Below are 70,786 nucleotides of genomic sequence, written 5' to 3' on the forward strand. Positions count from 1 at the left end.
GCCCAGGTTATTGGGGAGGTGGCGGTGAGAGGGGATGCATCCCAACCCAGGTCTCACTGGAAGGGGTGCTGCTCCACAGCCTCCCCCTCCCTGCTTGATCCCAGGAAGCCGGGAGCTGCCGCGTTCATGCTGGAAACACTCCACTTACGTTAACATGTGTACTTTATATGCCTAGGGTAGCTAAAAGTGCTGCATTCAGATCCCCGAGGAGGCAACTGCTGTCTGGAGTCCAAGCGGATGGATTTATTTGGCTGTCCCCGTGTGCTCTCTCCGTGTCTCGTGGGCACTGGGCTGCAGCCCTGTCATGTCGCCCAGGAGATCGCGGCGCTGTGCTCCTTTGCTTTCATCCTCAGGGCAGCGATGCTGGAGGTCTTGCGGTCCGGCTCGCTGTTCAGCTCGTAGCCATTGAGGCTGGGGCTCATCCCGGCCGTGCCGAAGAGACCGCCCATGTGAGTCTGTCCCACGTGGCTGCCGGGGCCGGAGACACCGAGGAACTCGGAGACGCCGCCGGCCGCGTGGGGGTGAGCATGGGGGGACATGCAGGAGGGCACCGTCTCGCAGGGGACGACGCAGGCGGGCACGGGGGAGGCAGCTCCGTTGTTGCCAATCCAGGAGGGATTCTGGATCTGGAGGTGGGAAAAGAAGCGTCAGGGCTGCCCTGCGTGCGATGTGGCCAGTGGCTGGCCTGAGCAGAGAGAACATGCCCAGCCTCGGCCACTGCCACCGACCTGCAGGGCAGCCCTGCGTGCGAGGGGCAGCCGATGCGGTGGGATGTGCTATGCTGGCCCCTGCCAGCAGCAGCATCCACAGCCCCCCTAGAGCCACTGGGTCCCCTCCAAAATCTGTACCCAGTCCAGACAGGGGCAGGGAGTGTGGGAGAGTAACTCGCAGGGGAGCAGGACTGTGCTCCTCCTCTGCCATAGTGTCTCTCTGATCATCTGTTCCACCTCCCAGCCACTTCTTTTTCATTTTTTTGCACCATGAGCAATTTTTGGAGCAGGGATGCTCTCGGCACAGAAAACCTGGTGCCATCCACGGTGTTTCTGTGGACTACACTGCAGAGGGAACAAGCAGAAAGGGATGCTGCGAGACTGCAGATCTGGCCTCCTGCCCCAGCTCGGGGCAGCTTTGCCTAGGCAAAGGCTTTTTTGTACCACACAGAGATGCCCATCGGAGTTGAGCTGCCCGCAGTCCCCAGTTTCCCTTCCCCTCTCCCCACTGGTGCTCCTTGTCTGATGCAAAAGCGTCGCCCACCCCGCTGCAGAGCAGAGCCCTGCGGGGCCGCCTCGCGCGGCCATCTGGGTTCCTGCAGTGTCACTCGTAAAATGGTATTGCAGAAGAAGGGAGGGGGGCTCGGTATTTGCCAGCGGGAGTAGGTGTGCTGCGGTGGGGGGAGGACACCGGGCCCACAGGATAAAAGCAGGGAGGAGGCGAGCAGCTGGCTGAAGTGAGAGAGCAAAGGGCCCTTCATCCCACCGCCCCGCTGCACCGCTCACCCTTGGGCCCTCTCTGATCTCTTACCTCCTGCAAACCGCTTTTCATTTTTTTTTTGATCTCTAGGGCTGGGAGAGGAGGGCAGTATGGAGGGGGGGAGCAGTATAAGTTACAAAGGCAAGAGAATGGGGCGCTGAAAAGGCTGCCGAGAGCGTCATCTGCTTGAAAAGCTGCTTTGGCATCTCTCAGCTGTTTCATAAGGGCTTCTTGTTCAGTTTGGGGGAGACGCCAAGCAGGAGAGAGGTCAAACGCTCCTGGCTTGGCCGCGGGGGAGCTTTGGTGCGGTGCTGGCTGGGGAGGCAGCTGACAGCCGGGGCGTCAAGCGGGGAGGACTCCCGGCAGATCTGCGAGGACAAGCCGGGTTCAGAGCATCCCGCCTGCAGAACTGCACCCTCGAGCAAATTCTGGGTGGCGGGAAGAGGAGTCGGCAGGATGGAGGGAGTGCTTTGCGGGGGCACAGCCGAGCCCTTGAGCTAACGAACTGCCCGTCTGCCCTGGCAGCGTCTGAAGGCAGTATTGTGAAATGGGGGCTGGCCCAGTGCTTAGAAGGCTGCTGTGGTGACAGGTTTCCCAGGACAGGAAGCTCAGGCAGGGAGGTAGCTGTGTCACCTGCCTCCTGGGCCGGGGCAGGAATGGTCTCAACAGGCCCCGGGAGCAGCCCCAGATACCCCAACAAGGCTGCTGCTACCCTTCCTTTGGAGCACAAACCCACAAGCCCCTTGGGAAGCATCCCCAGATGTCACCAAGTGTGCTGCGTGTACCATAGCCCACTGCAGGGAGGCAGCTGTGGGAATTTGCCAGGGGAAAAATGCTTTTGTCCAACCGCCTAAAGAAGGGGCATGGAAACCTAGGCATGGCAACAGGAAGTCTTCCTGGGAACTGTTGTTTTTTATGCATGAAATAGCCTTTTGGACCTTTTCCAAACCAGTGGGAAGTTAGCGGGCAGCAGCACACGTGATGGGAGAAGGACAGCGTAATGGGATGTGCTGAGGAGGGTGACCTGTGGCCAAAGGGTGGTTGCACTATGTCACGCAGGGCTGGGCTTGGTGCCTGCTTTAGAGATGGCTGCTCCGGGCCACGGCATGAGGGAGCAGGGCAGGACACCCCGCTAAAAAACTCCTGGCCCTTCAGTGCTTGGCCATATCACCCCGGTGCTCTTGCAGCCTTGCCTGAGGGCAGGTGGATGAACTCAAGAAGTGAAGCATCTCTCGGAGGGGACTGGGAGCAGAGGCGGTGTGTCCAGCAGGCATCGGGACAGACGGACCAGGGCGGGGGGATGCGCTCACCTGGGCGTAGTTCTCAGCACGGGTGAGCAGGGGCAGCTCGTAGGCGGTGGAGAAATGGGTCCGGACCTGCTGCATCTGGCCGAACCGCTCCCGCTTGCGCCATTTCGCTCGCCGGTTCTGAAACCACACCTGGGGAGAGGGGGACAGGGAGGCTGTAAGCGGTGGGGGGTGGCAGCGGCTGGGGGCCCGGCAGCCCTGGGGAGCCCATGGGCAGGCAGGGCTTCGCCAGGCGGGTGGTCGTGCATTGCAGAGGGACAGGGCGCTGCTCCAAACACAAGCCCCACAGGGGAGCAGTGGTCCTGCCCGGTGTCCCAGGGGAAGTCTGGGGCCACCCTGTGCTCCCAGGCCGGGAGCACCCCGGACAAAAGGCGATGCCCAGCTTTTGCTGTGCTGCCTGTCCAGGGACAGTCACAGCTCTTGCCTCCCACAGCCTGGCTTGCCCTGGGATAACCCATCTTCCTTGTGCCCCTAAATCGGTGTTACCCAGGCAATGCCCGCAGCTCTCGTGCCGTCAGCCAGTCTCAGAGGAGAAGTGCGAATACATCCCTGTGTGCTGCTGCCAGGCTGAAACCAGCAGCGCTGGGGCTTTCCCCAGGCCTAATCCTGGCTCTGATGGTGCTGTTGGCCGAGAGCTTGAGTTTCTCACGGAACTCTCAGTCTTATTTTTTCTTAACTGCTAAAAAAAATAAAAAGCGTAACACCCCTTCCCTCCTTAGCTGCAGGAAAGGACACGTGCCTTCTACAGAGCTCCATGTCCTTCGCTTTACACCAAGTTTTCTTTGCAGGGTTTGCAGCCCTCTGCTTCACAGTGCTGCTGAGATCCCTTCAAGGCAGAGGAAAGACCAAAACTCTGTTTCTGCTCTTATTTTTACTGGCTTGACATCAGTGTGGATTATTGCACTGTTGTCAGCACCATTGCTCCTGATTTGCATCAGCGTAAGAGAGATCAGAGCCTTGCCCAGTGTCTTCAAAGGCTCTTGAAGCTTGTGAGTCAGGGAAACACATCAATCAAGAGCCGCTTTGAAGGCACTGAGAGATGCGGGCGATCACCAGGGGCTGGGTTGCGCAGGTCACGCCAGTGCATGGAAGGAGCAGTCCTACAGCCGCTCGGTTCTGCTTCGCGTTTTACACGGTGACTCGCAGAAGGAGGAGGGGGACATCGTTCACGAACAGCTCTGGCCCTGCCTGCGCCTGGCCGTGGGGCAGCTCTGCTGCTGGGCAGGCAGCCGGGGAAACCAGGCGCTGGGGTGGGAAGCTCAAGTCTTCGGAGGATAGCGGGGTGAGCGGGCACAGGGTGGGGTGGCAGGCCAGCTTTCGGGGGGCAGGGGAGCGGGGGCATTTGCCGCCTGCATCAGCACAGCTAGAAGCTGCTACAGGGAGAGGCAGGCCCGAGGGTCTGTGGTTTCTGGTCTGAGCCGACCTTCTCCCTTGTGCTGGAAGAGTCGTTTCAGGCTCTCCTGCTTCAGTTCCCCCCTCCCCACCATGCAGGCAGCCCCGTGCTGGTCTTTTGGAGCTCCCCACCGTGGCCAGCCCCGTGGTATGAGTGGGCAGCTGAGGGTCTGTCCATGCGCTGTGGTCTGCTCAGTGCAGGGAGCGGACGGTGCAGCACCCAGGCATGTCCTCCCCATGCGGACTGCGGACGGTGTAGGGTTTAGTGCCCTGCCCCACGGCCATGGCAATGCCACTGGCATGGGCCATCCACAAGGCGGCCAGACTAGCCATACCCAAAGCAGCAACCTGATATTAAACCCCCCACCCCAAATCAAAAACCCTATGAGGATTTTCAGTGGGTGCAAAAAGCACCAGCAGAAAGGTCCTAACGTTGTCCCGGCTGAGCGTACGCTGCACATGGAGAGCGTCCTTCTGGAGCGGGTTTGATGCCCCAGGCATCTGTCTGCTTTTCTTCTACCTCTTCTTGGCACGGCCACTCCAGCCCAGCTGCAGGCCAGTCCCAGGGCTGGCCCAGCTCATGCCGCTTTGATCTGCAGATTCAAAGTTAGCGGTGGTGACCCGGTTCCTCCTCGGGCGGAGGAGGCCCCGCTGTGCACAGAGGGGTGGAGAGCAGGTAGGGAGCAGAGCGCTGGCTGTGCACAAGGCTGGGGTGAACATATGCCAGGCATATGCGGCCATTCCTCCACCCGGCGAAGGCACCGGCTGGCCTGCCCGCAGGTCCGGCCGCACACCTGCGCCGCTGCGCCGGGGAACCCGGCTGAGCATCCCACCCGGGGCACCCACGCGGGAGCCGGACAGCTGAGCGCAGGCTCCCGCGGCAGTGCTGGGATCCACGGCACAGCCTCGGATGCCGTCAGCACGGGGTTTGTGCGCTCGGCTTCTCCAGGACGGCGCGGCAGCCTCCGGGGCTGGCTGAGGCAGAACAGGGTCTCCAGCACAGGTTTTTCCTCTGCTTGCTCCTCATTTACGCGTTGGATTTAACTGGCGCTGGCACAGCAAAATCATTTAAACTGGCAGTTCCCGAATTGCAATCCCCACGCGGCTGGTGGGCTGGGAAGCTGTGGCAAACCATCACATTAGGCTGAAAGGAAGAGGGTCTTCAGTCCGCGTGCTGGTGCCGGGGGCACTGGAGATGCTCCGAGGGCTGGCAGTGAGCCACTGCTCCGAAACACTTGCGACAAAGTTTGGACTGCTTTTTAAAGTTCTCCTTTCTCTTCTGGTCCAGATCCTTTTAGGCTGCTTGGTGTCTAGCAGTCGGGTTTCTCCAGGCCTCCACAGTGCTCCCAGGAAAACAGGGCAGGCAGGGCAATGTATAATGCAAAGATGTCAGCAAAAAAAACAATGAATCCTAAGTATTTCCTGGCTTCCTCCATCTTAGAAGACACAAGTTTTAAAAAGCAAATCTAAAAAACAACAGAAGTCCATTTTCCTTTCATTGCCTGTCATCTTTTGTCAAGAGAGGCTGCTATGGGACAGGGATGTGACAGTCGAGGTTGCAGCAGTTGGTGTGGCTCCTCTGGGGTCAGGATCGGGTATTTCGTGCAGGGAGAAGCAGTTGCTGTGAGCTGCATCTCAGTGTTAACAATTAGAGTGGGAGTGTAGGGTAATGTCATGTGTCTGACTCCTGCAGACAATGCTTTGATAAGCCCTGATGTACCAAATCAGCCCTATAAAATTCTACAGAACAGAAAATGTTTCATGTCTCCATAAACATTCAGCCATATGCTGGTACCTAAATCCATATGCATACACAGCTGATGTGCTGCAGGGGGTGGAGAGGCCGGGAATGGCCCGAGACAAAGAAAACAGGAGGGTCCTGCTTGCTGTCTCCCTGCCACCACCCTGCCACCCAGCTGGTGCTGCCGGCCTGCCCCCCCCACCAAGCCCCACGCACCCCGCACGGGTGGTTGGGCTGAGCCGGGACCTCACCCAAGCCCCTCTGGCCATGGCTGGATGTTTGGGCACTGCATCACTGCGCTCGTCCTTCCTCCAAGTTAAAGAAAAAGGTGGTTTCCCCTCTCTGCTACCTGCCCCGGCACAGCGATGGAGGGTGAGGCTGGTCTGGTGGCAGTTGTGGGGCCGGACCCAGCCCAGCACCCCATGCCCTGTGCTCAAGCCCCCCTCGCTGCATCGCTGCCCGGCTGCGGGCGAGAGCTGCCCATCACGTTCAAGCTTCACGTGCTCCCACTCTCCCCTGGCAGCCTCACAGCATCAGTTCTGCCCACCCCTGTCCTCCGTCCCTGCTGCCCTCCCCCCTTTGCTCAGCCTCCCATCTGTCTGTCTGTCTGTCTGTCTCCAGGACCCCATCCCTCTGCTACAGGCCAGGCCGTCTCCCCTCTTCCCAGAGATGGCCACCAGCCCTTTGCTTTCCAGCCTGCAAGAACAGAGCCAGAATTCATCCTTGAGCGCTGAAACTGGACACCATTTTATCAGTGGCCTGGAATGGGAAATTGGAGCCTGGGATGAGAGAATTGAATAACTTGAGCTTGTTTTCATTTCATGTTTAATTTCCTGCAGGCTTAGCTCAGTCTTTCCGCTCCTTCCACCAGCCTCCCAGGGTTTTATGGGGGAAAAGGGATCAAGATATATTACTTCTTGCTTTGCTTTTTTTCTTTTCTTTTTTTTTTCCAAGGCGGTGATTTCGCTACAGCGGAGTTTGACATTTCCCTCTCACTTTCAAGCCCCCGCTGCATCACAGAGCCACCGCCGAAAACATTTCATTAACGGTCCCAGCAATCGTAAGGCTGGCTCTGAGGGGGGGCTGGCTGCGGGGTTATATTCCCTGGCTGCGAAGCCTCCTTCCAGCCCCATCTCTTTCTCCTCTGCCCCAGGGCAGGCCAGGAGGCAGAGACAAGAGAGATGAGCCCAAGAGAGATGAGCAGCTGGGGCTGGGCTGGCCGGGGGGGCTTGGGTGGGGGCATGCGTATGTCTGCAGGCAAGGGGAAAGAGCCATGTGTGAATACATACGTGTGTCCACCATGTGTGCCACCGCCTCAGAAATCTGCTGCAGCCCTGGATAGGGTGGAAGAAGCTCAGGCGGTTGCTGGTACCGAGCAGGAACTCTTTCTGGGGCTCTGCAGCCCCAGGCGTGGAAGAGGAGGAGAAAGGAATGGGACAGGCACGCTGTGTAGGACCTACATGAGAACAGCGTACGCCTTTGCAGGTTTGTTTCTGAGCCCTCGCAGCCTGGCTGGGGGGCTCTGCCTCTGTGCAGGGCTTACACACAGCTCCCGCTTTGGAAAGCAGGGATGTGCAGTGGTTTAATAGTCCTTGGCAACAAGGGGCCAGGTCGTGGGGGGCAAGCACGGAAAACGCTGTGTTGCATCGCATCGCAGGGGGAATTAGCTTTGAGGTTGTCAGACACCAACACTGGTGGCTGGAAACCAAGGCAGGCAGAGGGGTCAGGCTGCAGGATGCCACCACTCTGCAGACGGCACAGCCTGCCCCGTGCCCGCTGGTGGCATGAGCTCTTCTCCAGGCACCGTGGTCTCCGTCAGCTATTTCACTAATGAAGCGTGAGCTTGGGAAAGGGGATGGAAAAAAACAGAGCTGCCACTTGCCTGTCTGGGCTCCGCATCTGCTCCTGCTTGCAGCGTGTGGGCTGGTTGTGCTCCCCAGGGAGCTGTGCCTGGCCAGAGGGGGTGACCTCCAGCCAGAAGCTGGTTCAGCTGTGGGAGGGAGCATCACACCTCAGACCTGCTGGGCGCCTCACCTTCCTGCCGCTCTGCTTGGCTTAGTTCAGCCTTGCCGGCAGCTGAAGCTGGCCTCTGTGAAATTACCCCAGGATACTCGCCATCCCTTAGAGGACCATACCTTCCTTGGAAAAAGAACCATTGAGGTCCCTTCAAAGCCCATGGGGCTGTAGTAGGTGTATGCCCAGACACCCCAGAGCAGCCAGAGCCCCTGCCTGCTTGGTGGAGGGCGTCTGAGTACAGAGCTGCTATTTGGTTTGCAGAAGGAGAGCAGTAGGGGGCTTGGGACGTATTTGTGATCTCTGCCCTTTGCCTTGGCATTGGTTGGTCCTTGCAGTAGGTGTTTGCTTCGCCATCGGTCTCCTGGGCTGCTGCCCCATGCCCGTGCCCGCTCTTCGGCTGTAAGCTGATGCCCTCGGTGCTGCAGAGGGGAGGCCCCCACAGAGCAGAGCTGCCCAGAGGGGTGGGAGGCTAAAGCCAAGTCTAAACAAGCCATAACACAACCCAGAGCTGGAGACAGGCTCTAGGGTAAAGCCTTGGTCCCAAAAGCCTCCCTCGTGGGAAGCGCAGCCCTGTGCCATCAGCAGAAGAGCCCCGTGCCACCCCAGGCTGCGTCCCCGTGCCTCCTGGGGGCTGCCACCACCCTGCCACGGCTGAGCACCTCGCTAGCCGGCAGCCCCAGCCCCCCGGGAGCCCACATGAAATACCTGCCAGCCAGGGTGCCCCTGAGCCTGCCCGGCCCGCACCCACAGCGCTCAGCACAAGCCTGCGAGGTTCTCGCCCTCCAGTGACAGGGCGTCTGCATTTCTACCGAGGGCGCAGCAGCCCTTCATGGTGGGGCAGTGGCTGGGGGCCAGACCACAGCCCGAGGGACAGGGTCCTTCCTGGCGGCGCTGGGGGAACGAGTGGAACGCAAGTGCTTACCCCTTTCACCCCAGGGCAAGTGCTCGAGCGGCCAGGCCACTTCGGCAAGTCCTTCAGATGCTCTGTTACATGAGCCCTGTCATCGCCATCCCAAGTGAGCGGCGCAAGCTGGCGGTCGCGAGAGGAGAGAGGCTGTTCTCGGCCCTTATCTCAGGGCAGGGTGAAACCCCCAGGCTGCCCCTTCCCTCTGCCAGATTTCCTCCTGGCTGCCTGGGGAGGTGCTTTTGCCCTCGGCCGCAGTGTTATCCAGTGGCAAAGTGGGGTAAAAAAAAACAACCCTGAGATCGTGGGTCATATGTAATGAACTTGTGGAATGCGTCTGGCTCGCCTGCCTGGCTCTGGTAGCCAGCCCTGCACGCTAGCTGGGACACGCTAGCTGCACAGCCGGGCTCGGAGGCGAGCAGGAGGAGCTTGCCACCCTCCAGCACCTCATTCCCATTCCTGAGCGAAAGGAATTTCATGAACTGTGCAGTCGGCAACCCGATGCTGCGCCTGGCCTCCCAGGAGATCCCCTCAGCGCTTGGGATGTGTCCCTGGGAAACCAAGGGCTGCGTCCAGCGGCAGAAGTAAAGAGCTGGCGTTGGTAGAACTGCCTTCCTCTGCCCATCCCGCAGCCCTCAGCACGCTACGTGTGGGACCAAGGGGAATCGTGCGGCTTTCTACTGAAACGCAGCCGTGTCCAGCCTGAAGAGAAACAGCTGTGGGGAAGAAGAGCACTGCAAACCAATTTAGGCCAGCAGACAAGAAAAATCCTGCAGCCAGTTGAAACTGGAAGTAAATGTAGAGAGAAGAATGGATTTATGCAAGGATGCTGGCCTGACTGCTTCAACTGTTTGCAACAACTGCTCATAAAGGTTAGAGCAGAGGGCAAGCCGGGCTGCCTGGGACCTGGGAGTCTTCCCGGTATGAGGACAGTCAGATGCCTCCACTCGCCAGCTATTCTCAATGCTAATGCAGGTTCTGGGGGTGATGAGCTGATAAATGCTTGCAGACAGGAGTCACAGCATTAGCTAGACTGGAGAATGAAAGCCTAAGCTTCGGCAGGACCATTGATGGCCATCAAGGCATGAGCTGCAGAGGTCCGCTCCAAGTGATGGTGCTCCTTTTTGCAAATGCTTCTAAACTGTGCCAGACCTTCGGTTTAACCTTGACTCAGAGGGAAGAGCAGCATTCAGAGAATCATTCACTCCAATGTGGAGTTTGGCTATGCTGGACCCCCAGGTTAGTTCAGGGGAGCTAGTTCACGGGTGCTGGCACCTGTGTGGGTGGAGGCGGTGAGAATGCAGCACGGCTGTTTGCCTCTCCTGCTCCTCTCAAGACGGTGGGAGCACTTTCTTGCTCCATATCACCAGGCTTTGTGCATTCTCAGCACCTGCTTAGCCGAGCAGGCAGCAAGAGCTGCCTCTCCTGTATCGCCTCATGCTCTCTGGTACTGAACAGACCTCTGCATCCCCATATTCCCGTACTGTGGGAAAGCTTGCTCCCGCTCAGACTAATAAACCTGTGTCCCCTGCCAAATCTCCTGAAGAAAGTAGGTTTTGTAACAGCTTTGCTTAGGGTGATGGTGAGGTTTACCTACCTGCTGCCCCATTAGCTCAAGGACAAGAGACCTCTCTGTGAACACCGCAGCTCAGGACACCAGCCCAAATAAAAGAGCTGACACTAGTGTCAGACATGGACCTCCCCGTCCTGTCCCTGTGCCTCAGCGTACTGGAGAGGTGTGCCAGCCTGTGGCACGGGCTCTGGGTAGGGCTCGGCTACCTGCAGCCTCTGGTGGGGCTGCAGGTGACCTCAGGCACAGCAAGGGACAACCAATCTGCTGAGCTCATGGTTTTACTCCCCAGAGAGCAGGGGCTTGTTTGGAGCTCGCCCACTCCTCACCCAACACCAGGCCATCCCCGTTACCTGTACACGAGCCTCGGTGAGGTCTGTCCTCATGGCTAGCTGCTCCCTGGCATAGACGTCTGGGTAGTGGGTCTTCTGGAAGACCTTCTCCAGCTCCTCCAGCTGGTAACTAGTGAAGGTGGTGCGGTTCCTCCGCTTTTTGCCCTTGTTGCTCTCTGAGTCGGCCTTGTCCATGGGACTGGGGAGGTCCGTGCTGGCCCTGTCCTGGGGCACTTTCACCCCGGCCTCCTTCACGCTGAGGTAGCTGCTGTCCATTCCAGAAGGGTCAGAGCTGGGCTGCAACTCGGCCTCTCCCAAACTGCTCTCCTTACCTATTTGGGTGGTAGAGCAGGGAGGGGAGAGGGGGAGAGAGAGAAGGAAACAGACGTAAATCTTTTGGCCAATTAATGGGTTGAAGCAATTACAATTGGCCATGGCAGCTGGGCAGCAGTCCCCAGATGCAGGCAGAGGCTGACACCACTCTGGGCAGAGGTGGAGGGCAGCCCTGGGGGGGCACAGGAAAGCTGCTGGCCTCAGCCTCAGAGGGTGCTGGAGCTCAGCCTGGGGGTGGCACGGGCACCTGGCTGGGCTCTATTCAAGGGAGGAGGTGGCTGTTATGGCAGGGGGGCTGATCGCAGCCCATGGGTGCCAGCACAGTCAGGGAAGGGGAGGTTGGGGTGAGCCATGCCAGCTCCTCCTGGTCCCCTTCCATAAGCCCAGCATGCTGATGTGCACGCACCCCAGCAAGACCCCCCTTCACCCTCCCACCACCCACAGTGCGACTGAACCCCATGGAGCACAACATTCCTTGGTCCCAGCCACAGGAGAGGTCTCTGAGGAAGAAAGGACACAAACCCAGGATGGTCCCCAGTCACCAGCCCGTCCGTGCTCCTCTACCAAATAACACACGGTAGAAAACCAGAGGCACACAGCAACCACGCATGGTGCTCGGTGGGATCTGTTTTCTGCTTGTGCATCTCCAGGCAACGGTGCTGTGTCAGCAGAGCTGTTCCTGATTGACACCCCACAGCCTCCTGCGAGGACTTGAGCTGCTTTCGGCAAAGGGGAGATGAATGACCCTTAGTGCCACAGAAAAAGCTGGTGTGAGACACCTATGGAAATGCCCCAGCCTGTGTGTGGGGCAGAGAGAAATGAGAGGAGTCTGACAGCAGCCTGGGAGGCTGTTCCTGCCTGACTGCCCTGAGCAATTAATAATTAACGGGCCATGACATACGAGAGCAGTATCGCGAAGCAAGAGGTGGACGTTCCAACCACTGCAGTGAGCTGCTTCCTCTCTAAGGCTTAGCAGCTACGAGTGAAACCAGGTGTATGTGCCCTCAGGGACAGGCAAAGGGTGCTGTGATGGGGTGTCCTCTCCTGCCCACCTCCTGCCTCCGGCAACGGTGGTGTCCCCTTCATCAGCAAGACCACTGCCATGCCAGCAGGGTCCTGGTGGGGACCTGCTGGCATGTAGCACCTCTGATGACAAGTGGCGGCGGCTCTCTCTTGCTTCGGGCAGCAGGCTGTCCCCAGACCAGAAAAAGAGGGATTTGTGTGAGCAGCGAGCCTGCCCGGCATGTGCTGTGCAGCCCAGTGTCCTGCCTGCCCACAATTCTGTCTGCAATCTTTGCACAAAACCCATGGTAGCCGTACCGCGGGGTTTAACCTTGAGCTGCTGCACCCGACTCCTAACAGTTTGGAAAGGAAAGAGTGCAGCAGTACTTCCTATCCATGCTTTCCTTACCAAGCCAAGATCACGCCAACTGGCTACTGTTTGGGTTTTTTTTTTAAAAATTCACATTAGCCTATTTTTAAATGTTCTCAGTCCTGGATCAGTATTTCTGGGAAACGGTTGCACCATCTCGTGATGTCCCCACCGGGAGATTTCCCTCAGCAGTGTGATATCCAGAGTCTTTAATGCCAGCTCAGCTTAGTCCGTGTCTTTGGAAGTCCCCATTTTTTCCAGCACTCATCCCTTGTTACAACATCCCACCACCTAATTCACCATATATTTAGAGTTTAGCCCTTCTGTGAACAGCTCTGTCATGGCTTCACAACCAAAAGCCCGTGAGCAGGCTTGTAAGAAGGTGTACATATCCTCGCCCTTTTCTCACACTCGCAGCAGAAAGACTGCATCGAGGTGACTGGGATGAAAATGGGAGGATGAAATGTAGCTGTCACTCTCAGGCAAGAAGGGCCCAGGTTTAAGCTTGGGAGGATGAGCTATGAAAGGTATTTGAGAAAAAAATTGCCCAGTTAGAACAGTGGAGTCAAGGGCAGAACTGGGATGAAGGCACTGGAGACACAGGAGCTATCTGCCCCTGCCACCCTAGTGTGTTTTCAGATTTATTGCTTTCTCTAATACTGTTCCCTCAGGCTTTTGAGGAGCTCCCTGTAAAGCTCAGCAAAGCTTGACGTTGTCTATCTCAACTCTTTTGGCTTTGATCCTTAGGAATATTTTGTCAAGGTTTATACTCCCTGGGCGCCGGGACTGGTGTCCAGGACAGTGACTGCCACCCTGCCTCCTCTTTGCGCCTGCACCCGCTGATGGGCTGAGCTCTTCTACCACTCCTGGGGGCCGCAAGTGGATGGGGCCATCCAAAATGGGCTGGGACAGTGCCCTGCCCCATAGCCTGGGTAAATCATATGCTATGGCCATGATATTTATTCTTTTCAAAACTAATGATAATAAAACAGTTCCAGAAAGTCTGCGGCAATGGACTACCTACTGTCTATGACAGTCAGTAGAGATGGAGTAATAAATAAATAAAAGTGTTCCAGGAAACTTTTTTCTGCCTTTCTTTTTTTTTTTTTTTTTTATTATTTATGATGTCAGGAAGCTCAGTACATTTTCCCCTGTGCCTTTGGGCTGGCTGCCTCCCTAACTCCCAGGTCCTCTGCCACTCCAGCAGCAGCGAACGCAAGACCTTGAGGCCCTTCCTCGGGAACTTCCCTGCTGTTTCTTATCTGCTTGAGCGGCTCAGATAGCTGGGGAAGGGTCTGCACCACCACACACACACAGAGAAGAGCTCCGGGTCTGATGTAATTTGGTTGACTGCATAGCTCAAGCTGCAGCTGGGAGCTGGGCCCAGGGCTTTCAGCAGCGATAGTTATCTCCGCCGCAAGCCATCAGCCCCAAGGAGGAAGCGGCCATCCCCGCTGCGCACGCGGTGGGTGTCCCCCATGCCTGCCTGCCGCCAGCCCAGAGCCCTCCTTGCCGGCTCGGCCACACTGCTCTCATGCTCCCACGCTGCAGCAGACAAGGGCTGCTCTACCTCCAGCCCCTGTGGGCACTGGGAGGGATGAGCCGTCGCCGTGAGAGGGGCAGTGAGAGTGGGATGGAGGGCAGGAGGCAGGGAGCACGGATGGCATGGGGAGGGGATGGCGTGCATCCACCCTCGGCTGAGCATCCAGAGGAGTAACCCTCATTCCCTAAGAACAGGCTCCCTGACCTCAAAACAGTCATGCTAACTGCTGAAGTGAAACAAATTGCATACATCTGCATATGGATATGCCCAGACTTCCTGTAACTGGAGATGGCCTCAAAGTTTCAGTGCAAAGTTTGGGGTGTCTGTTTCTAATCAAACCTAGAGAGACCTTGAGTTACATATTGTGAAGATCTCCATGACAAGGAGGTAATGTGAGCATCATTGCACCCTTACAAGCCTGACAGGGCCACTCGGTACCTCCTTCACTGCTTACGACTCCGTCCTTGCCCTCACATCAGTAGAAGAAGGATACTTTCTGGCTTCCCATGCTGATACTCTGCTCTCCCAGTGCCTTGGCTGCCGGCTAGACCGTTGGCACTTCTGAGACCTTCCCTGAGTCACCCTGTATCAGTTGCCTATGGGCAGGGACAGCACAGCACAGCTGAGCATGTGGGCCACCAACATCATGCTGCTCCTTTTTGGGCAGGAGAGCTGCATGCATGCCCAGTTCATCTGGAGGAGAAATGCCTTTCCGATCTCACCGCATCTGTCCTGGGAACCCCATGGAGGATAAATGGGATGCAGAAAACACAGATCACACTGCATGTGTGGCCATGCGGTGAGTCCCCTGAGATGTCCAGGCAGCACACTGCTCTGCTGACACCCTTGCTGGAGGGATCAGGCATTTTAACCACACCATCACAACATCTGGATTCACAATTCATATCCTTTTTTTCCCTGAAGTGTGCTATTTTGGGAGGGCGATGAAGTAAAATCTTCTTTATGTACAATCTTAACCAGGAAATTTAAGTTAGAGCAATGTCAGCTTGGTGCATCCACGTGGCAAGGGAGAGTGAGATGTTTCAAACACACAACTTCGGGCACAGCTTGAAATGACAGGTCTCCTTTGCACAGCGCCTACATGACAAGCCACAACTCCTTTACAATAGACTCCTTCACGATAGACTCCTTCACGATAGAATCCTTCACATAGATCCTGTGATTGCAGCCCCACAGCCTAAGAAGTTGGAAGACGTTGGTTGGAAGACCTTGAGAGACCTGTGTAGCCAAGAGGTTGGCTACACAGCCAGCAAAACCCAGGGCGGTAGGCAGCACAGGGCCGTTCCCCCCAGGCTCCAGGCAAGGAAGCCTGCAGGGTCTTGGTGTTGCTAATGTACTGCTCTGGTAGCATCTCCTCCAAGCTGTTATGGCGTCAGTGAGGAGCCCCATGTTATCCCAGCCCTGGGGGGCTCCAAGAGTAGCCCTGGACACCCACCGGCACACAGCAGCTCACAGAGGCCGCCTGCCAGTGACCAACCCATGTCCAAAGTGTGTGGCACGGGCAGCGTGTGGCTGTGCCAGGTAGCCTCTCTGGTCCCACACTAAGTGGCATAGGGGCCTTCTGCCTTCCCACCCAGGCATGGGCACAGGGGTTTTCTCCCTGCCCATCCCCAGATCCCTACGGTCTCCTACACTGGCCACCTCATGGTGCCTCTCCATGCCTGCACAGCCGTGGTCTGCTACTTTTCAGAGCAACGAGGCTTTTTTTTTTTAAAAAAAAAGCAAACCCTCTAGTGCAGATGTTTAAGAAGGTTTTTTAAATCCAGATCTGGCTCTTAATGTCATTCTCTCAGCTCTTACTTAAATACCAGTGCTAAAATTTTGCCTAGGTAGAGTTTGGGAAGTGTATTCTACACTTCTTACCAAGGAAGATTTGCATCACAGCCCAGCCAGCACACCTCCAGGAGTTGGCCGGCCAAAGTAACCTTATCCAGTCCTTGTGATCTTGCCTTAACACATGCTGAAGCCATTATACTTGTTCCCAAGTTGTCTGTTGCAGCCTTCTGCCTTCTGTCTGTCATTGCAGCCTGGAAGTCAGCACAGGGCTATCATTTAAAAAATATCCAGATTTTGGGTTACATAGGATAAAACAGCAGCTGTATTTTAGACATACAAAGGTCCAAATCTTTAGGTTTATTCCCATTTAGGGAGTGCCAATGTAGGGAAAAGTTTAAAGACGGAGAGAAGACCCAGAATTTTGTGACTGAATCTGGCACCATTGATTTTATTAGCAATGATCAGATTCTTAAACATACCTTCACTCCTGGGCCCAACTGAAGTGTAAAACTGGGCAGCATTCATCTCAATTGCAGGTGGTAGAAGTCTACAGAAGACACAAGCCATTGGCATCGTTCTGGAAAATGCAGTTACCCTTACTGCTAAGCAGAAACTGGTTGGAGCATCTCCATTTCAGCTCTTGATGAGGATGAACACATCTCCTTGTGTCCAGCCTACCAGCAGTTCACTTGAGTTTGCATAAAGCAGAGCTGGTTCATGTATGAAAGCGCGTCTGTCCATCTATCCCAGCCAGGGATCTCATTTGGTTCATCCTGCAGAACCTGAAGGAAAGCTGGAATATGCTCCAGGCAGCTCCTCTGCTCACGGCATGGCACGCACTGACTTCTCGCTGTGCTGAGGAGCCCATGGAATGAATGTGCTCATCTGCACAGACATCGTCCTTCTCTGCAGAGCCCGACCAAAGCTGCTGGTGCTGCTGCTTTGCTGCCTGCAGCCTCCTGAGGCTCTACAGCAAAGGAGGGACATAGTGAAACTGGCAGACTAAAAATAGCTGCGAAATACCTGGCCACCTTGGGGAGCTAATTACAGACGGAGCAAATTCCTAGAGAAAAGCCTATTCGTAGGAGGATGAAAGGGGGAGACGAGAGTTTCTTTCTACTGTGCTCCTCCTGACCACACCTAGGGCCTCTCTCTTCAAGAAGAGACTCATTTTTCTGAGCGAAGCCTGTAGCAGGAACAACACTAAGGCCTGGAGCAGAAAAACCTCAGAAACTCCTTCTGTTCCTGAAAGGCAGTCTGGGGACAATGCCAAAGGTGCCGCACAGCACCGGTGGGTCCACAGGCTTTTGGTGGCCCTGCAGCCAGCGTATTAACATATGTCACTGGTTCTGTCTCCACTCTGTGTGCCGCCGGGATTCTTCCCTGGGAGTCAAAACCACCTCAAGCCATGGCTGCGCTTAGACCCTCTTATGCCTGGCTGGTTACGTTCCCCTCCAGTAAATCGCCGTGTGGGTTTGGGGACAGACAGCTCGATAAACATTAACTCCAATGCTGCTGAGAAGCTAACGTCACAGCAAGCCTGGGGGACGTGTGCGTGTGTGTCCGCGTGTGTGTTGTTTGTTTGTGGAAGTTGCTGTCCCGCTTGCTTTTTTTCTGCATTAGCTTTTTTTTTCCCCCATACAAACATCTGCTTTCGAGGGCACATACTGCTTTATGGTCTGATTAGCCGAATTCACACACCCTGTGGCTACTTGGGGAGAGCTCAGCACCATCTGTACAAATGCAACATGTGCTGCTTGCTCCTCTTTCATGTTATTTAAAGGGCACTAACAAAACTGGCTTTTATATAAACAAATCAGTTCTGAAAGCTCTGCATAGAAGCTGTGGCTAGAGCAAAAAGGCACCGTTTATGCCCCAAGTCCTTCTTCACGTGGCACGTTCATTTGAACAGCAGGAAAGAGCTGACTCGCAAATTTTGAAGGCACAAAAATGCTTCTAGCGAGCTGCTGTAATTGCAGCTCACTTTCTGACTCCCAGAAAGTGATACAGGAAAAGAGAAAGAGCAAGAAAATGTACGGCCACTGCCTCCACGGCGAGAAAAAGGAACTGCTTTGCTGGCGTCCTCACTACTGAATGTGAGAGGAGATTATTGTTTAAGCCTAAAATTCTGAAGCTGGGGATCTTGGCTCTCTCTGAGGAACCCATGGATTTCTCAGTGACCCGGCTCTCTCCTCTCTGACACCTGAAGGTCTTCCGTGCCTTGGGGATGTGCTCTGTCGTGCCAGGATCAGCCACAAGATGGCTTTTTACGTGACAGCGGAGGGAGCTGACAGTCACCTCCATGCAGCTCAGTGGCAGCCAGACCCTCAGTAGATCCCACACTGGCAGCCCCAGGCTTAGGGCTGAGGGTGGTCAGCTATGGGTTTTCAGCACACCAAGCTATGTGCAAAGTCCTGCATCAGCTACTGCATTTTAAAATGTCTCTTTTATTTCCCACTGTAGGTATGTCACAAACAGCTGGGAAATAAATGTGGGTTTCTGCTACATCCTACTCGTGTCTCCAGCTAAAATAGCGCATGTGAACCAAAAGCCACCTAGTACCTCTGAACTGATATATCACCAGTGCTTGATGGATGAGGCAGGCAAGGATCAGACAGGAGCTTGACATGGCTTTTAGTTTTCCTTTAGCCCTGGATTTGATACCTTTTGGATAAGTAGTCTACATCTTCCAAAACAATCCTGCATTGCCTTGCCATGGCCATGGTCACCTGAGGGTGTTGACTTTTCTCAAGTCCCTCAGAGCCAGATGTGCGCACCTAACTGCTCTGAAGACCTGGCTCAATGCTGAATAGAACAAAATACGGGAGCTCAAAATGAAAAAAAAAAAAAAAAAAAAAAAATCAGCATCAGTAATATAGGACAAAGTATTGAATGGGATCATCTCAGTCATAGACTCATACCTACACACGGGCCAGTAGCTGTTTATTGGGAGCTAAGTCCAAAGGGGTCCACAGATCCTTGGGTAAATGAAAGGCAGAACAGGCAACTGCTTGCTAAAGACTTTCATTCTCCACAGACAAACACTGTAGACAGCTTGGGGCCTTGCATGCCCTGATACACTGACCCAACGTGGGGCCTCTGTCCCACTCCTGTCTGAGCTGAGTGTCACTAACGGGCTGTCAGCATCTGGGGCAGCATCTGCCCCATCCTCCTGTCGTGCTTTATTTTAAGATCATCCAGTTCTCTCAGGATTGTGTTTCCTTTAGAAAATTTAGATATAGCCAGGTTGCTCCTCCCTGGTTTGGAAATTATGTCCAGCAGAGTTACATGAGGATAGTGTTCAAGGCAGACAGGATTCAACCCCTCCCCTGCTCCGAGGCCTTATAAAGTCAGGCCCTATACCTGCGGCAGGGAAAGGTAAGCTCTGGGGCTGATGGCAGGCAGTGCCAGCAGAAACACTGAGGGTTCTTCAGATATGAGTGACAGATGAGGGTGATGCAGGGATTAGGGCTAAGCTCTCTCTCTCTGAAAGGAAGAGCATAAGCCTCCCCATCGGATGCAGATTTATGTATTCATTTTAACCTCACACATGCCCTTTGGCCACCGCAAGGATCTGAAAAGATCCCTTGCCTGAGCACTGCAAGACAAAAGGGGGCTCTTCACTGAAAGTTGTCATCTCCTCCAGAGCTTTCCCCTTGCAACCAGGCAGCACCTGATTTTCCCTACAATTCCCATCCAAGGCTGGGCGCTGGGTGAGCAGGGTGTCCGCTCCGTCAGGCCGAGATGGAGGTGCGAGGCACCAGTGCAACCTTCCACGGTCCCAAGGCGTGTTGCCTTCCACCTTAACTACCCACCAAGCAAGAGACCACCAGCCGTCGTGTGTGACAGCAGATAAAAATCGGCCATTGAGTTAGAGGAGAGAGGGAGACGCTCCTTCCAGCTGGTGGGGAGGGCTGGTGTGGCAAAACCACCTGAAGGGAGTTGAGCCTTGCTCTTATGTCTGGCTACGGCACGGTTTAATTCCCTGCTGCCAGCTTGGAGAGTGATTCACCCCATCCTATGTGTCTGTGCCTGCCTAGACGGCGTTCACGCCGTCGGTCAGTCAGTCCGTCTGTCAGTCTGTCTCTCTCTGCATTCTTCTGTCTGTCTGCTTTGCAAAAGCAACCCCTTCACGGCAGAGGCAGCAATGCATTGCTGAAGTTCAGCTGCCTCCCAGAGGTGACTTCCAGTTGCCTGTTTTGTGCTGCTGGTAACGGGGCTGGAGCTGCAGCCTGAAATAACCGCCAGAGCAGAGGGGCAGGAGGAGGGAGATTAGAGACATTTTGTCACGAGCTGAGCAAGAGCTCAGCTGCCTCTGCATTCTGGAGTCCTGTTTCAAATTAGCGACAGATGAACTTCAAAAGGCTTGCAGGCACCGGCCGGAGAGGCGTCTGAGCGGGCTCTGCCTAGCTGAAGCAGCCAGCCCGCGGCCCTAATCCAGCAAAGCGCTGCAGCATATGCGTGTCCCTGGACTACCCTTATGCTTAAAGTGAAGCGTTATGTACTTCAGACGGGCGGTCGGACAAGCCCCAACAAATCCGCCCAGCACAGCTCCTGCGCTGCTCCTCGTCCTTCCCGATTTGGGCTCCCAGATGCCCCCGTGGAGAAGAGCTGAGGACTCCGAGTCTGGATGAGATGCTGCAGCAGCCCCATTGCTACCCAAGGACGGCGCATCTCAGGGGGATTTGGGTGCTACCATTGTCGCCTGGAAATTGGAAAGCAGTCGGGATGGGAAAGCTGAAGTAAAAACAGGAAACGCCCAAAGCTGCCTGAAACTCACTGAACCACAGAAAGGGTTGAGTTTAAAGGTTGGGCCAAAGTTTGGGCCAGGTTCCTTAAGAAAATAGTTCTGCTGTTCCTCAGTTTTATTCAGCTGATTAGTAAAGAAAGGCCCAGACAAAGGAAAAAAAACATTCAGCCTTCCCCAAACCTGCCCGTTCTTGGAAGCACAGCTAAATCTTATTTCCATTCTGACTGCACATTGCAAAACTCAAGGCCAGCCAGGTCTGGGAATTGCTAATGTTCCTACGAGCGCTAAGCTTTTAGAAGTATTCCAGAAAGAAATTAGGTTTCTGGCTTCCAAACCCACCAATTCGCAGTCACTGGGGCTGGCGACAGACTGGCATCAACTTTTACTGGCAGAGAGAAAGAGGGCAGCAAAATCACAAACTGAAGGAAGAAGCAGCACTGGGAACGTGCCAACCAAGAACAAAGACAAAATAACTAACAGCAAACCTGACGGGGGCAGGTTGCTTCCCCCAACCTCTACACCCCTCCTCACTCCGTTGCTCAGCTCACCCCGCTGCAAAAAATCTCACTGCCGTGGGGTCAGGAGATGGGGACAGTGCTGCGGTCCTGTGGGGTTTTCCTGCTGAGGAGATGCCGGTGCCCACGGAGACGGGGAAGCCCGGAATCCCGACAGGGTCTGAGGGCACCGGCCACCCCTGCTAGCCAGGCACTGTCGTCCTTGGTCCCCGTGAGACCCCATGAAGTACAGGGAGTGCACGGCAGTCTCAGGGTCTCACTGACCCTGAGCTGTGTCGAGGTGTTGGGGGGGCATAGCTGTGCTGCGTGGGCTGGCCGTGAGCTGCAGCGTGTCTATGCTATAGCTGGGGAGCAAGGGCAAAGAAAGAAAAATCCATCTAAGACTGACCTGCCTGGAATTTCCAATTGCCCCTTACACAGTCTAAACAAATATTTATTTAAATTACTCAGAATGTCCCAGTCTTCTTATATGCATCCCCAAAGAGTGTCATAAAATGTCTACAAAAAGGACTCCATTAACCTCTGCTGCCCTGTGTTAGAGGAACATACTTCAGCTCCAGTTAAAGCGAAGTTTAATAAACTCTTGGCCTCTGTAGGATCCCTCCATCCTCTGCAGAAGCCAGTCCTCCCTTGCCCCAGCCTGGATCCAGGTATATATCCACCGCTGGCATTTGATGTGAAGAGCAGCTGCCAAGGTGGGGAACTGTCAGCACCGCTCCAGCCTCCTATGGGAGCCCACCATCAATCACGGGTGCTACGCTCTCACGCCTTGCATTTCTTTCTGTTGGGGCCACGGGGGGGAGGGAAAGGATGTTTGAAACTCTGTCCCATTTCTCCTCGTCCCCGAAATCTAACCCCCAGCGTAGTGCACTTTTATCTCTGGAGGGTTAGCTCCACTTCCTTCGTACCACACCAGAGAGAAGGTGCACGTTCCCCATGGGAGCCAGGGTAATCCAAGTCTTTTGAATTACACCAACCGCTGATGCAATCTCTTGTGCTTGGGAAAATACCGGGAAACCCTGCTTGCTTCACAGTTTAAGTGCAATGCCTTCTTCGTCCAAAAAAATATATGTGTGCAGTTCAGTAATCTCCTCTTAATGAAGTTTTGCCAGCTTATCAAGGAGTAAAAATGATACTACATGACTTGGCCAATTACTCTCATGAGACATTCGTGCAAGAGCCCAGGCACATGGTTCGCAAAGGAAAGGGATGAAAATGATTTACAGAAGCAGCGAGGCAAAGGTTTATTGATAATGAGGCACGAAGAGGAAATGGGATGAATGTGCCTAAGATTCCTCTGGCAAATGAATAATGAATAGTGTTCACAGCCAGCAACTTACGTTTTTCATTTTGAGTTGAGAATAGCAAGATGCAGGGCAAATGACTGTTATTAAGGGGAAAAAAAATCCATTAGGTAGTTCCGAACAAGGAAAACATCCACAGAAGTGTGCTCTTATTTGCGAAAGGGGAGTCGTGAATTGCTCAAAGGGTAAACTGCTCTTGTCAAGTAATTCAGAGCGCTCTGAGGCCTGAAAAGGGGAATTTCATTTCACTTGAGGACTACTTCACCTTGCAACACATTTAATTGTCACCAGGGGAAAAAAAAAAAGAAAGAAGTAGGTTTGCATGAATCAAGAGAATTTGACCTTTACTTTCTCTCCATCTCTGTGGATCACTGCCCCCGGCAGACTGCCGGTGCCCGCCGAGCCGCACTCCCACAGCGTCCGCCCACCCTGCGTCTGCTGTCCATCCACTCACCCCTGACCACTGAAGTCACCAGGGTCTGGCCACTGCATTTGGTGATGACCAAACCAGACCAAGATACGGATCTCTCACCATCACCTGCAGCAATGAATCCCTTTATAAAGCCACTCTGGCACCACATTTTTCTGGGAACTGGACTGGAGAGGGCATTTGCCCCTCATGCTGTTGCAGCTGTGGATGGTGCCTGGAGTGGTGTGGCTCCACCGACGCGGATCGACTGCAGCTGCCTCTGCCAGCTGGAGCTGGCCCCTGACTGCTCGGCACCATGATTACACCCACGGCAGGGACCAAACATGTCTATGGGACACAGGAGGATGAGCAGTGACAGCACCGTGCAAATAGCTTTTGTGCCTTTCCTCTTACTGCTTTTCTAAAATATTTCTTGCTTCCTGGGTCTTTGGGTCATATATACTACATGCCAAACAGTTCTCTGTTTTCTTCTCATCATCCAATCTATGAAGGCAATCTTTACTTCCTGCATGGCATCCACACCCTGTTCAGCAGTGTCCTCCGGGTCTCACAGAGATGCCTGAGCCACAAAGAGCCCGGTGAGATGAAGCACTGCTGTTGCTCATGTTGTATGGATGGAAAACTGAGGTGGAGAGCCACCAACTGCAGAACAACTTCTCTGATATACCTAAGCGCGAGTTTTAAAAAGTACTTAACATTGTCTAATATTTTTGCACTTTGGAGATAAAGGTCCCATTGGGCTGCGTATGCTTCTCCGGTGCCCTGAATAACACAATACCTTTGTATCTTTGCCACACAGTCCTAAGCCCCGGTTCAGTCCGACACATGAGACACTCCCCAGTCTTCAGACCGTTCTGCTACATCCAGGTTTCTTATCCCAGCCTTCTGCCGCTTCCCCAGATACAGCTTTTCTTGTGTCTGTAGTAACATCCAACAACGTGCTCCCCTACTTTGCCTGGGTCCAAGGAAGGCTGGACCATCTAATGGGGTAAATGGCCACTGCACGAAGAGAGAGTTCAGACCTGACTGGAAACATGCCCAGAACATGGGAAACCTGCAGTGTACCTAGGTGTGAAAATCAAAGCTGTGTCTATTGAGTGAGTGAGAATCATAGCTCCTTAAGACTTGTTCTTAGACAATTTTTCAGAACAAAGGCATGAAGCACGTTTCCTACCCAAAGCCCAGCTCCACTGCAAGTCTGATGGTCTTGCTCCACAGCACAGGGCACCGGAAATTTTGAAAAAAGACATCATCATTTTTTTCTGACATGGAGAAAACAAAAATGTGCTTAGTTTTAGCAACGTTCTTGGAAACAGCTTAATTGATTCAGATGAACTCTAAAAAAACTAATATTATAAAAACAGCCGGAGGCAAACAACTGCTGTGGGAGCTTTTAGGCCAAATCATTAAGTTTTGATTAAGTTAGAAGCTACTGGAGGCAGGATTTTGGTAGGAAGTGTCAGACAGTAGACACAAACAGCAGTGATTCTGGTAACACAGTTCCTAATAGAGAACAAAAAAGTCATGAATCTTGGAAGCAATGAAGCTCCTGGAGCACCACTAATTCTCAGCAGAACTGGATGATTACGTGAAAGATGATGACCATGAAAATCATTCTAAATTAAAAACTTTATCCACATCAGCTGAGCTCATGCCCACTTTTGTGTTTGTTTCCAGTTAACATTCCAGGATGGGATCATATTGACAGGAGTGACTGCAAATGTCAAGTAAACTTTAGCAAATATTTACACAAATCTTTAGGAACTCGTGAAAAGGAGCGTTTGCCCCAGAAACCTACTTCTGCCAGTGATGCTCATCCAACCAGGGAACAGAAAAGACACTTAACTCACATGGCCACTGTGTACCTACCTTCCGCTTACCAGCACAGATCACCTTTTTGCTGCCTACTTCTTGCACCACTTGACACACACGCACAATCTGCTGACCAAAGATTACTCGCAAATTCCATCCCCAAAACAATCCTGAGTCCCAGACAGACCTTGAAAAATCATACCTTGCTCACGGACAATTTGCAAACGTAACGCAGGGGGCGTTTGCCCCTCCTTCCCCGTCTCTTCCCAAAATACTCCCTGAGGGGAGCCCTTGTTTTGGGAGATTTCTGATCTACACGTGGGCGTTCGTGTGCTGACACAGCCCCCAGCTCAGAAGGGCTCTGCCTAAAGCAGACGCCATCCCCATGCCAGTGCCACCACCGGAGCTTTGGTGTTTAAAAGTTGCCTTTTCTAGCAAGGTGGGAAGCAATGGGAGACCCTAACAGCATGTGGAAAGAGCAACTGCCGGCGGGTGACGTAGAGAGAATAACATGCTCAAGCGTAAAACATGGGCTGGAACCAATACATGTCCAAAGCACCGGTCTGAAAGGTACGTACTGTCTCAGAGTTTCCCAGCTGAGAGTAAGCAAGACCCCTTTTCGCCCGCTCCGACTTCCTCCACTTTTTAGAAATAAGCCTATCTCCAAGGGTCTGGAAAGAATGAAATTTGGGAAGAACAGATAAACACTTCAGTTTCCCATGTCTGAGGACTCATGGCATTAGTGGGGCCACTAGGCACCGGCTGGCCTCCGCTTCCCAAAGCATCCCCCGCTCCTGGGCTCGGAGCGGCTGTAAGGAAAGCTGCTGGGGGATGCAACGGGTCGCTTTCTCCCTCCTTCTCATCTCAGGCTAGGCTTCCCGCACGCTGTCTTCTCGGATTTACTATCTCACCCTACATTTGGGTCATGATTTTGCAGACTTCACGAGAGGCAAACATGTCTGTACGGGAATGTGTGATTCCTGCTGCAATTCATTTTGTTCATAAGGCTCTCAGGAGAAGATATACAGCCAGACATAAATAACGGGGGCTCCAAACTACAAAACTTCAGTGAACACAGTTATGAGGCTCTAGCTTCCAACAAGCCAGGGCTTCAGAGCCAAGGTTTTAATGCTAGAGGAAACTGTGGAATGTCTCCATGCTGAAGAAGGGGTCGGAGAGCTCCCGTGCCGCGCCTGCTGGTACTGAGAGGCCTGCCTGGAATTAGGGACTCTCTGAGTATTTGCAGCTCATATCCCCTGTTTTCCAAAGCAAAGATGCAACTTCCCGAATCGGCTGAAATCACACCATTCTTCCCCAATGACACCTCCTACAGCTGATGAAGCTGAGGCTTATAAACAGGGATAGCAACCACTACTATACAGTCCAATTTGCTTCAAACTATAGTACATACTGAACTAAACAACCTTCCCCTGTAAGTAACTTCTCTGTAAAATAACTCCCAGTTGAGAGGGATGGGGGATGTGTGCATATGTCACTTTGTCAAGAGCATGATCTGACATAAACAGAAAAGGAAACTTTGGTACTCCATCTCTTGTCAGCAGAAGGACGGTGATGTTCGCACGCTACAGTAAGAAGCTCTATAGATTATTACCAGCCAAGGACAGTCTGGAAGACAGTGCGTCATCTCGTTATTTAATGGGTATTGCCCCCAGGGGAAAACTCTGCCGGGAGAGCTGGGGGCTGCAGAGCAGAGCTGCCCTCCTGGGGAAGGGGTGGCCTGCCACAACGTCCCTTTGTGCAGGACACGACAGGGCGAGGAGCAGGCAGGGACAGCCCTGCTGAGCTCAACCATGGGGATATCACCACCACACTGCCGGGTCCCCCGCTTACCCCTGCTGCGGGCATACCTAGCCTGCTCTGGGGTGTGCTTTGAGCAGTCTTCGATGCCTTCATCCCCTGGTTTCATCGGCTTGTCCACGCTTACACCACTGTGTCAGTACTTCTGGCACAGGGCTGAGCGAAAGGGAACTGCTTCGCTCACCACCACCAGGTACCCCTGCAAAACCAAACCCCCCCGCTCAGCCTCCTGCCAGCAGAACCCACCAGACCCATGGACCCGCTTCATCTCAGACATACGCTGAGGAAGAGTGTCAGAACAACCAATTTAGCTATTCACATACTCCTATTGGGTTTTCTTGTCGGGCCATTTTCATAAAGCCAGCTTGGGCTTACTCTGCTCCCACTGGCGTGCCACTGCAGGCCTTCAGCTGCTGCTCCTTTTCCTTTTGATGCCCTGAAAAGGAGTTCTCAGCAGTTTTTGGTTTTAATGAACTCTGTGGGCTCAACTGGCCCATTCCCTGTTTTTCCCCAGCAGGGAACTAATTTCTGTCAGACTCGACATCCACAGCTGTATTCTTGGCTTTCAGGACCCCCTCAGTTCCCCTCATAACCTCCTGGACTCATTGCAGATATTACCTATTAACTGTAAGGCAAAAGCACCCTTTGATTAACATAGGACTGGGACCCACTGGCCTCTTACATGTTAATGCATGTACGTGGTCACTTCTACACACCACGGTTTATCTGCTTTGGTCTTCTAATCTCTCTGTCTCCATGGTATGTGGAATCAGCCAGTTTTCTACCCATAAGCCTACATCAGAGAACGTACGTGTTGCCCAAGGCAATACTCGCATTTGGTTTTCTCTAGAAAAACCCGAGCCGTTCCACTTGATTTTTGTGGAGTCCAGATACGCCAGACCACTACATACCAGATAGCCCAAATTTATGAACTCCTTGCAAGTAGTGTGCTGTGTCTCCTGGCTAATGTCTGAAAAGCAGAACTTGGGCCAGACTTCACTCTCCCTTTTTACTCCTCTGAAAGTCATTAAAATCAACAGACTAGACAAAGGGCTGGATTAGTCCTGGTTCTTTTGTTGTTCTCTTGTAAAGTACCTGGAGAATGATTCAGTTGTCCACTCATAGGTTTCTGGTGCCATGCAAGACACACTAAGGTCTCTCAGATGCAACCATGGCATGGTAGATACCAAGGACTTGAGGAGCAGCACTGGGAGACCAGGCAGTGTAAATGGGGGCACCTAGGCCAAGCATCATGCACTTGGCTCAATCCCTCCTCCCAGCACCAGCCAAGCTTCCCCTACTCCACCATCTGTAGGACACCGGGTACCTCCTATTGTATTTACTAGCATTTGACAAACCTGACGAAATACTTTGGCCTCAAAGCTCTGCCTTGTTGCACGCTCTTTGTGTCTAGGTCCCCAAATATGGTGAAAAATTCATCCCTTAGAAGCTTGGTTGCAATGACAGCCTCTTGGTTCCTTTTTGGGTAAGCTTCAGGTCATTTTCTAAAGAAATCCATAGCTACCAACAAATATTGTCTGGCAGATTCCACCTCAGGCAAAGGCCCAACAACATCAACAGCAATAAATTGCACTAAGGTCCCCAGGAGTCACTGCTCGGTAGGGTTTCTCCCCATCTTTGGGGACCCACTTTTGAAATCCAACCCATGCAAGAAATGCATCACATTTCCTGTAGTAATTTTCCATCCTCTCTCTGGGTTTTCCTCAAAACCAGTTCTCTCGGCTTGACTAAGTATTTTGGAACCTCAAGATATCCAATGGTTTTGACATCATAACGAAACCTCAGAACCTCCCTTTTTGAGTGTTTCGGGTATAATGAGCTCTCATGAATACTCATCACCCATTGTTTTATTTCTCCATCTCCTATATAACATTTCATCTTAAATTACAAGCTTTCTCACTATGACCAGACAGCTTTCGTCCTGCTACCCTGAAGAGAGTCTACACTCCAAAGCAGACACAGTTGCCAACCGAGGGTTTGTGGTTTTTTTTTTTAAACCACACCTTGTTTTGATACCAAGAGCCTTTTAGAGGGTCGTTTTTAGCTCCTTGAACTTTGCTCTTGCAAACCTACATCTACCAGACGAAGCAGGAGCATTATCATTCCTTCAGACTGTGAAAGAAAGGAGGAAAAAAAAGGATGCAGACTCAATCTTTTCCTGCTGTCCTGCTAAAAGGAGGTGTCTGCCCCCAAAAGGCATTTGAACAAGGCGTTGGCAGAACTAGCCTTTGGTGACTGTGGTCTTGTGTCAGTGCTGTCCCCACCCCAGAGGCACCCCCAGCTGTGTTCAGCAGAAACTGCTTCAGCTCTGAAAACGCCCAGCTGTTCTCCCCCGGCCACCGAGGTAGCTTTCCCTTCTCACAAGGGGCACGTGGAGCTTTTGTAATCCCGGCAAGCGCGCAGCTGAGCCTGCAGCAGCAGGATCAGTGCCCCGCAAGGCCGGGCAGGCTGACAGTGCCCTCCTCCCTCCCCTCCCATCGGGGAAGCGCTGCCCCATTGCCCCTGGCTGAGCGTTTGCCCAGGGTGCAAACCTCTCTGCCTTCCTCTTTTCACCAGGTCACCTTACCCTAGGTTCTATTTCCGATTGGCAGCCTTGAGCTCATGACAGCCTGCTTATAAAACATTATCAGTTCCTAGTAAAGAGTTTACCATACGCCAGGACATCCTCAGCTATAACAGAGGGATTGGATGGCGGTCTCTGTTGGTCTCCCGAGTGAGGGCTGCCTTACATAGGTGGTGGGAGACCCACGCTACAGTTTGCTGTGGACTTGCCCAAACACGAAAACCATTTCACTACCAGATATCCACAGTGGAAACCAAAATGAACCTAGTAAGGCACATCCCAGATATTATCTATTAATGGTAAGGCACAAGCACCCTTTGATTAATATATTACACAGCAAAACTCTTGCTGGCCTTTTTTTTTTTCTAACCAGGACAACAGATGAGGTCCAGGAGCTGGCTACAAGCTCAAAGAGACAGCTCAGGGGCCTGCCCGCGGAGGCAGGCACAGCAAACAGATTGCCCAAACCTCTTTCTTTCACATAAGCCATGTCTTTAAAGGAAAACACCACAGGTTGAGAGCCCTGGCGCTCACTGACGAGGTACCAACCACAGTGATGTACGTGCTAAGTGTTAGTTCATCTCCAGCCTTGGCTATGTTAAGCCTTTTCCCAGATCCCAGTGATCCAGTCTGCCACAGGCGTTTCTCCCCAGCAAGGACGTCTTCCCCAGTCCCTGCTTTCCCTCGTACGCATGGGGTGTCTCCATTTTGAACTGTCCCATCATCTCCCTCTCTGTCTAGTTTCAATTAGCAACTGCAGTACCTGAACAAGCATCTGCGACGCCCATAAATTACACATGTGATAACCCCTGTCTTGCTGCTTTGCTTCCCCCGTAGCCCTCCCTCTGAAGTGGACCGCTGCCAAATGAAGGCAAATAGGTTGTTCAACCAAGAACTCCATTTTTTGCCACCAAAGCCAAGGAAAAGGGGATTTCCAGTACAACCAGCCACAAAAGTACCCTTCCCAAAAGCAAACTAATTAAAGGCTACAAGGGAAGAGCCAACGCCAACTTAGTATCCAGCCCTGGATACCTCAAAGCCTTGCTACAGCCTCAACTCTAACTTAAAAAACTGGTATCACCCAGCTTTACATGTGCAGCTTCAGGTCCCTCTGTTTCCTGAGTTGAGTTTGGGCCTTTCAGTATATTTTTATGAGACTCTGTCCCGTCCAGCCATGTATTTCCAACAACCCTCTCTGTGGATATTTCCTGTCCCCATCAGAGCTGCACTTAACCAAGCTGCTGCACTCACGTTTGATGTTGTAGCCAATCCCCCATTGCTTTCTATCCTGCAAAAGCCCCTTTTTCTAATATCTTGAAGTGGTATGAACTGGATGGATGGAAATACTCTTCTCTCTAGCACAGAACCTTATACCTATATAAAGAAACCAGCTTCCCTCTCTTCCAGTAGCAGCTTTCCAACTTCGGTTCAAGGGCTGAAATGCAATATTTAAGCTCCGCCATAAATCCCACAGCTTCATGGAGTGTTTCTGGCCTCCTGCACAATCTGCCTAAGAGTCTAGCAATTGGTCCATCGGCTATTTATCTTGGAAGTCCTCATTGGCATCTGGAGACGTGAAGAACACAAAATGTCTGCAGGTCCTCTGCCAATTTAGGTGGGTCTCTTCTTCCTCTTGCCTTCTAGCATTTGGCTGTGTGCTGTCTAGCTCAGACTGATATCTGGCTCCAATCTACTTACAAAGGTTCAGATCAAATCTTGATAAGCCAGGTTATGTCTATAACGCTGTGCTTCTCAGCTCTCAGGTATGGGTCCTTGCCACAGTTGTGGTCCTGACTTCGCTCCAGGATGAGGTCTGGGCATGCACCATCCCAGAGAAGGCTGGAAAAGAACCACACAGTGCTCCAGAAGGTCTTGCAGCCTCCCAATCTGGAGACCAGCACCGCAGTCCAGGCTACGGAGCGTACCCCTGCCCCAGTGTTTGACCTCAGGCTCTTCTCTGTGAACAAGTGCTGCAGAACAAGGCTCCATCTGGCTCCTCTTTCCAGCCACACAGTGGGAAAGGACATGCACCAGTTTCCCATGGGGCCCTTTCTTGAGTGGCATCACTGCGGCTGGAAAAATCTGAAGCTGTGGGCCTCCCTGTGTTTGCCTTACAGAGCACACACACTGGAATTGGTGAGTCCTACAGGTGACCCAAGCCCTGCCTGGCAGACCCAACAGCTAGAGACCAACTCCACGCCCAGCAGGCCGGTACACTGGCAAGCCTTTGGTTTCCTTTTTGAGATGGTTTTCTATTCTTTCGGAAACCTTGCTGTGGCTCGGGCCTCTTTTTAAGTTTCAGGCTGAATAACATTTTCCTGTTTCCCCTGTTTTGTGAAATATCTTCTGGCCTGTGTCACACATTCCCCAGCACCTCGTGAAGTCAGGGTCTTGCAGCTGTGCCTTCGGATCTCTCTGAGCACTGTCCCAGCACAGAGACTTTTTCTGATTGTTTTCGACCCTTTCTGGGAAAATTCCCAATATTGTCCTCTGTCCCTGTCCACAGTTTACAACTTTGGGGTTTTTTTTTAATATTTGATTCTGGTGTGAATTCCTTTTGCTTTCCAATGCTCCTGAATAGAATCATAGAATGGTTTAGTTTGGAAGGGACCTTAAAGATCCAACCGCCCCGCCATGGGCAGGGACATCTTCCACTAGACCAGGTTCCTCAAAGCCCCATCCATAGGTATAGGTATATATCCTATCAGCAGCAGCATCAAAAGAATTAATACAGTTCCCCCTTTGGAAACTGCATCCTACCCTGACACCAGCATTATCGCTCCTGACTGAAGCAGTCAGCCAATATCCCAAGTCCTGAGGAGGCAGTTTCCCCTACAGGGAGGAACCGACAAGACCCAAAGTATTTGTTTTATGCAACGGTGTTTGCACACAAAGGACTATCTCCCTAAAAACAATAGCAATCAGATAGGAGTCATTTCAAGACATTACAAGTTTCTTTTATTTATCCCAGATTTCTGCCTGCACAAAATATTTATTCTGTCTTTTCCTCGGGTTCCTTATTTCCCATTGATAGCACCTTCCTGATGGGCCTTGACTTTCTGTTGACTCCCCCTCTTTGGTTTCATAGTGTTTTCAGACTTTTACTGAAAAAAGGCAGTTGCTACCTTCATGAACCACACAGAGTTTTCACCCAACCTCAGCGTACAACATGTCTACCAGTGATTAAACCATCTTACCTCTCAGGCTCCATCGCCAGCTAAAAACCCACTTGGCCTGACAGCTAATGAATGCAGTTCTTGCTAATAAAGAATATATTTAGAAATACTACTGATTCAACCATCTGTTTCCAGCAAGCAGATTAACTGCATTGGGATAAACCCTTAAACCGCATCTTCACCAAAAAAAAAAAAAAAAATTATCAGATTTAAATTGGCCTTTAACTGCTGAGTTAGGCAATGCAATGGTCTTCAATCAGTGCAGATAAGGACAGACCATAGCTCATGACATACCAGCTTGTCATGGCTAAATCCTGCTGGGACCTGAAGATAGCAGCTACTAAATGTTGAATCACAGCTATTCTCAATGCAGAGATAAAGAATTTGATGCTGGTGGATTCATACTTATACAGTCTATAAAATCAGTTGCAGATCACCTTCCATAGCAGTGGTGAGTCTGCCCCTGCTCATCACCCCTCTAAGATATCTCCTCTTCTTCCCCTGCCTCTTCTGATTCATCTGTGTTACTTCCTCCCTCCATCTCTCTCCCCTATTCCTTATTGACCCATCTCTCTTTGACCAAAAAATGACCCTAGAAGTATCATGGTGATCACAATTGCTCTTACACATCATGCCTACCTATGTGACAGTCAACGAATGAAGATGATGTGAAAGTATGAATGAAAACACGGGCAAGCAGAATCAGCAGTATGTATAATAGCATTGATTCATCTGAACTTACACAGAAAATAAAGTGGAGGTCATTTATTTAATATATGTAAGCAGCTTTCCTCCTTTACTTATGAACTTTCATTTGCAAGTTGAGGCAGCTGAGAGACATGTAACTATGGTAAATTACTCTAACACTTTATTCATATGAAATGTTCCCATCCATTTCTTAGTAAATGATTCTCAAGACACAGGGGTCCTATATTAGCTGCGTTACTGCTCAGGCTTCTCTTAATCAAGAACTATTTCTCTTTTCCTTTTGAAAATGTATCTACATTAAGATATTAGACATAAGCTTTCCAAGCTGTTTAACAATTGAGATGGGAATTTTTTTTCCAAATGTGGAGGAGTAATACCTCAGAAACACATGACTTTTGGGGCAGGGTTTTCTCAGCATTTTCTGAAAAGCAGTGACCAACCCATAGCTTGTTTTGCCCAATATAGTTTGCCCACACTGATGAGTTGCTTTTTAAAGGTGAGGCCATTCATGTGGATTGACAGGTCGAGCCTATTTGATGTACTGAGAGACCTGAGCATAGGAGAATGCGCCAGTTGCTACAGCTTCTTGCACCGAATAAGGACCTGGCTGTCAGGAAACCTAAGTTCAGTCCCCTCCAAAATCATACACAAGACCTCTACTCCGTGAGTTTTCTGACTCTGGCAGTGGGCTCCTTCTCCAGCTCCCTGAGAGTCTCCTTCTGCCGGAGCCCCAGCCCTGCGAGGATCACGCTGATGCCACTGAGTGGCGACAGCTTGACCTTGCACAAGCCACTCACAGGTTCTGAGTCTCAGTTTTTCCGACTGCAAACTGGGAATAAAAGTCTTTTACTGCCACAGGATGCGTCACACTTTTTACCTGAGAATTGCTACAGCTACCCAAACTCCCTGAACACGACTTAAGGGTTCCAGAGAGCGAGACTAGCTAAAGAGCCGGGAACTAGGGCGACCAAATGGACAGAGCTGTGGCTGGAGATGTCCTTTAGCAGCAGACCTTAGCTCCCAGCCTCCCAGCCACCACCTCCCTCTTACAAGGGAAACTCATCATGGCTTTGAGCGAAGGGCTTGGAAAAGGAATAAATCTTCAAGATCTGAGGGACTGAAGTCTGCACATTAGCTCCCCTTAAACCCTGAGTGCGTTTAACTTGGGAGGTTAGAAACCACAGCCAAAGAAATCTCTTTTGATTCACAACTTGTTTTGAGCAGTCACCCATAAAGCAGCCAGTGAATCACTCCAGCCAGTTAGTCATGCAACCACACTGAATGTACACTCAAAAGGCAGCACAAAATAAACAGCCTGCAGCTCCAGATAACACACACACAGCTCATTTGCGCTATCTGGCATCAGCATATATTGTTAATAGGACTCCTACACCAAACCCTTAGGAAAAGACGCACTCAGTAAGCATCTCCAAATCTCTCTCCCCATCAGTGTTTTTCTCGTCTGCTTCGCGCTGTGTTGCTTTCAAAACAAATAAGACTAGTAAAAGTTTTAAGACTCTCTCTTTTTCCGCACCCTTCTTGTTGCTGGTAACGTCCTGCTGAGGTTACAGGTTACAAGCGTGCGCTGCAGAAGTGTAGGGCTAAAAAGCGGAGTTAATCCCAATCAGCAGCGGACAAGTCGAAAATAAACAGCTCTAGTGCGAAAAGAAATCTTCCTGCAAGGAGGGAGCGGCAGGAATACAGGGGGAGGGAGGGCTCCCGGTCCTTTGACACATGAGTGTTATAAACAGCTCGGGTCAGGAATCCTATAAAAGTCTCCAGCCAGATTTACCGTCCAAGTCAAGAGAAGCGCAAAACATCTTTGGAAAGAGCCGCGAATAAATCTTCCTGCGCAGCCGGGGGACGGAGCGTGAGCCCTACCTTCGCGTCCTGCTCCCTGAGGAAATCCCGCAGGTTTCCGCGGAGGAGATCCCGCACCTCCGAGTGTCTGTTCAAACAGAGGCTTAGCCAAACTCCTGGCGAGAGCTCCCTCCCCTCCCTGGGAGGGTGCCGGAGCCTTTGAATGGCAGATCTGGTGGCCCTATTGTGGAAAAGAGAGGGCGATTGCCAGGGCGGCGTCAGCAGCACGCCGGGAGCCGGCGGCCGAGCCTGGCCGGGCAGCCGGCCCTGCAGCACCCGGGAGGGGCCCGGCCCCGCCGCCCGGCTCCCCCGGCTCCCCTCCCGCCCTCGCTGCCTGCGCTCGCTCCTTCTTCCCCCTGGTGCCCGCCAGGGTCCGGTCCCGTCCCGTCCCGTCCCGTCCCGTCCCGTCCCCCCTTCCCCACTCGCGCCTCCCTCCCGCCTACTGCTCCCCTTTATACTCTCCTGTTGCGCCCCGTAGGGATCAGGGCAGCAGCATCTCCCCACCCCCGTCCCGTCCCGTCCCGTCCCCCGCACCTCTCCCCGCCGGGGTGCGGGGGGAGCCCGCGCATACCCCGCCTGCCTCCCCGACGGCGCTTTTACCCGGGCAGGAGCCGCGGGACCAGATCAAAGCTAAGGGGGGAGGGAAGAGGGAACAGGACGGGGACAGCCTCCGAAGCCCGTGACTTCCCCCCACCAAGCTCTCTGCACCCCGCCTCCGGGCGAGGGGCAGCGGCTGCCCCCCGGGCCAGTAGCGGAGCGGTTGCCGCGGGGATGCGCAGCGGAGGCCCGGGGTTGGGTGGAGGGGGGCCGTGAGAGTCCCAGACCCTGGGGGGTAAGCACGGCATCGCTCGATGTGGAGGAGCCCTGCGAGAGTGCCGGGTTCCCCCTCCCTCCCCGGGATCAGGGCTGCGGCTGGAGCCGGGGGAAGGGGGCAGATGCCGCCGGTCCTCCCCGGCGCAAGGCGGGCTCCGCAAAGCCCTTGAACATCGGCGGGGGCTCTGCGTGGCGCCGCGGGGAGCCCTGAGCGCCTGGCAGCGAGCGGTCTCTCACGGGAGGCGGAGGGGGGACCCGCCAGCAAGCTCGTTCCCGCCGTGCCTGGAGTTTACATTACATTAGGGGGAGGAGGAGGAGGAGAAATGCATTAAAAGTGTCAATTTAAAAAAGCACGCAGCAAGCCTCTGATTCCTACGGCAGTTGCTTTCTGCACTTCTATTAATAACGCACTTTCGGCTGCACTTTTTTATTTGCTCGCTAAATAAATAAAAGAAATGGTCGTTATTTGCATAACCCGGCACTTAAAGAATTTCCTCTGTTAGAGAAAGCCCGTTTCCTTTCTCCTGTCTCCTTTGGGCAAACGTCCCCATCACATTCGCCTTCACTCCCCGAAGGATTTTTTTTTCCCAGCCTGTATTTCTAGACGGCAATATACGTATATATTTGTGCGTGTATACGGGTATATGCATGCATATGTTTCAAGACATGTAACTTACTTCAGCTCCACGCAGTAGAAATAGCAAGTCAGATTACTACAGCACATAAATCATTTGAAAGCTTTTTCCCCGCCTAAGCCAAGATATATAACCTGTTCTGAAGGCTTTTATTTAAGATTTCGGCTTTAATTGCCGGTGCCGATCTGCGGGGTAACCCGTACCCCTCCTTTTTTCGGCAGGGAAAGCAGGGAAGCCGTGCGGGGCCGTCGGCCCGTCGGAGGCGCGCAGGCAGGGGGGCGAGGGGCGGGGGAGGCGGAGAGCCCCGCCGGGACGCCCCCCCCCAGGGCCAGGCCGGCAGCTGCCGCTCCGAGGGGTCCGCGGGGAGCCCGGCCGGGAGCCAGGGCCGCCCGGTGCCACCGACCCTGCCAGCAGCCGGACTGGAAACGCTTCGGCGACTGCCGCTCGTGTCCTCCGTGTATTTACGGCCGCAGCTCTCCCTGGCCTATATTTATCTGTACAATGCAATGGAAGGGCTTAGATCTAGAAATAGAAGCCGAGAGCAATAGATGGCAGGCACGGGCTTTTTATAACTCGAAACGACTTGTTTATTAAAGAATTAAAATAAAATTAAAAAAAAAAAGGAGGGGGTGTCGGGGACCCCCACTCCCGCCGGCTCGCGGGGTGCCCGCCGTACCTCCCGCCGGGCGGGCTCCCCCGGGGGCTCGACAAGCCAGGAGGGGAAAGGAGGAGGCGAGGTCCGGCTGCGGGGGTCGCCGTTGTGGGGAACGGCGTCCCCCGGACGGTGCGGAGACCCGTCGGGGCGATGGGCCCGCAGCAGCCCCGGGCGCAGCTCCGGGTGCGGGGGCGAAGCCGCCGCCTGAGCGCTGCCTGGCGGCACAGCCCGCCGCTTTGTCGGCCTGGTTTTTTGTTGGCTTGTTTTTTTGTTGGTTTTTTTTTTTTTTTCCCCTCCTTTTTGGGGGTGTGTGGTGTTGTTTTTTAAATTGAGGGACTTACGGGCACGGCGTCCCACCACCCCAGCATCCTCCGCAACCCCGGCAACCGGGAACGCGGGGAGCCAGCGGTCCCCGCCGCCGCACTCCTTTCCCGACTGCACGGCAGTACCAGCACCGGAGCCGCCGCGGGGGCTCGGCGGGCGGCGGGAGGCAGCGGGGCAGCCGCCTGCTCCCCGGCTTCCCCAGCAAAACCCTTCTGCACTTCTCGCCATCCGCCTTACATCCCGCCTGCGCCTTAAGCCGGCCGCGCTTGTACCGACTGCGGAGAAAGAGGACGGCTCCCTCTTCCCCCGCTCGCACCCACGCCGAGGGTATTTAGCCGGGCTCGGTGATTTCCCCGTCCCTTTAGCCAGGGCGGGCGCTCCCAGGACACAACGCCTGTGCCCGGCGCGGTGGGTTCAGCCATTCGGGAGAAGGCGGAGAGGCGCCTACGGGTGCTGCAGTCGCTCGGCGAAACCCCGATCTGGCTATTATTAGCGAGTCTCTCTCTTCAATCATTAGCCATTATTGTTATTATTGCTATAAATTATCCTCCCCGATCAATGTGCCTCTTATTACAGCCCCGCCGTCCCTACCCACATCACACGGGGCTCGCAAAGAGCGCGGGGCCGGGCCGGGCCACCCGCCGCCGATGCGGGGCTCCCACCGAAGTCAAGCCCGGAGCCCCGCGTGAAAATAAAACAGGGGGACCCCGGCGGTGTTAAGGAGGGTGATAAATTCGTGTGGCTCTACCGGGGGTTGTAATGTGTCATCACAGGCTAAGCCGGCGCCCTGCGCTTTACAACCTACAAAAACAAGAGAGCCGGTTAGCAGGGAGAGGGTGGCAGGGCAGGGCGGCCGCGAAGGCGCCGCCGCCGGGGACCGGGAAGGCACCGGGGGATCCCCTGCGCACCCACTCGGCCCAGCGGGAGCGGAGAGCGGGTACCTTCCCTCCCCGCGGGGATGCCCGGCCCCACCGTGCCCTTCCCCGTGGGCCCCGGCCCGGCACCAGAAGACCTCCGCGGATGCGGAGCGGGCCTTGGTGGCTGTGTGGGGCTGTCCGCCCACGGGGAAGGAGCAGGGGAAGAGCGGAGGAGAAGGAGAACACCCCAGCCTAAGCCCCGGCCAGAAGAAACGCGAAAGCGGCCCCTCCAGCCAGAGCCCTCCGTGCCACTCCTCAGTCCCGCGGGGACGCGCCGCGGGAGAGGGGTTGTGCCTCCCGAGTGCGGGGCAGGAGCGGTGCCTCCGGGGCAGGAGCAGAACGTGGCCGGGGGGGACGGGACCGACCCCAGCCCGGCGGAGGCGATCCCAGCCCGCGATGAGAGCGGGCAGCGCGGCCAGGCGCAGGGCGTGCGGGCTCTGCCTGCGGTACCGGGGCACGGCTGCCTGGCGAAGACTTAATGCCCTTCCTCCGGGACGGGAATCAGCGGTGCCGGGGGGAGCAGGGCCCGCGGAGCTGGATCCGGGGAGGGGTGCGGGGACCCCTTGGCTGCAGGCAGCGGGTGATGGACGGCGCCTGAGCCCGAGCCGGTACGTCGAGCTTCGGGAGACGGTTGAGGGAAAGCGCCTCTGCCTCCTTTTAAGTCTAGAGACGGCGCAAAGGGAAGGTGTAAGGGGAGAAAAAGAAAGTAAAGAGGGCAAGGAGTACCCAAAACGACGGCGAGGGCCTGGGTCGCGGGGAGGTGGGAGCGCCGATCCGACCCGGGCCTCTCCCGGCTCCCCCGCACCTCCACCCCACAGTCACCGCCCGTCTTAGGGACACCCCGGAGATGTCCCGAAGGCCCAGCCCGGCCCTGTCCTTGTCCCTGCCCTGCGATTTCACGGTGGACCGCGCGTACCGAGGATGGGGACACGGCCACCCCCCCGTCAGCGGCGACGCGCTGAATCCAGGCCGGGTCAACCTCTCTTCGCCCACACAGAAAGCATCGGGAGGAAAAGGAACAGATTTAATTTCCACTTTATCTTCTTCGGGAAAATAAATAAATAAATATGAGGGGTTTGCTTGTTTGTTTGTTGTGTTTTTTTTTTTCTTCTTCTTTCTGTTTTTTTGTTTGTGTTTTTTTTTTTTTTTTTTTTTTTTCCCCACCCCTAATAGTCCCGACATAGCGGAAAGCTCCCGAAGAAGCTATTCGCCTTTTAAACCCACGCTCAGAAACGAGCAGAGAAGCGACCCCATTCAAGGCTGTCCTGTCGAGCGCAAGGGAGTGTCTTAATTGCCGCTAATGACCCGCGGAGAGGATGCGAGCGGCTTATCTACAGCCGGGCAGAAATAAATTAGGGGAGTGGCAATTAGGAGAGAAAGTGAGAGACAGGAAAGCGAAAAAGACCGTTCCAGAGGGAAGTGAAGATTTCGGTAAATTTTCCGGAAATTCTCCCTCTGGCAGAGGGTCCAGGTAGAGAATACTTCGCGCAGCCCGGCGCTCCGCTCTTCCTTTCTCTTTCTGTTTCTCTCCCCGTTTACCGCGGATTTCCCTGCCTTGCCTGAGAGCTAAACGTTTACCGGGAGCGCATCGGCTCCGCTCAGAAACGACGATTACAATCACCGCAAAGCGGGACGAGGGGGAAAGGCGACTTCCCGCGGGTACCGGACCCGGCCGGGAATAAACATTCCCGGGGGGGGCACGGCGGCCCCCCAGACCCGCACGGCGGCTGCGGCGGGATGGGGCTACCCGCGGGCGCGCTGCGCTCCGCCGCCGCGGCCAGCAGCGCTGCTCGGCGCGCCGGAGCCAGGCAAGGTCTCCGTGACCCCGGGAGGACTTGTCCTACCGGGCAGCTGTTTCCCCCCCCCTCCCCGCCCCCGGGAGGCTCTTTCCAACCCCGGGCGTCTCTCTCCGGTTTGGCCCCCGGTGCTTTCCCCGCCGCACGCCGAGGACTCACCGTAACAGGAGACCTGCAGAGCTCCGTTGTGGCCGCTGCTTTCCTGCAGCTTGAGGTTGCTCTCCGGGGGGGTTTTGCAGGGGCCTCGCTGTATGTAGAGGTGCGGCGGCGGCTGCTGCTGCTGCGGAGGGTATTTGTTAAAGGAGGCCGGAGCCCCGGCGGAGCCGGGAGCCTGCACGCTGCCATCCAGGGACTGACATTCCTGCTGGCTGTAGCGGCTCCGGCACTTAGTGCTGCTGTCACCAAAGCCTTGTCCTTTGCTGGCCAGGAAAGTAGGGCTGAACTTGTCACTTGCTTGAAATGCCCTAAAAGGCGAGGAGCCTTCTGTGCCCTGGGAGGCTGCGTTGTAGTAGGAATCCATGGCAGCCGGATCACAATAAGAAACACAAGTATCAGCATTCATTCCTAAAATTAAAAGGCCCGAGTGTCCTTAATGCGCTTGGAGGGGCACCAGGAACCTCTCTTTCTCTCTCCTTCTCGCATACACACACACTCACAGCTGGGCCAGGGAGCTCTAAGAGGATTCAGATGTTCCTGAAAGCTGACCAGATCTCCAAACCCCCTTAAGATCTCGCACAGTAAAAGGGGTCTTTTTCTTTCCCTCCCTCTCCCTCTCTCTCTCTCTCTCTCACACACACACACACACACACACACACTTGCCCTCCGTCTCTCCCTCCAAACTATCTACACTCTACAGAGGCTCTTCTCCGCACTTCCCCCCCCACACACACATAGGGGGAGAAAAGAAAAAAAAAAAGAAAAAAGAGAGACCTCTCCCCCAATTAATATGTAGATGATGACAGTGGAGGGGAGGGGGCCCAGGAAGGGGTGTGTGTGTATGTGTATGGGGGTGTGTGGGAGCAGAGGGGGGGTGGAGGTCATATCTTTTGCGTGAAAAAAAAAAAAAAAACAACAACCCCGAAAGTTTTTATGATTAAAAAATAGAAAATCGAACAGATGACACGAAGGGATGGATGTGGGATCCGTGCAGGCAGAAGCACCGGGGACGATTTAATGGTCGTGACACGCTCGGTTCGCTCCGGCCCTCTCCGTTGCTCACTGGCCCCAGCTGCGGGGACCCCCGCCTCCGCGGCCCCCTCCTCTGTGTTAAAGGCAATACGGATTTTCCCCGCAGCTATATGCCTTTAAGCCTCCCCCCTCGTTAACCCCTTGGGGGCCGACAGCTCTCCCAGCGCTGCCGTGAGTCTTTTGCGTCCCCTGGCACGGCGGTGCCGCGCTCGCCCAATTCATCGCCGGGCAAGCTCCCCGCCGCACCTTCCTGATCGGCATTATTTATTTACCTCCAAAAACGTGCTCTCTCCAGGTGTAAAACCACTGGCTCAAAAGCGGGAGGACAGCAGGGAGGAATTTTAACAGGGTCGCCGAGCACGCAAAATTGGCCCCGGCTTCTGGGACTGCCGGAGGTGAACTTGCAAAGGGACAGAGGCTGGCAGGAGCCCTTTTTGGTTTGAAGGGTCAATTGCAACCCAAAAAGGGCTTAAAAATAAATCAATACTCACCTTCCGTCGCCCCCCCCCCCCCCGCCTCCTCCCGCCATTCAACCTGACTCCCCTCCTCCCCCGGTTAACTCCTGCTACCCCTTACACTTACTCTTACTCTGCCTTCCTCTCATCCCCACATCTGGTTTCTATTGCTCGCTTACCTTGAAGTTTTCAGTAATAAAGATATTACGCAAACTACATCCACAGTTCTTCAGTCAAAAAGAAAAAAAAAAAGGAAAAAATGAGAAAAGAAAAAAAGAAAGAAAGAAAAGAGAAAAAGAAAGGAAAGGAAAGGGAAGGGAAGAAAAGAAGGCCCTTAACCCCTTCGGGAGCGCGGGCCGCGGCGGGGCCGGCTGCGGGTGGGGAGCGGGGGCACCGGCGGCTGCTCTGGGCTCCCAGCGGGCTCCCTCCGGGGTCCGGCCCATGTGTCCTCCCTTCTCCCCCCGGCTTCCTCCCTCCCGTGCAGAGCGGGGGGAGACTCGTGGCTTTCATCTGTATGTATGTGTCTGGGGGCGCGGGGGGAGCGGGATGCGGCTCGGAGGGGGCGGGGGGGGGGCGATGCGGGGCGGCAGGGAGCGGGTGCTGTCCCCGGGGCGACGATTCGGGGGGGCGCCATGGCCGCCGCCGCCCCCCAGGGCCTTGCTCCAGGAGCAAGACCAGCACCGCCGTTTTCATTAGCTCGGATCTGACAAGAACAGCCTCCCCCCGCCCGCCCCTCGCCCCCCAGATGCAGAGGGGATTTCTAGCGAGGTCGTCGTTAAAACAGCCAGAGACGGATTCGTTTACTAGATTTCGAACTATTTTGCGAGTCTCTCTGAGAGGAGCGCTGGGCTCGCTCAGCTTTCTGGTCCAAGAAAGCTTTCAGCGGATTTGCTTTCCTTATTCTCTTTATTACCTTGCTTAATTCTTTCCTCGTCGTTCCTCTCTGCCCTCCCAAACTTCCCCCACCCTACCGCAGCTCCCTCTCTCTCCCTTCTCCGCGTCTTAATAAAAAGCAAACCAATTCAACGCATGAGAGTCTTTCTAAAAACCACTTCGAGGCGGCCAGGGGAGCCGGGGCGCCGCCGGTACCCGCAGCCTGCGAGCGGCAGCTGCCCTGCGGCGGAGCCGCTCGTAGGCTGCGGGTACCCGCAGCGCCCCGACTCCCGCATCCCCGGCTCCCCCGCAGCGGACTTGCCGCCGCGCTCATGGAGGAGAATACTATGTGTGTGAACTCGTTAAATAAGGGTTTTCCAGCCAGTTACTTCCCCAGCAATTATTTTGGCGAACGAAGAAGCAGGCTGAAAGGAATGATGTGAGGGCAGCCCTCGATGCTGCGGCGTTAGAGTCGGCCTCGGGATTTCTGTTCGGCAAAGTTAAATAACAGCAGCAACAACAACAACAACAAAAACTAAAGAGAGAGATTCCGAGGTCGGGCAGGAGATGATTTTTGTTGGGTTTTGGGTTTTTTTTGTGTTTTTGTTTTTGGGTTGGTTTTTTTTTTCGGAAGCGCTGCGGTGTAGGGGCTCGCAGAGGCACTCCGGCTTGGCCGAGCCGAAGGAGGGCTGCTTCGGCCGCAGCGTTCCGCTGGCCCCTCCTTGAATTAAACTGTAACGAAAAGTCCATTAGTTCCCAATCAGGACTAATCCACAGCCCCGCGGAAAGGACCGCAATAAAACCCTCTCCCTAATGGCCAATTTGTGTCCCTGGAAGCGGGAGGTTAATTCGGGAATCGTTACCGAGGGAAAGGGTGCTCGCAAATACCTGGCGATCTGGCTGGGGGCGGGGGGGGGGGGGGAATAACCGGGGAATCGCTTTCTCGGCGGTTTTCGTTTAACTGGGTTGGGTTTTGCGTGAAGTCCTCTCAGCAAGTTTGCCGGGGGATTCCCCCAGCCCCCGTTAGCTGGGAGCGGAGCCGTGTGAACGTAAAAGCATACAGAGAGCCTGCAACCGTTAAACGGCTCCCCGTTAAACGAGGAGAGTGGGCTGCGTGTCGCGGCGCTGCCGGTGCGGCAGTGTCCGTCCGGCGGGTCCGGTGGTGGGGTTCTGCCCTCCCGGTCCCGCCGCACCTCCGCCAGGAGTGCTGCCGGCGAGGGGGCGAGGGGGAGCATCCCCGCCTGCGGGAACGAGGGTCGGCAGAACAGGGGCAGAAAGGGACATGCACCACTTGAAACCCGATATCACCATTTTTCCTCCGAGTGACCCCAAACCTGCCCCGTCTCCGCACCAAATGCACCGAAAAGGGAAGGGCGTAAGAGTGGCCGAAAGTTCTGCGCTCCGCAGCAACCGGTTGCCAATTCTGTACGTGTATGTGCTTTATATCGAGATCGTTTTCAGGTACAGTCGCTGCTGGTTTTGGAAAGGCTCACTCCCTTCCCGCACAGGGCTGCGGGGTTGGGTAACCCGGGCGAGCGCCAACCGGTCCCGCGTTTAGGGACGGCAGATCCCACCGAGCAAAGTCGCTGCTGGGGGAATCGCCCGAGTCTCCGGCTCCGGGAAGTCCAGGTATCCTCTCCCGGCGACACAGCCAGGGAGAAGGGAGCAGCCCAGGGCAGCCCTGCCTGGCTTGTTTTCGAGGAGCCTTATCCTTTCCACCGGGGCAGGAGCGGGCATCACTCCTGGGTGAGGACCCGGTGAGAGGGGCAGGCGATAGCAGTCGCATCCTACATCCCGATCTCTGAAAGAAAAAAAAAATCTTTATCCCCATGCGATTTAAACACTCAGGCTTGTGTCGCGTCCAGGGAAAAGGCAGAGGTGCCCGCTGGTCCCTGCACACCGGGCGCGGCGGCGCGGGGCTGCGGGCAACCGGGAGGGCGGCAGGGACGTGCCCGGCTCTCGCAGGGGGCCGGGGGGAGGAGGCAGGAATGCTCTCCCCGCTTTTCCAGCCACCGCCGGGAGAAACCACCACCGTGTCGTCGTCCCCCGCCCCCCAAGACTACACCGTCCTCCCGGGGTTCCGGCCGCTCGGGGCCGGCCCGGGGATAGTACCGGTGGCTGCAGCCGGCGAGGCGGCGGGGCACAGCGGGGCTCCGGGGTGCCGGGTCCAGAACCCCAGGTCCTCCCCGCTCCATCGCGGGGTGGGAGAGTAAATACCTCGGTTGTATTTGACTCCCCACTCCTGGGAGTGGGGTCACTGCGCTGGGGAGGGGGATGGAGAGAGAGGGGGATCTTTCAAACCATTCCCTCCCGGCTCTTTGGCAGAGCCCTGCCCTTGGAAACTGCCTCCAGTTTGTTTCCCCAATTGGGTTGGTTTGTGTGGTCACTGCAGAGCTGCGGGCTCCTTTTGTACCGGACCGAGATCTGAAGGCGACCTATTTATAACACTAGTGCTGGGGACAGGGGGGAGAGAGGGGGAAAAAAAGTACTCGTGCTAATCTCTCAAACTTTTTTTCTTTTTCTTTACCAGCGGGACGAAGGTTGCATCTTTATTTCGGGAGCGGAGCTTGCCCAGCGACAGTGCCGCTGGGACCTGCCGCCTTGCGCTCTGGCTCCCGCCGCCTGCCGAGCACCGGGCTGGGGCCTGAGTTGCACCGGGGCGGGGGCTTCGCTCTCCTGCCATCGGCGCCTTTCCTCGGGGATAAACGTAGATACACTTATATGCGATGTCAGTTGTTACTAAAACACGTTCTTCGTGTCACGAAAGAGCTTAGAGAAAGATGGAGCTGACCTGCTGCTCTCCTTCCCGAGGAAAGGGAAGGAGGAGGCTGTGAGCCGGGCCAGGCTGGCCCCTGCCCCTCCGAGCTTGTGCGGGAAAAGCTTTTCTCGCCCCCCTGTCCTCCGATGTCCCGCCGCTGCCTCTTACCGCCACTTCAGCAAGGCGTCAAAGTCTGCTCCCGGGTTCCGCTTCCCGCAGGCTCCCGCCCCGCAGCCGCGCTGCCCACGGCTCCCCCGGCCCCGCTCCGCAGCCCGGCCCGGCAAACCGCTTTGGGGACGCTTTGCTCCATGCGTTTCCATAGGTGTGCGCAGCCATGTGTAAGTGTATATATGTTTCCACTAAATCAGGGCACCTGCTCTGTCCCTCGGGCGTCGGGTGCGGAACAGGCCGGACCCGGGCTGCCCGGCGCCGGCGGAGGGCTCCGGGCTCTGCGGCCAGCGAGGGCCCTCGGTGCCTGCTCGGGGAGGAGGGGGCCGGGCGAGGGCCCCTTGGCCCGCTCCCTGCGGAGCACCGGGGGCGGCAGCAGGATGGGGCCGGTGCTGCCACGGCCTGCTCGCCTTCACGGCCCCGGGGGAGCCCCCGCCTCCTGACGCCGGTGGGGCTCGGCGGACCGCTCCGGGCCGCAGGGGCTCCGTTCAGACTTTCTAGCCAAGGGGCTGGTTTTTGTTAGGTTTTTTATTATTATTATTTTTATTTTATTTTATTTTATTTTATTTTATTTTATTTTATTTTATTTTATTTTATTTTATTTTATTTTATTTTATTTTATTTTATTTTATTTTTCCTTTTAATTTTCTTTTATTTTCTAGGAAGTGCCGCGCTCGCTTGAAGCTTCAGGCGGCGGAGGGCATTTATTCACCCGCTCCTGAGTCAGCCCCCGGGGCCGCCGCGGCTGGAGAAGCGCGGCTGGGCCCGATCCGGCCAGGGGCGGCGCGGCGCGGCGGCCGGGGGCTGCGCCCTGCGCTGGCGCCCGGGGCGGCAGCGGAGCCCGGGACCCCCGGAGCAGCCCCAACCCCTCGATCCCGTCTTCCCCCCACCGTCCCCAGAAAAACATGGAACCGAAAATCACAGCGTTTGGCACCGCGCTCCCGGGGCCCCCGATGACGCCACGAAGTGAGAGCCAATGGGAAGGCGGAGCAGGGGCGGCCCCGGAGCCCCCCGCGCCCCGCTCCGCGCCCCGCCTCGGATCCCGCCGGGCGCGGCGGAGCGGTCCCAGCCCGCACGGGTGCCCCGGGCCGGGCTGGGCCAGGCGGGGAGGCTCAGGCCGGTGGCCTCCCTCGGACCCCGGCCTGGGCTTAGGCGATCGCGCCGGGCTGGGTTAAAGCCCCGCCGCGCACTTCGTCCCGCTTCCAAGTACCCCGAACGCGATCCAGGAGGGGTGTCTATATTTAATATGTCATCCCAGGACTGAAAATTTCAGTCGCTATCTGTAAATTCCTTCCTGCGGGGAAAAATCCACTTGCTATTAATTTCCTCGATATTTTCCGTTCGCGTGTGACCTCGCCAGACCTCGCTCTGAAGTCAGGGGCTATTTTTTGCTTGAATCAGAAGCCCCGGCGCAGGGAAGGCAGAGCGGCTGGCCAGGCTCTCCGGGCGGCACGGCGGGCTAGCGGCCGGGGGTCGCCCCTCGGCTCCTGCCGGGCGGATCCCCGGGTGGGTGCACAGGGGAGCCGAGGGAGGCGGCGGGCAGGGCGGCTCGGCGGCAGCGGAGCCCGAGGGATGCGCGCCGCGCTCTGGGTACCACTCCGGGTGTCCCGGGGGCTGTGCTAGGCGACCGGGAGCACACACCGCTCCAAGCGCCCAGCGCCGGGCTTTGCTCCCCGGGGACAGGACAAGGGCAGCAGCCCCCGGCGCCGGTGACCTTTCGGGGCCGAGGCCGCGATGCGCCGCGGGGGAGGCATTTCCCCGTGGGGTGCGCCGGCCTGGGAATGTCCTCTTTGCCCTGCGCACGAAACAAAGAGCCGGGGAGGAGGGGGCTCCGGGCCGAAGGCATCCAGTGGCATTTGGTGCACCTGTCAGCGCGGCAAGAGCGGCTCCCCCTGACCTTTACGAGCAGGGCAGAGCCGGGACAGCCCGCGGCGGCGGGGGGGGAACGACAGGCTGGGGCAGACTGGGAGGCCGAACGAAGGGGGGCTGTGAGGGAGCTCGCCCCCGGGCCAGGCACGCCTGGTGCCGAGAACCGGCCCCGCCGCCCGGGCCCCGGGGACGCCCGTGTCCCAGCCCGGCGATCCACCTCCAGCATCCCTCGGTGAAGAGCAGCTGGTGCCTGCTGCCGAGAGCGGATGAAAAGCGCTCCCAGGGAAGCGTGGATATTTTTAATTACAAATATGAGGCACTCGGGGCAAGGCGAGCCCTCGGGCCGCCGCGGTGGAGAGGCCGGCTCAGCCCCGTCCCCGTTACCGCCCGGCCGTTGAATTTAGGTTGTTCCTCTCTTTGCCTTACGCTCTGAGAGGTATTTTCACCCCGGGACGTTTGTAAAAAAATCCGCCTTTCTTGTTGTAATCTCCAAGCAGCTCCCCAAAACCAACATTAAACCAAACAAGAACATATCTCTCCAAACAGAGGAACTCCTGATCCACTGCTAAGAATAATAACCGTTATGATTTTTTTTTTTTCTGATTATAATCGCGTCCCAATTACAGAAATCACGGCAACAAATCACGGTGGTTAGCGCACCACGCACAAATTTATTTTCCGTGTGATTTGCGCCGAAATCTACCGACCCACGGCGCTCAGGGCAATGGCTGAAGGGTGTCCCGGAGCTCCTGGCCCCGGCGAGGAGGTCCCGGGCTGCGGTCCCACGCTTGCCCCGGGGCCACGGCCGTGGCTTTGCCGCAATCCCGCTGCTCGGAGCGCGGGTTTCCAGGACAGTGGCGCCGGAGGAAACCCCCCGTTTCTTCAGCAGGTTCATTCGGGGAGGGGTACGACAAGGGGATTTTTATTTTTATTTTTATTTTTTTTTTTGCGGAGAGAGAGCTCAGGCAAGCCGTGGAAAAGCCCCTTCCAGAAATGTCCCGAAAAGACAGAGGAGCAGGACAAGGAGGATTTGGAAACAACGGACTCGGCTTCTTCGCACGGCTTCTTCTCTGGGGACACTCCGCACGCCTGACTGACGCCCCGCAGCCCTCCGACCGCCCCCGCCGCGTTACTACGGGCCGCGGGGACACACCGCCCCGGATCCCGCACTGCCCACCCGGCCCCGCCGGAGCTCCCCCACGGGCTCAACTTCCCAGTACTGTCGGGTCTCGCAGCCGCTGCGGCGGGATCTCTGAGCAGATGTGGTTCCTAGCAGGGGCTTAATGCCGCTCTTTGAGTCCCCCGAACCATAGCTGTGACCTTTTCTTTTCTGTTACTCGTTTGCTTGTTTATTTTTTTAATCCTTCCAGGAACGCTGCTTTTCCTTTTAGGGGGGTTTTTTGGCCTTTTTTTTTTTTTTTTTTTTTTTTTTTGAGCTCCCGCAAAAGAATCCGATCAAGGCTGATTGTATCAGAACTATGCCTAATTCAAGGGGAATAGGTTCACAGGGTTTGCAGATTCCCTCCACAGGATGGCCCAGGGTTGCTCTTTCTTACAGAAAGCATCCACGAAATGTTGCAAGCAGTGGAGCAGACTGAGATGTTGCTTGGATGTACATCCCATGAGGATGCCACTTGTTTATTGTAAACTCTCACACTGAGGGAAGCACCTTTGTTTTAAGGCAGAGAAACTGAGTCTTAAACAAGTGATTACCTGAACTCATGCTAAGCCACAAATTCTGCTGCCTACTGGGAGCTGGGAATGAGCCCAGAGTCCTGTGGGTCTCTGCCCCTCTCTCCAGAGAGCAGCTCAGCAGCATCAGCCATCCTCCCAGGTGAGTGGCTGAGCCAGACCCCAAGTTTCAGACAGAAGTACTTTATCTACTGATGGACACAGGGACACAAGTGGCTGGGATTTCCCCGGGTCCTGAGCTTCTTCAGCTTCCCCTGGAGCCAGCAAAAGCTGCAGCAGCTCAGAAAGAAGTCAGACTGCTGTGATTTAGACTAATGAGCCAGAAACCACGGTGATGTGCATCCAATCTCCAAATTACATGGCCAACAATCTTGCTCAGCCACAGTGAGAGATCTCTTCCCAGTAGCCACCCTCAGCTTTTAGGGGTCATCCACCCATGAAACCTTCTCATCAGGACACTACTGCAGCCAGGACACAAGAGAAAGTCACCAAGAAAGCCCGGAGAGAAGAGTCTGAATGACATCATTAGGAACCCCACTATCAAGGCTGGAGCAATGACCCAGTGTTATCTTTTGTGGCTTAAAGTTTGGAAGGACAAAAAAGAGGGAGTAAACCCAACAGCAACAACAATAACAGCAGTGAGATAAATGCAGAGCCTCCACAGCCATTGCAGTCTGGGATGGAGACACAGCCTGTGGCTGCACTGATGCTGGGATGGGGCGGGAGGACAGTCGGGCAGACCTTCCCCAAGTTAGAAATGACAGTCCAGTCAGCTGAGCCCCAGGGCCACCTGTGTCCTCCCTGCTGCTCAGATTTATAGAGTGTAACATTTTAATAAAAAACACACACACCTCTCCACTTTGGTGCATTAAGAGATTTCTAGCAAAACACAGTAATGTTGCTATAAATTTCCCTCCCAGCACCCTCACAAGTAATAACTCAAGCCCCAGCATTTTGTATTTAATGTTTATTTTGATGGCTGCATTCCAGAAAGAAAAGGGAAAAAGAGGCAAAATCTACTCAACCACTCTCCCCATTGCTATTAGCCTGATGTTTTCAATAAAATTTAGTGCAAACTGGGAAACAAACACTTGGAAAAAGAAAGGAGGAAAACAAGCACACTTGGGCAAAATTCTAGTAGACATCTGCCAAGGCCTGGGTTCAAATCCTGGCTTAAATTACAGATGTCCTGCCATGGGTTCTCATTATGTCCTCCTCCCTTGGCATGTTTGAACAGCACCCCAGGGAGCCGTACCTGAGTTAAGTAAGGTTCAGTGGTGGGATGCTCCAAAGGACTGAGACACATGGAGGCTTGAGGTTGAAACAGCCAAGTCTGGAAGCTAAAGACTGGGGCTTCTTGGCCAAATAATGCAGGGCAGAATGCTAGGAGTGCTGCCAGTCATGTTTGAAGTACATGGCAGAGCTATTTAAAGCTTTCAGAGCACCTGCTTCTCTGTGAAGCCACCAGTCCTTCACGTGCACCAGCACTAAGCCCACACTTGCCACTGAAAAAGGACAAAACCACGCGGACAGACAGCGGTACACCCAGACATGCCACGGGCATTTCCTAACCAAAGTGCACATTTCAAGAGAAGACTCTCGAGAGTGGCTTAAACCCTCGTACAACAGTGAATATTTACCCAGATGCGATTTAAACTTCTGATTGCTTACCCAGAAGTAGCAATCCTTGAATTCGACTTGATTCAGATGTGGTTAACAAAAATGCGCTGAGAGCAGCAGCGCTACGTAACCAGGTTGCTAACTAATGAGAGATGTGTCCCAGGCTCGCAGGGAGCGTGCGCGTGTGAAGTCTGCACGGGCTAAGCCTGGAGAATTGCACATCCAGAGCACATGAAACCCATCTTTGTGCATCAGACCAGAAGAAGCCAATGGGCTTAAGGAGTGACCAGATTTAAATGTCGCAGAAGCGTTGGGGTTGCCCGTTCTGCAAGGCACGCTTCGCCTTGCATTCTCTGTCCAGTAGCCTGGGCACATGCCAGTATGGCTGTGTCTCTGCCTTTGTGTTTATTAATCCAGTTGTGGCTAGATCTGGATTTTCCAGATTTCCTTCTCTCCCCAGATCACTCTAGATCCCAAGCTGACGCAGAGACGGACCGTATTGCCGCTGGGATGTTTCATTGAACCATTGGTGCCTCCATACACTCCCTTAGGATAAACTCTACTGGTCCCTGAAGGCTCAACCAGCCCAACCACGGCTCCACAGGGTTTCTCTGGTCTCTGCATACGTATATATGGTATTCACTTCCTCCTACTTTTCAGCAGGGAAATCAGAAAAATTCATTGCACTGGATAGTCACCAACCAGTTCTGCTGTGGTGGCACAGGGGTGATTTCAATCCCTTCTTGCAGTCAGGCCAACCTCGCTCTTGAGTTCATGTCCAATAACTGAGGTTTCTACGGACAAAATTACTCTGCAGATTTTACCTCCGCTGAGATGTTTGGCTTATGACATTGGGTTCATTGGGCAAGTGGTGTCTGATAAACTGGACACCATGGTCCTGAATTGCAGAAGTGGACAGATCTATCATCTCACATTAATTCTTATATGCTGATGTAAATGACAGATTTGTGAATAAGTGTTCACAGCACCTTACTAGGAATGAGTCCTGCTTCTCCTAAAAGGGACTTTGTGCTGTCTGTGGCTCTCTGAATTTTCCATGCCGTCTGAGTGGCCGTGTGCATTGCATCCTGTCATGTCAAGCAAAGACAAAAAAAAAACCCCACAAGTCACAGAGGGCCAAAATATATTTCTCGTGCCCACGGTGTCTCCCAGTGGCCCTCTGTTTTTTTTCAGGGGTATGAAACAAGCATGAAGACTTGGTCCTGAGCACAACTGATCAGAGTGAAAGTGTCACTGCCCATAAGGGTCAATAAGGCTTTCTGATCTCTGTTTTTGAGCTGATCTGATTATTTCCATTTGAGTTAATCCTAGTCACACATGTGTCACACGATGTGTGCTTAAGATGCGTGTGAACTTGTGCCTGCATTACTGGAAGCAACAGGCTCATGGCGATGGTGAGCTGCCCACCAACAAGCTCTCTGCTCAGGGGAATGGGGACAGCTCTTAGCTCCTTGCCAGTGATTGTCAAAACCATATTGGCAGCCAGAATAGGGCTAGAAAATGTCAGATTTTTCCTTACTTCAAGTTGTTTGCTCTGTTGACCTGGTCCTTTGCTTTCTTTTCACTCTTCTCCTGAACAGAAATTTAGCTGAGCAGCCTACTGCTCTGCAGGGCAATGCTGTTAAATATGCTGGCAAAACAGGATTAATCAAACATGTCTTTGCTATTAACTGGAGAACATCTGCTCCGCGAATAGTATTTGGGACTTTTTGACTCGTTTTAAGAAATGCATCGGTTTGTGACCCCATAGGTCTGAAATATGAACCTGCTGTTTCTAGAGGGGTTCAGACACATCTTTTTACCTATTCTGTATTTTCCCTTCTTCCTTCCCAGCAGAATTCTCTACAGCAGGCTTAGCGCATTGAACACCCTGGCTGTTTTTTTACCTGATAGAAGTTGCGTGGTTCTGATGACACCGTGGTGATTCACACAAGGCATTTGGCTCCTTGGTATTTGTCTCAATTCCAAAAAGGAGAAATCTAATGATGCTTAAAAAGGATAACGCTGTTCAGAAGGAAGGTTGCATGGCTTTGGGTTGATTGTGTCCCAACAGTCAGAATCAGCAAGACTCCCAGCCAGCCTGGACAAGAGTAGGTAGTGCAGGGACGTGTCCATCTGATTTCTTTTTTAATACAACACACGGCACTGCAAAATATTGGAAAAGGTATAGTAGTTCCTCTTCAAGGCCTCAAGCAGCAAGAAGGAAATATATTCACTAAAAACCTTAAATTGACCCAGTGGACTGATAGCCAGTTCCAAGAAACTCAGCATTTTTTTTTTCTGTATTATTATTTTTTTTTTTACTAGGTTAATATTCTTTTTATAAGGAGAATGGGAATAACAGTTCACTCTGGATGACCGGCGTGATTTACTTCAACTGCATCAGCACTCTTCCAGCTCGTATTCAAGGCAGCTCTTGGGTGATATTTCCGGGAGGGCAATGGAGTTGTGCGATGCCATTTAAACAAAACAGAAAGCTGAAATATGTTTTTTTTAGATTTCTTGAGGGACAAGAAGAGATTTGTTTTAAAAACCTTCAGTCGCCTTAAATCCATAAATTTATTTTACGTCGGGACAAGGAGCGAGGATGAGATCACTGAACTGCATGGATGAACAGAGACCTCACAGATACCAGAGAAACACGAGTCTGGTTACCTCCATGGTTGAAGATGAAATGAAACTCTCTCTGTTGCCTCATGCTCCCCCTCCCCAGGGATACCATTTCCATGTTACCCTGGGTGCAAGCCTGGCTGGCTGAGTTGGTGCCCTGGCTCGGGCAACTGCCCGAGAAACCTGCTGTAAGAGGCAGTGGGGACGATTTGGTGGTGTCCTCTTGGATGCTTGGCCCTGACCTCTCTTCCATACCTGCTCATGACAGACTGCCAGGCAGTCTCTTGGTTTGCTAGCAGAAGCTAGCCCGAGTTTTCTAAGCTGATCCTTTTAGAGTGTCCTCCTTTGAAATCCCTAAATAGCTATAGCAGCAAAAGAAAAATGGTGTGGTTTTGACTGGGATTGTGTCCCTGTCCTTCGAGCTGCAAATATGGTCATGGGGAACTGAATTTCTCTGGAAATTAAATTAATCCACTGGAGAAAAAAACCTCCAGTAAATCTCAATGCAGTAATGTTGCTATTCAGGTCTGCTGAGGATACACCTCTTGCGTTGTCTCCTTACAGAACCAGAGGCCAATTCAAGGTCTTTGTACTGATTTTTAAAACTCAAAACATTCCTCTGGTAAGAGGATGAAGGGCCACATACAGCAGTGTGGCCTCCCTACAGCAGTGGCTGCTCACCGTATTAAACCACTGACCTGTAAAGAGATATCTGAGCTGAAGGGTGCGAGAACATGCAGCAGTTCTGACAAGTGTTTAAAAAACTCATTTCTCCAGCCCATCTTCCCAGAAAAAGTACCCATGCACACATGTGCAACTAGTGCAGGCACATGGACTCTAAAGTTTGTTTTTCTACCTGCTAAAAAAAGAAATATTTATATTTTCTGGAGCTGTCCAAGAAACATAGGTCCAGGTCTGCGAGGGAAGTTGAGTTTTGGGAACTGTCTCCTTCTCTTAGTCATACGAAACTCCAGCAGTTCAAACATTTGAGTGGATGTGTTTCCAAAGGGAAATCTTCTCCCCAACCTCCTGAGAATGTATGTTGGCTCCTACAATCTAGGTAGTGACTTGTCCTAATTTCTATGTGCCTGGGCCCAATCTGGCCTGCACTAAAGTCAATAAAAGTTTTGCTGTTCAGCAAAACAAAAATCCTGGCAGCAGGATTAGGCTTTCTGTTTGTATTACTTTTTTATCTGTGATTTAGTTTTTCTGCCAAGGCCTTTAACCATTGATGTCAACCGACGATAGGGAAGGCGAGTGGAGAGGGAGAGACGGTACATGGAGCATTTAAGCATCTTACCAGTTATGTACAAAACTTACAGTTCTTTATGCAAATGCCGACCTTCCCAGCTTAGAATAACTCGGCAAAGCTACTCTGCACTTCAGCTTTGCACAATAGCTCTTAAAGATACTTGTACATCTTAAGCCCTTCGAGTATTATGCCAATCATTTAAGAGCCAAGTCTAGGAATATGCCCACGAGTTGTTCTTCAAAAATTGGGTAAAGAATAGTCTAAAGTCATAGTTAACTTTCTTTCCCCTCTCTCTCTGTCTCTCTGTGCCTCATATGGGCCATAAACCAATATCCTCTATTCTCCAGAAGCAGCAGGAGCAGTGGCTAGTAGCATAAACACGCAGATATTAAAATTTGAGCTCATTCAACCATAATTGACCAAAAAGAAAATGAAGTGAAAACAAAAAGCTTAGTTACACAGCTAAGAAACAAATAATGTCTTTCCGAACGCATAAGGGTATCTTTCTCTCTCTCTGATTAGAAATCCTCAGGAGATTCGGGTTTCAAGTGGGGTTAAAAGCTTTATGAGTTGTTTAACCAACGCATGTAAACCCAAAGGCTATATCTGACTGGGAGCGTATCCTTGGCGCAGGGAGCGTTTGCAAACCGACGGTGATACTGTCCCCTCTGTGCTGCTGCCTGGCTGGTACGTGAACATCCCTTCTGTGCGGCGCTGGGAGGCAGCTGCTGGAAAAGCAGCTTAGGAACGGCAATGGCGGGAGTGGGGTTTCTGCACGGCACGGGTGAAGACCAGGACGGCCAAGGGCTCCGCAGTCACTGCGAGGACGCTGTGTCCCATCCAGGGCAGCTGAGTTACCCCCTGCCCTGCATCGCAGAGAGAGGAAGACCAAGTGCCTGAGGGTTGCCTCTAGCTCCCAGTCCTTCCTCCCTCCAGAGCAGGAAAAGCTCATGGCCGGTACTGGGCTGGAGCCTTAATGCGGCCCAGCTCCCCAAACCTTTGACAGACAGATGCTCTTATAAAAAAAAAAAAAAAAAAAAAAAAAAGAAGGACAAACCCAATTTTCTCTAACAAAGTAAGAGACTTACAGGCACAGGAATTTCTTGTGGGTTTGGATCATTGCTGCAGAATATTACTGTGAAAGTATCCTCACTATGTGCTTTCTCCGGCACGTACAGTTAGAGAGAACTGCTCCCAGTTGCCCAGACTGGGCTCTCAGTTACACAGAGGTAAATCTAGGGCAAATCCACAAGACTCCAAGAATCAACAATATGAAGTCTGGGACTGAAAGAGAAGATTCAGGGAGCTATAGACGGAGTAGTCTGATATCGGTCATGGATTAAATAGTGCAGCGGTTATGGTAAACAGCGTGGACAAAAGTCTTTTGCCAATACATGGCTTCACAGGAATGGGTCTTGTAAGAGGAACTGCTTGACTTTTTCGAACAAGAATACAGCCTGCTCGGTAAAATCAACTTACATTAAATCTGCTTACTCATATTTCTTGACAATGCTTGTCTTAATACTGCCAGATTAAAAACTTGCAGCATGTGGTATTAAATGGAACTTTTTAAAGTAAAGGCAAATTTGTTCCTGGATTTTAATGGAAATACTACCAGTGTGACAGCAGTAGTAACGCTGCATATTTCTGGGAGCAGAGGTTGCACAAAGCTTGGTGAGGCTGCTACTCAAATGTTGCACCCAGTCCTGCTCTCCTCTGGCTGTGCAAATCAAATGCTGGAGGAAGTTGAAAAGACTTTTGGCAAAGCAAGCAAATAAATCTCATAGTGGTAGGCTGTGTAGGGCATGATCCAGTCATCTTACTGGAGAGGAAAGGTTGGGACACCAGTGGCTGCGCACACTTGCAACAGAAATGTCTACGTATAGGGATCTTTCCCATCCTGCAAGTGAAAATGCATCATAAGATGCAATGGCTGGATGCTGGAGTCAAACAAGTTCATCCTTGGAGCAAGGTATCATCTCATTGCCATCGAAGGCATGTCTGTCTGTCCCAGGGGTGGAGGGGCTTCCCGGTGCTTGAAGGCTCTAAGCTTGGGCAGCTTTTGGAAAGACACGCTTTAACCCAGCTTCTGGGAAAAACCTATTCCTGTGTAATACAGGAAGCAAACAAGATGATCGCTACAGTCCCCTCTGGTCTGGGAGCCTGGGAATAAAAGAGTGGAGGCGCTTTGCTTTTGCCGTGGCATGTGGTGATATGAAAGCTCCTTGGTCATTTAAGCATTTTGGGGTCTTTATTTTATAGGCAGGGATAATGTCTAAATACACATTATTTTTTTAACACCACCACCCCCTCTTGTGCTTTGTAGAGTCCCAAGCTACAGTTGCAGAGCTGTGGTCAGGATAAAAGCCGACAGACCAACCATAAATCAGCCAGAACCGAGTTCCTTAACCTTTCATATTAACCTCTTGCATTGACTTGAGTTAGGTGCTACGCTCTGCTGCTATAAATCATCCCGCAGTGAATTTATGAGCTTCAGCACAATAAAGGGGTTTTTCTTTATCCTCCCCCTCCCTCACCCCTTTCTCTTAGTGCATTTTAGAAATTACGCAGGAAAGGCCTAATGACTGGGATCTGTGAATATTGCTAACTCTCCTTCCCTACCAAAGGGATCTGGCAGGAAGATGTGGGGGTTGGGAGCTGGGGGAGAGAGACTCTTAATTTCACTTACTGGTGACACGATCAGGAAAGCCTGTTCTAAAAAACCCAAGAAACCATTAGCTGCCCATTGCAACAGAAGGAAAAAAAAAAAAAAGCAGCTAGTAATGAAACCCATTTTGGGGGTTAAAATAACAATTTTTCCACTCGGATGCAGTCATCACCCTGCTTCCCCCTCTTCCCAAAGCTCTCGGTGCATAAGGACAGTGAGTTTCTTTGCCCGGTGGTCCCTGAGCGCTCTGCTCTGGGCTTTGCTTGGGCACAGCCCTCTCTGGGCTCCCGAACTGTGCGTGACGGAGCAAGCCTGCGGCAGCACGAGGAGACCCCCCCTTAGAAAATCACCTCCTTCTCTGCATTTATTCAGCCAGGCTGTGGCACTGAAATGAAAGCCAGCAAGGTCCCGTGCCTCGCTGCTCCCAGGGTGGCAGTCGGGGAGGGGACGCGGGGCTGGTGCCGCTGAAGGAGGGCACGCAGGTGGGGTTGGCTCTGCGGTTTCCCGGTGCTACCGGGAGGGAGGAGACAGTTTCGCGCGGACACCAAACGCCACGGATGCCTTTCGGTGCGAGAGGGAGCCTGCCAAATCCTTCCTTCCTGCCGTTACTCTGTAATGCTCCGGTTTGCTGTTTGCTGCCCTCTGTCCCAGAGCTGGCTGCATTTCTGTGTTATTCAGAGGTTTGGAAGTATTTGGAGATATTTATACAGTGATAAAGTATGTGACTCGCGTCTGCATCCTGGCATGTTTCAGCCTGTCTATCTGCCATACTTCCAGGAAATATATCTGCCATTTTTTCTGCTGGCGACTGCAGCATCTCACCCGAGAGCTGAGGATTTCGGTATCACTACCACTGGGTTTGCTCCTACCTCTACCTCTGACACCGCAAAGCAATTAATGCCAATTGAACGTCACATCGCAGGGATGCCCAAGACCTTCTTGGTCTTGCAAAACCAGGCTCTCTGACCCCATGGCCAAAGGCGATACATTGTGGCTGTTGAAACTTTTGGGGACTTCTGCGCCCTGATAGTTTGATGCCTGACCTGCGAGCTGCTCTCCCAGGCAGGAATACTGCTGGGGCTGGGGGGGCTGGAGGCATAGCATCACCATTTCCAAACCAGCACCCCTGGGCCCCACATCACGAGGTGGTGGGCATCACCGTTTCATTCATTTCATCACCGCATCATCATTCCGTTCTTTGTATTTATTAGTACAGCTGGTGCTCCCTAAAACCAGAGTGACTTTGCTGAGGTGCAGGGATCTGGCCGGGGTCTTCTGCCGGGGGGGTGGCGGGGAGCAGGGGCTGCTCCCCAGAGCTGAGGATGGTTTTGGGGGATCGGCATGGTGCTCCCTACAGAGAAGCACAATCCCGAGGGCTCCTTTCCCACCCGGCATAGCAGCTGTTCCACGGCTAACCGAGCAAGTGAGGCAGCGTGAGGGAGCAAAGCAAATACCCTGCAAGAAAAAAAATTAAAAAGAGCAGGTTTCCTGGTTACCTGCAAGGCGGGGGCGAGGATCTGCGTATTTTTGTGTTGTTTGTTTTTTTTTTTCCATGTGTGAAAAAACCTGAAGAGGGTTTGGCTGAAAGTTTTTCTCGTGCTTTCTCCTTCCCTTGCCCCTGCTGCTGTGTTTCTGGGTCTGCCCGTGACCTTCTTGCTTCCCACCTATCTCTGATGTCCCTGGAGCACTCCCAGCGTGTGCCCTCTCGTCTTTCAGCGGGACACGCAGCCTGCCTGGGCTCCTACGCCTGGGGGGGGTCTTCGCAGGCTTCAGTGGGCTCTGTCGAAGCCAGCGGGTAGGGGAGAGACTACACCCTGTAAGGGTGAAGAAATGCTGCCATTCCCCCATTATACATTGATCTCGGTTTATATTATCCTCCTTGGAGTGCTGAAGGAGCATCTTGGACCTAAAAAGCTGGCGTGAGCCCGGGGCGATCCACATGTCGTCCTGCCCTGGGCTGCTCCACGCTGGTGCCACCAGCCTGCCCCGGCCGCTGTCCCGAGGAAGCGCGAGGGAGGGGAAGCGGCACCCATCCCACCCTGCCGGGATGCTGCTGGTGGGACCGGGCTGGGCTGCTCCTCCAGCCCCCGCGGCCACGCAGCCTCTGCGCCGGGCCCCGGGGACCCCTGCATCGGGGGGGGACCTCCGCCTCCCCGCCTTGGACACGCGGGAAATGGCACCAAAAAAAAAAACCCAAACAGGGAGAACAACAAAAGGCCGGACCCCGCCGGCTGGATCGTTCACGGGGATATTTCTAGGTTCCTGGTTGTTTACCTTATAGAAAAGTTAATTGGCTCCTTTTGATCTTACAGTGAAAACCACAAAGGAAATTTTTTTAGAGTAGGAGCAAACTGAAAGCCTGCGCGTTCCTCTGCTAGCTCTAGATATTCATTAAAACAATGCTGTTTGAGTCTTAATTGAAAGAAAACATTATTTTTTTTCCCCTTGCTTATTATTAAAAGCCCACTACGTCCCTAGGCTAAAGCGCTCGCTCCACAAATAACCTTCCTGACAGCTGCCAACTTGGTGCAGTTTATAACCTGCCTTTAGAATATATATATGTGTGTGTGTGCAATGTGCGTGTGTATTGAGAAAGAGCTGTGTTTATAGCGGTGTCATCTTTAAAAATTGCCAAATAGGCAATTCCAGATTGTTAGAAAGCTTCACAGGCTGAAGGAAAATCGTGGTAAGCTTAGAGAATGCTACTTCATTTTTTAAAATATGATTTTTTCCAGTGTGCTGAAATTAAAAAATATTTTTAATTCCAAGTTTGAGGCAATTAAGCTGAAGATGTGACAAGAAAATATTTCTTTTTTGAGGTTGATTTAATTAGCAGAGCTATATTAGGAAAGCAAGTAATGCAATCTATTTATGGACAGATGTATCGCTACATAATAACAGACAATAAAAATAAATTAAAGAGAATCACAAGGCAAAAATAGCCGATGTTTTTCTCAAGTCTCTTCTAGTAATTTCTTGGGGGCAGTAGGCAGCAGATCTCTGCTGCCTGCATTATTTTTGTTTCAAATAAAATTATTCCCTCCTCCTTTTTATGAAATCTCTATTTTTCTGAAGATAGTCGAGGGCAAACCCAAGTCACCACCCGGCAGCCACCCCCCCCCCCCCCCCCCCCCCCCCCCCGTCGCATTTAAAACTATATTGGAGAGCAGCAAAATGGGTTCAGTGAAAATATGGCTTGTGACAAATGATGACACAAACCAACCAAACAAGTAAGATCTGACCCCATGATCGGAGGAAGAAAACAACCCGCGTTTAAACCAGATAAAAATCTGAAGGGACAAACTCAGAGGAAGTTTGTGTGCCGAACGCACGAGCTCCGGTGGTAAAACAGTACGGCTCGAAGGCAGGGAATTAATGGAGTGGGCTTGTGAAGGTTTTTCTTCTTCTCATTGTAAAAATTATCTATACCTGCTGCCCATCGATCTTTCTATGTATATATGTACATGGGGATGGAGCGACACGTATTTGTAGCGCTTTGTACATATGTTACTGTAGAAACGCAAACTCTTATTAGAAGAGAAATACTCTGAGGACGAAAAAATAAATTACTGCGTAGCAAAGCCACCGCTGTGTGATTATCAGAGCAGAATAAAGCAGGGAGTCATTCTGGAACGGGAAAGAACGCGCTGCGTGTAATTACAACATCATGGTCAAGACGTTTTGTTTTCATTTTAAAAGGCTACATAATTATTAGCCAAAATGTGACAAGTAAGCACAGCATAAATACATAACATATTAAAGAGAGTTTTATAGCTTTCTTGTTATGTTTTTCAGTGGTAATTTTTTCATCAACAAATGGGACATATCAGCCATTCAAAAATAAATTGCAATATTTCTCCCCCTTGTTTTAACATGCATGTGTAAGAAATATGATGCTGTCAAAATATAGCTTAAAATAATTAAAACAACAAAAGTGGAGTTAAGTTTGATACTTTTTGTAGCAGAAACAGAGTCTTTAGAAAACATCCTGGAAGACGTTACAATTCTTATAAAAATTTTTATGCTGTGTTTGGCATTTCCAGTTGCCTTTTCCCAACCATGAACATTTCTCTTTTTCAGTCAATATAAAGATACTCACAGACTATTACATCAAGTAAAATATAAACAATGAAATATGTTCGACTGGCAAAATGGGAAGGTATTGTTTCATTTTTTTAGCGAAGAAATCATAATAAGAATGCATAAATGTGAACGCTGTCTAATAAGAAACAAAGCCTACTTGTCTCTTGTTCTGTTTAAAATGAAAGGCAAATAAAACCAGTTGGAGCTCTTCAGATTTATCCTCTCCAGAATACTATTCTAAACAGCATAATTTCTCCCATTTTCCCCGGCAGAGACAACTTTTCAGAATTATTGAGAAATAGCTTTTTTTTTTTTTTTTTTTTTTGGTAACAGCAGAAGAAAGAAGGGGAATAAACATTTCTGCAGGTTGGTGACTAAAATGAGATAATTTTTTAAGAGGGAGGGAGAGAGGGAACAAGAGAGTGTTGAAAAACACAATCAGACAGCAAAATGCAAGTGTCTCTCTTGCCAAATCCAGCTCAGCGTTAAAGCAAATAAGTTACTCAGCAAAGAAAGAAAAGTTCGGACCCTACCTTTGTCAGCTGAAAAGTAATGGGGAACGTCTTCCAAAAGTGGGAATGACCTGCACTGCCTATACGGTACGCCTTACCTTAAAATCTATACATTTCTAACCAAAACAGCTTGGAGCAATTCACATAAAACAGACCCAAATGTTGCCCATTCCATGTAAAAGATCAGGTTTCTGTCTCAGCTCAGCCTGTGATATCAGACTTGGGCTTTTTTTTTTTTTTTTTTTTTTTTTTAAATATGTATTCTTATGTTTCCAATCCTTCGACATACTTTTTTCATCTCGGTGAAGTTCTCCTTTCTGGAAAGGGTGTGCGGGAAGGATTTCCAACTTGTCAGGGCTCTCTCTTTTCAGTACAATTAAGCTTTCACTTGATCATTTTGAAGGCCGGAATGATTTGCTGTGGTCACCGGCTCTTTATTATTAATATTGTTGCAGATACATAAAGTTTACTGCAAGCTGTAAATATGTCAGGTTTTGCCATGGGGTTTACTAATAAAGAACTCTTAGAGGAGGATTATTGATGGGAAAGATAATCTTTTCAATAAGGGTTCCTGCTTTTTTTTTTGTTTCCCCGGGCGAGCGCGGTGCGGGGGCACTCGCCGCCGGGGGACGCGGCGGATCTCGGCGCGCTTGGCTGCAGGCGGCATGGGGGACACCAGGCAGGGCGCTTCTGCCCCTGCCTTCCTGCCGGCCCGACGCGGTTCTGTCTTTCAGCGAGGTTTTAAATGCCCTATTAGTTTTATTAATTACCTTTGGTGCTACGGTTTTTTAAACGGGTTTGTGACCATAAGGAATTGATTGTTGTCAAGTGACACTTCCAAGTTATTTCTGTAGGTGTCACCTTGGGTTAGCGCAGCAGTATTAAACATAGCGAATACTTTTGTTTCTTTCGAATTCTGGCCACATAATTTGGCTAATTAGTTCTTTTTTTAAACAACAAAAAAAGAGGCAAATATATTTGAATTTCTCTTCTGCCAGCATTTCTCTTTCTTCTTTTGAAATGTCCTTTATAAATATGTATATATTTGGTCAAGTCACAATAAGTGTCCAATCAATTCATTCTTAATTCACTTTGGTATTCACTGTAATAACAATAAACAATTTGGGCTCATCTGGTGTTAATGTGGCTGTCATACGGCTGCCCAGAAAACTTCCATGCACATTTACTATTAATTAAATGCATCATTATGAATTGTGAAAAGAGAGAGGAGAGGAGAGGAGAGGAGAGGAGAGGAGAGGAGAGGAGAGGAGAGGAGAGGAGAGGAGAGGGAGAGGAGAGGAGAGGAGAGGAGAGGAGAGGAGAGGAGAGGAGAGGAGAGAGGAGAGGAGAGGAGAGGAGAGGAGAAGAGAGGAGAGGAGAACAGAAGAGAAGAGAAGAGAAGAGAAGAGAAAGAGAAGAGAGAAGAGGAAGAGAAGAAGAAGAGAAGAGAAAGAGAAGAGAAGAGAAGAGAAGAGAAGAGGAAGAGAAGAGAAGGACACACAGAACCCCTGTCTAGTCAGAAGTGCTTTCCTACTTGCTTTACACAGTATTCTGAAGGAGGGGAAAATCAATGGTGAAATAAGGCTGTATTGCTTCAGCAGTTGCTTCAAATCCAAAGCTTAAATTTACTGTCATCTAAATTAAAATCTGCCAGCATGAGAGTCCCTAGATTCTGCAAGTCTGTGTTTGAAGAATTTCTTTATATTCACATAAAATAACATCAGAGAATAACATCAGAGACTACAAGACAAGGACAGGAGTGCTTTTGTTTGGCACACTTCCCCTGGTGGCATGCAGTTGATTTGTTGAGAGGTGGGGAGATTTTAAAACTCAAAAGGCAGGTGGAAACCGGTTGGATTTTCCTAAGAATGAGGGATAGGCTAGAAAATAGGCTGCGTTAGGGTAGCAAGAGCTTTAGGGTCCTAGATGGGTTATATAGGGCCCTGTGCCTGGTGAGTGGGGAAGGCCGGGGGGGGTGGGGTGCAGCAGGAGCCCTCGTACTCTGTTGGTGGGACAGGAGGGAATGGGGTGGCACAGGGGACCCCGGTGCACCTGCACCCTGCAGTGCTGGGGAGGGAGCGTGGGACGGCGGGCGGCTGCGGGACCCTTAGCCCCCCCAACATGCCTCCAGGCACCATCCAGAACAGCCGCTGGGGTATTTCTGCTTATCTAAACAATTCTGCGTGTAACTCTGTACATGTTCATCATCCCTCAAATCATGGCCAAACACGCAGAGAGGTTTTTGCGCCTCTCTGTGGCTTCTTGCCCTGACACTGCCTGTGGCCGGGAGATGCAGAGGAGGGGACGCAGCCCTAGTTGGGTGCTTGGCGGGGGCTTTAGCATCCCCATGGGAGCAGAGCCTGCTGAGCGGCCAGCGCAGGAGGAGGAGCAGGGTCAGCGTGGCTGCAGGAGTGGGATACGTGCCGGAGCAGGCTGAGCAGGATGAATCGGCAAGGGCAGGCGTGCAGGGGGGACGGCACGGCTAAGCTTGCTGTGATGGAGAGGAGAGCGGGGGGATTGAGCTCTGCAGGCAAAAAACCCCAAACCTCAGCTGTCATCGGGATAAAATAATGAACGGCTGAGACCCAGGCTCTGTAAAGCAAGCGTGTTCAGGAAAGCCTGTAACCTCATGCTTACTTTTAAGCCCCACTGGTGTCAAATCAGTGCTGTCCTGAGGAACGGTAGATTTAAGCACGTACTTAAGAGTTTCCTGGATTCATGGCCCAGGACAGAGGCAGCCGGCCAGAGTGGTTGCCAGCTGCGGGCATGGGTTTTCTCCACACGGTCACAGCCGCAGAGGAGCAGAGCTGAGCCTGCTCAGAGTCAGCTCCGAGTTTTGATGTATAATTGCTAGCAATTCCCATCTAGGCTCAGGAAAGCTGAACAGGGGCCTTGTTTACTTTACCCTTCTTATTTTTTCCCCCGAAGGCAAGCAGCCAGGGTTAGGTTTCAGCCTGGTGGCTGCTTGGGCCAATGACGCAAAGGAACAAGGGCTCGTTTGCGCCGTCCTGCTCAGCCCGTGATAGTCTCTGGGTACTACAGCCTGACTCGTAATGTTAATGAAGTCCCTTAACATAAACACTGCTTTTCTAACACACTCCTTGGGGACATGGAAAAATCCCTCGGCTACAGCTCAGGAAAAGGCTGGGGCAAACAGAAACACATAGCGGCTATAATCCACCGGAGAAAAAAAACCCCGATTATTTCCAACAGCTCTAGGTAGTTGTTTAAACACGATATTTGCCTTGCCCCCTCTCTTCTCAGCTGCCTTGTGCCCGTCCTTGCAGACATCAATGAACTAAACTGATGCAACAGGTTGGCTTCTTTGCATCACCCACTTACTCCTGATGGGGTTGCTGGTTGCTCTGATGCTCTCCTGGCACAGCGGTCTCACGGAGGTATCAGGTCAGACATGCCTTACACCAGAAGGGCATCCTGCTCTTCTAAACCAGCCTCTGAAAGTCTCCGTTGCCAGACAGAAACTGTTTGGCAGACAGAGATTGTTGTAGTCTTGGACAAAATGGCATGCGTTTTTTTTAGTGGAGTGAACCTGGACTATCTCTTCAAATGGTAAATTACAGAGAAAAGGGAGTTCTGTACGGACCAAAATTGTTTCAGCTGGAAAAGCTGGATGGAAAAACTCACAAAATATGAAGAAAGGTCTTTTTTTTTTTTTTTTTTGGCAATGGTATGAATCATTTTAGAAGTTTAAAACTGTAATGCAGTTTAACAAAAAGACACAAGTTAAAAAATGAAAGTGGGAAAAAAATAAACAGCTCCGAATCACTTTGACTCGGAGGAAGCATTTGGAGCTTGATCAAAAAAAAAGATGGGCATCTTTTCCGTTGTTCCCCCAAAATGTAAAAATTTTTAGCTTGATGCCAGGTCATCAATTTTAACTTAGCCCAAATTTCACTTTGGCATCTAAACAAAAAAAACCCCTCACTTGTGCAGTGCTAGTACTGAGCTAAATGGTCTGCCCAGACCTACTCAGACCTAGGATTCACTTCTCTAAATAAAACTCTTCCGGAGGTTTTACAGTATCTGACCTACCCCTCATGCTGGCGAATCACAGCCCTCCCCTGACCCAGCATCTGTCAAAGCAGAAAATACCTCTTCTGCACATTGGCCACAGTGGAGCAAGGCTGAAGGTGGAATCCACAGTTCCATGGGTGGAAATGGGGCATGGAGCTGTAACTGGAGTGCCCTGGCGCGATGGAAAGCACTAATATTTCCCAATAGTGAAGACAAACTTTCTTCTGTGAAAGTCATATTATTTCCCTGGTCTTGTACATATCCCTGTGGTCTCCTAGAGACGTAGAGAAGTAGACAGGCTGGAGTCTTCAGTGCAATGTGACAGTATTCTACTGCCTTGCTGACTGCTCTAGCTGCAGTCCATCTGGCAAAATTAGGAACAGCCCAGGGCAAAATAAGGTTTGTCTTCTGTGGATGAAGAGCAGAATAAAAAATGGTGGGGGGCTTCTACCAGTTTGAGCCCTCAGGTCCGAAAATCGTAAAGTCCTTGCTTAACCGCTTCCCCACCTCCATCTCACCTACCTATAACAATACTCTCTGCTGAGCCAGGACCCCGACCAGAGCCAGGTGTCTGTGGTCAGTGCAGAGACCAGCACCCCCACCAGTAACCCACTCCCTCCTGAGGAATGTGCCCCATGGGGACAGAGGGATGCAGGCAAGGGGTGACCGCTCTCCCTGCGGAGGTACCGGCTTCTCTCCATTGGCTGGACAGGGAGTGTGACAGGGGGGTCTCAAGCTTTTGACCCCTTATGTCAGGTGAGGTGTTGATGTGACTGAAGGGCAGGGATGTAAAGACATATCTGAGCAAGTAAGAGGAAGGTACCTCTCCTATGAGGAGAGGCTGAAAGAGTTGGGGCTGTTCAGCCTGGAGAAGAGGAGGCTCTGGGGAGATCTTATTGCGGCCTTCCAGTACCTAAAGGGGGCCTACAGGAGAGCTGGGGAAGGACTTTTTACAGGGGCATGTAGTGATAGGATGAGGGGAATGGCTTTAAACTGAAAGAGGGTAGATTTAGACTAGATATTAGGAAGAAATTCTTTACTCTGAGGGTGGTGAGACTCTGGAACAAGTTGCCCAGGGAAGTTGTGGATGCCCCATCCCTGGAGGTGTTCAAGGCCAGGCTGGCCATGGCCTTGGGCAACCTGGTCTAGTGGGAGGTGTCCCTGCCTATGGCAGGGGCGTTGGAACTTGATGATCTTCCAGGTCCTTTCCAACCTAAACCATTCTATGATTCTATGATTCTATGAAGTCTTGAATATGAAAGGACCACTTAGCAGAGGCTAAATTCATCTGTCTGTCTGGTACTATGACCTGTAGAGGTGGCAGTTTGTGTCCTGAAAGTTTATGTGTCACTTCCAACCTGAACAAACTGCCTCTTCAGAGGTTGTCTCCACTGTAGAAGTGATAGGGCTCTGTCTTTCATGACTGACAAGTTTCATGCCTCTTGGGAAGAAGACTTGTGAAATTTCTCTTCTCACCAGAATCCGCGTGAAATTGGTGCATTTTCCCCTTGAGAAGGCCCCTGAAACTGATAGCCATCGCCCAGAGAGGCCATGAAATCCTCGAGCTTGCTGCGGTGCATCGGTCCTTCCCCTCCAAGCGAGCGATCAGAGGGAGCACGCCACGCATCCCCATGTGCTTTGCAGCCTGCTGGCAGGCAGGGACCGAGGTGAGCCATCTCTGAAGTGGGTCATCCTGAGTCATGCGCAGTCCTGTCGGAGAGGAGCAGCGCTGCCTTTCCGAAACAGGCACTGCCGCTTCCCTGTGGAGAGCACCTGCTCTCCGTGCCGCGCTCCCTGGGGGAAAATGAGGACCGTCATTGGCAGAGCATCTCTGCTGCAACAGCATTAGATCAATTCGAGATAGCCAAGTATATAAAATCCACTTAAGAATCTTATTTGGAAAAATTCTAATTAAATTTCCTTTTGATTTTTTTTTTTTATTTCAAAATAAGAATTTTGAAAGAAACCTGATCAAGTACCTGAAATAGCCAGCTGAAATTAAACCCCAAAGCACAGGGAAAAATAACCATTGTCAGTGTCTTGCCTTAACTTCTGGTGCTCGAGCAGACTCACTGATGTTTTAGGTGGTTCCTTTTCCTGTCGTACATTAAAGGGACACCAAGGAAACACATTATCATGATAATTAATAATGATCTTTTTGTGGCCGAGACATTAGACTCTGTGCTTTGGAACCTGGGACAATTTCTTTATCTGAAGAACTGATGATTATACCTGACATGTCACTTACTGCACCTTCTGAAGTACCTGTCATTTTTGGACCCAGGACAAGAGAGTGCCAGGGCTTCAGGCTACTCTGAGATGGCAATTCCTACATTCCTACAAAAACATTAAAAATGTAAAATTGTGACTTATTTTAATGAATATATACATTTTTTTCTTGCAACAGCCAACTTCTCTCATTAAAAGCAAATAAGAGAGACATATTCTGACCAGCTTGAGCTGTGTTTCTAGTACATTTGGCAAAAGAATTATAAATTACCTATTTTTGAAATAATAAGGTCAGGCAGATAGCTATTAAAAGAAGTTAACGGACGAAGATGCAGTGTATTAGTGCAAAGCTCAATGGACCTACAATCACCTTCTGTTCAAATACCCTCCATTGAAGAAGGAATTAAAGGCGTCATGGGAAGCAGCCAGCTGTGGGGACATTGTGTGGGGCCACATCTGCTTCTCCGTGGCTGGCAACAGAGAAGGCTGTGACATGCTGCCAGGGTTCAGAAGCCACGTCAGAGTCTCCCGTGCGTGGTGTAGATCTGGGGCAATACCGTCACATTGGCAGTGGCGACGGCTCTGAGCTGTCTGTGCTCAGCACAGGGCGGGAGAGCACAGGCATAGGGAAGGTGCCCCAGGAAGAGCACGGAACTGAGGGGGTGGGAAGAGGGGCCAGCAGACCTTCCCTGGAGAGGATGTGTTGGCTGGAAAGCAAAGCTGATAAATGTAATAAAGAAGGTGAGTGGGAACAGGGAGGAAGGCTGTGGGGTGAGGTGCAGAGCGGAAAGGGGAAAATTTTAACTGCGATTCAGGTGCAGTTTTGATTTCTGTGCCTTTTGTCCTTATGAACATTTCTTAATAAATTCAGGGGACATTAATTATCCTTCTTGCACCATTCCAAAGATCTGATCTGGAATTTCTCCTGCAATGAAAGTCCTCGAGCTGACACCCAGTGCCTCCCAGAGGCAATGATAAGCATCAGAGTGAACCAGGGTGCCAGCCTTTGGTTTTTCCCTGGGTCCCGAGGTGCTTCTACTTGTTTGCCTGGTTTCTGACTGTAGAAATCCTTGTGCTCTATCTGATGAACTAGCTGGATGAACAAACTGGGTGGTGGCCAATGCCTACTGCTTCATAAGAAACTGGGAAAAAATAATTTATGGACAATTTTTGGGCTAACTTTCTAAAGAGATTTCTTTTTTCTCCAGACCTCAGGCGACTGGAATTTGGCCTGTCTTGAAGCATGCAGTCCCTTATTGTTAATTACCTTAGTGCCATCTGGATATTCTTATTATGAATATTAAATCTCCCCTTTAGAAGAGGGTAGATAATACCAGGCATTGGAACGGATGGGAAGGTTCCCACCAAAGTGTCCACCGAATCATACTTATCTGCAAAGAAGACCTAATAAGACATGAAAATATGAGCCATAATAATTTTGAATAAAAGTGGATTAATATATCTACAGGGTACTTGAAGTTCAAGCCTTGTACGATTCCAAATGGGGGGCATTGCTTAATGTTGGCATTTCATAAATTCCCTCCCTTTGAGCTGGACAAGCCACCTCTTTACCCTTCAGTGGGAGAACACAGACGTACTTTTTACAGCCTCAACTGACTAAAGAAAGCCCCAAAGTCAAATTGTGGCACAAGGGATCGTAAGCCAAACACACTGGAACGTTTTGTTCTCAAAGCACCGCATCGATTTCCACAGTCGTGTTTTCTGCCCTGCGGTGGTGGCTGCGACGCGTTCCCACACATGGGCAGAAGCCAGCACTTGAAAATGAGTAACCTTGACTATTCCTCAACGCTCTGACCATGGATATCTCTGACCTGCAGCAAAACTTCTTGTTTCAGTTGGGGGTTCTGTTCCCGCAGCACTGCCAGCAGCCACCAGTCCGGCTCTGCAGCTCCTAGTCTGATGGAGCTACTTCCCTGCGTGTACCTAGGAAATAAACAGATGTGCTGCTATATCAAGGTATGCAGTGCATACATAAACACGCGCACAGATAGGTAGCCCTGAACAGCAGAACACAAGCCAGCAGAGGATGAGTAAAGTAGTGCTGAAACTGCCAAATTTGGTGAATGGGAGCTCTTTGCACCAGCACCCAACCAACGCATCACTGACATGGGATGACCTTCTCCTCCGTCTTTGGAGAAGATGCCAAGGAAAAAGGCAGAAGCTGCTGGTATTTGAGACAGTCATGCTTTTTTTTCTGCACTTTTGGGCCTCACTCCCACGCTGATGTCTCTGCAGACCTTAGCCCAGCATCTTTGGGCAGACCTTCTATCATCTGCTGGATTTTCAGCTGTTTGAGCTTCCTTAAGATGTGGGCGATTGTTTTTGAGATAAGACACATAGTGTAGGATGGGTATATTATTACTGTGTCATTTTACCTCTGATCATTTCATTAAAAAGCTTTTACAGCTCCATCATAAGCTTTTAGGTCATGGGTTAAAACAGGAGGAAAATATGCCCTGGCTTGTGAAAGATAATTTGTTTACAGGGTAAGGGGAAAGGCAGGTGCACAATGGGGAGGCAGCAGCCAGATGAAGGGGAACATCTGGAAACAGCGCAACTCGGGCTTGTAGGCTGCGTACAGAAATAACTTTGTTGGTCTTGTAAGAGCTTTTATATGTTTAGAGGTGCTTTGTTACCATTTTGCTTTAGAAGAAACAGTATTGTTCTGTTTGTGGAGGTGGGGGCAATAACATCATTTTCAGTCCCACCAGCCTTCACTAATAAATTTCTGTCCTGGATGGTGGAAGGTTTTGCACATTTTGAATTGCACCTGTGTTTCCTGAGGGATGAGATGAGGCTTAAGTACTGCACTGGTCTTGTGCTCACTTTTGCCTCAATTCATGTCACATTGGCCACGT

General features: G+C 52.2%; 1 protein-coding gene across 1 annotated transcript; it reads right to left on the minus strand.

The window, feature by feature from the left end:
* Positions 1-247: 247 nt before the first annotated feature.
* Positions 248-40,436, minus strand: ALX4 (ALX homeobox 4; the record flags this gene model as incomplete). The annotated part of the gene is made up of 4 exons (XM_082485237.1): positions 248-626; positions 2,781-2,909; positions 10,754-11,064; positions 40,034-40,436. The coding sequence occupies 4 exons, from the start codon at positions 40,434-40,436 to the stop codon at positions 303-305; spliced, it is 1,167 nt and encodes a 388-aa protein (XP_082341363.1). The 3' UTR covers positions 248-302.
* Positions 40,437-70,786: the final 30,350 nt, after the last annotated feature.

This window comes from Vanellus vanellus (assembly GCF_965231255.1).
Source record: "Vanellus vanellus genome assembly, chromosome: 6".
Classification (NCBI taxonomy): Eukaryota; Metazoa; Chordata; class Aves; order Charadriiformes; family Charadriidae; genus Vanellus; species Vanellus vanellus.